The sequence below is a fragment of the Salmo salar genome, chromosome 09 (genome assembly GCF_965601325.2).
Source record: "Salmo salar chromosome 09, fSalSal1, whole genome shotgun sequence".
NCBI lineage: Eukaryota > Metazoa > Chordata > Actinopteri > Salmoniformes > Salmonidae > Salmo > Salmo salar.
Window position 1 is genome coordinate 156,556,158 of NC_138299.1, and position 72,089 is coordinate 156,628,246.

General features: G+C 43.9%; 3 protein-coding genes across 3 annotated transcripts; all 3 read right to left on the reverse strand.

The window, feature by feature from the left end:
• Positions 1-3,494: 3,494 nt before the first annotated feature.
• On the reverse strand, positions 3,495-29,378 carry LOC106613266 (extracellular calcium-sensing receptor). Its single transcript, XM_082955552.1, is given in 6 exon segments — positions 3,495-4,764; positions 5,040-5,385; positions 19,326-19,637; positions 19,801-20,100; positions 20,364-20,423; positions 29,373-29,378. Coding segments are annotated over 6 exon segments (1,941 nt in total). The 3' UTR covers positions 3,495-3,847.
• A 1,453-nt stretch (positions 29,379-30,831) lies between these two features.
• On the reverse strand, positions 30,832-35,974 carry LOC106609098 (extracellular calcium-sensing receptor). The gene is made up of 7 exons (XM_082956478.1): positions 35,661-35,974; positions 34,901-35,195; positions 34,087-34,376; positions 33,546-33,841; positions 33,022-33,230; positions 32,309-32,654; positions 30,832-32,037 (listed from the first exon to the last, which is right to left on the reverse strand). Exons 1-7 carry the CDS (start codon positions 35,936-35,938, stop codon positions 31,121-31,123), a joined length of 2,631 nt encoding a protein of 876 aa, XP_082812604.1. The 5' UTR covers positions 35,939-35,974; the 3' UTR covers positions 30,832-31,120.
• A 15,831-nt stretch (positions 35,975-51,805) lies between these two features.
• LOC106613283 (extracellular calcium-sensing receptor) lies at positions 51,806-55,070 on the reverse strand. Its single transcript, XM_045687100.2, has 6 exons — positions 54,934-55,070; positions 54,532-54,817; positions 53,489-54,313; positions 53,168-53,392; positions 52,872-52,995; positions 51,806-52,698 (listed from the first exon to the last, which is right to left on the reverse strand). The coding sequence occupies exons 1-6, from the start codon at positions 55,050-55,052 to the stop codon at positions 51,806-51,808; spliced, it is 2,472 nt and encodes an 823-aa protein (XP_045543056.1). The 5' UTR covers positions 55,053-55,070.
• Positions 55,071-72,089: the final 17,019 nt, after the last annotated feature.

The window sequence follows — 72,089 nt, forward strand, 5'->3', positions numbered from 1 at the left end:
TTGGAGGTTAGTTAGCACACTGTCCAAGGAAAGGCCAGAAGTATACAGATTGGTGTTGTCTGCGTAGAGGTGGATCAGGGATACGCCCGCAGCAAGAGCGACATCATTGATATATTCAGACAAAAGTGTCGGCCCGAGAATTGAACCCTGTGGTACCCCCATAGAGACTGCCAGAGGTCCGGACAACATGCCCTCCGATTTGACACACTGAACTCTGTCTGCAAAGTAGTTGGTGAACCAGGCGAGGCAGCCGTTAGAAAAAGCAAGGCTATTGAGTCTGCCGATATGAATACGGTGATTGACAGAGTCGAAAGCCTTGGCCAGGTCGATGAAGACGGCTGCACAGTACTGTCTTTTATCGATGGCGGTTATGATATCATTTAGTACCTTGAGCATGGCTGAGGTGCACCCGTGACCGGCTTGGGAACCGGATTGCACAGCGGAGAAGGTACGGTGGGATTCGAAATGTTTAGTGATCTGTTTATTAACTTGGTTTTCGAAGACTTTAGATAGGCAAGGCAGGATGGATATAGGTCTGTAACAGTTTGGGTCTAGGGTGTCACCCCCTTTGAAGAGGGTGATGACCACGGCAGCTTTCCAATCTTTAGAGATCTCGGACGATACAAAAGAGAGGTTGAACAGACTGGTAATAGGGGTTGCAACAATGGCAGTGGATAGTTTTAGAAAGAGAGGGTCCAGATTGTCTAGCCCAGCTGATTTGTACAGGTCGAGGTTTTGCAGCTCTTTCAGAACATCTGCTATCTGGATTTGGGTGAAGGAGAAGCTGGGGAGGCTTGGGCGAGTAGCTGCATGGAGGCGGAGCTGTTGGCCGGGGTTGGAGTAGCCAGGAGGAAGACATGGCCAGCCGTTGAGAAATGCTTATTGAAATGTTCAATTATCATGGATTTATCGGTGGTGACCGTGTTACCTAGCCTCAGTGCAGTGGGCAGCTGGGAGGAGGTGCTCTTGTTCTCCATGGACTTTACAGTGTCCCAAAACTTTTTGGAGTTAGAGCTACAGGATGCAAATTTCTGCTTGAAAAAGCTAGCCTTTGCTTTCCTGACTGACTGCGTGTATTGGTTCCTGAGTTCCCTGAACAGTTGCATATCACGGGGACTATTCGATGCTATTGCAGTCTGCCACAGGATGTTTTTGTGCTGGTCAAGGGCAGTCAGGTCTGGAGTGAACCAAGGGCTATATCTGTTCTTAGTTCTGCATTTTTTGAACGGGGCATGCTTATCTAAGATGGTGAGGAAATTACTTTTAAAGAATGACCAGGCATCCTCGACTGACGGGATGAGGTCAATATCCTTCCAGTATACCCGGGCCAGGTTGATTAGAACGGCCTGCTCGCAGAAGTGTTTTAGGGAGCGTTTGACAGTGATGAGGGGTGGTCGTTTGACCGCGGACCCATAGCGGATACAGGCAATGAGGCAGTGATCACTGAGATCCTGATTGAAAACAGTGGAGGTGTATTTGGAGGCCAAGTTAGTCAGGATAACGTCTATGAGAGTGCCCATTTTTATGGATTTAGGGTTGTACCTGGTGGGTTCCTTGATGATTTGTGTGTGATTGAGGGCATCTAGCTTAAATTGTAGGACTGCCGGGGTGTTAAGCATATCCCAGTTTAGGTCACCTAACTTAACGAACTCTGAGGCTAGATGGGGGGGCGATCAATTTGCAAATGGTGTCCAGGGTACAGCTGGGAGAGGAGGGGGGTCGATAGCAGGCGGCAACAGTGAGAGACTTATTTCTGGAGAGATTCATTTTTAAAATTAGAAGTTCGAACTGTTTGGGTATAGACCTGGAAAGTATGACAGACTTTTGTAGGCAATCTCTGCAGTAGATTGCAACTCCTCCCCCTTTGGCAGTTCTATCTTGATGGAAAATGTTGTAGTTGGGTATGGAAATCTCAGAATTGTTGGTGTCCTTCCTAAGCCAGGATTCAAGCATGGCAAGAACATCAGGGTTGGAGGAGTGTGCTAAAGCAGTGAGTTAAACAAACTTAGGGAGGAGGCTTCTGATGATGACATGCATGAAACCAAGGCTTTTTCAATTACAGAAGTCAACAAATGAGGGTGCCTGGGGACACGCAGGGCCTGAGTTTACCTCCATGTCACCCGAGGAACAGAGGAGGAGTAGGATGAGGGTACGGCTAAAGGCTATCAAAACTGGTCTCCTAGAGCGTTGGGGACAAAGAATAAAAGGAGCAGATTTCTGGGTGTGGTAGAATAGATTCAGGGCATAATGTGCAGACAGGGGTATGGTGGGGTGCGGGTACAGCGGAGGTAAGCCCAGGCACTGAGTGATGATAAGAGAGGTTGTATCTCTGGACATGCTGGTTATAATGGGTGAGGTCATCGCATGTGTGGGAGGTGGGACAAAGGAGGTAACAGAGGTATGATGAGTGGAACTAGGGGCTCCATTGTAAACTAAAACAATGATAACTAACCTAAACAACAGTATTCAAGGCATATTGACATTTGAGAGAGAAATACAGCGAGGCATAAAGTAATTACAGGTGTTGATTGGGAGAGCTAGCAAGACAAGAACGGGTGAAACAACAGCTGATCAGCTAAAGCAACGACAACAGGTAAAATGGTGATGACTGGGCAGAAAGGGTCGGTTAACTACACACACAGCCTGAGTTCGCGGTTGGGGCCGACAGATAAACAAAAAATTAACAGAATGGAGCACAGTGATTAATGGACAGTCCAGCAGGCATCAGCTATGTAGCCAAGTGATCATAGGGTCCAGGGGGCAGTGATAGATGGAACAGGGAAGCCGCGGAGTAGTCGCTACTACGCTAGCACGCGGGCGACGCGGAGTTTAAAGTTAGTAGCCCAGGGCTAGTAAAAGCGTCTGCTCCGACGTCCGACGGAGGACGGTTGAAGAAAACCCCTTGAATGAGTAGGTGTGTTCTAACGTTTGACTGGTCCTACAAGTAAAGAACAACTTGGTGTTAAGTGTTACTCATAACCACAGCTCATAATGGTTGCTCCCCACTACAGTACTTGTGCTCCAGAGTGGTGTAGCGGTCTAAGGCCCTGCATATCAGTGCTAGAGGTGTCACTACAGAACCTGGCTCGATTCCGGGCTGCATCACAACCGGCCGTGATTGGGAGGCCTGTAGGGCGACGCACAATTTGCCCAGCGTCGTCCGTGTTAGGGTTCTGCTGGGGTGGTCTGTGATTGTAAATAAGAAATTGGTCTTAAATGACTTGTTAAATAAATAGAAATTGAAGTACTCTACATGGCACTAGAAACTATTTGGCTTCTTGAACAGTGTGTTAATTAACTGCTCTAGTAGGTGATGTAAGCATAAGAAGACTGACCATCACTGGTGAAGTGTTTGCAAAAATGTGGTTGGTTTATTTGTGATCTGTAATTAATAAAATGCAATGAATATAAAAAACAAGGTATCTAACAAATGTGGATTGACAGGCCAAGCAATCATTGACAAGACACCAATATATCTGAAAATGTTTATTATATTAAACTATTATAATACGTACTACAATGAATTAGAATAGCAATTGAACACATGCACTTCAATGTTATATCAATTCATATAGGAATAAAGCTTTTCTCCAAACATGGAAGTGGTTCCACTGTAGGCTACTGCTAATCACATCATTTAGCAGTTCAAATTAGACTTTAACACTCTAGATTTGAACAATATTTCATAACATTGGAATATTTAAAGTGAACCTGTTAATTGTTACTAGTTACAATGTTACCAATAATTAGATGATAAATTGTTGGTCATCTCTGTCAGAGTAGTGCTACCGAACTGTATAATAAACCATATAACTGAACGTTACAATGTTTTCCCCTCAATCATTTCTTAATAACGTATATCATTGGATGTCTTCTCCATAAGGTGTTTCTTGGTGTTCTTCTCCGGCCTGAACAGAATAATAAAGCATTTAGGAACAAATAATAGAAAGAACAACCCAAAGCTAGAGGTGATGATGGCAAATATCTCCACAGCTACAGTCAACTTCCCAGGAGAGCTGACATAAGCTGGGATAAAGGTGATCCAAACTGCACAGAATATGAGCATGCTGAAGGTGATGAATTTGGCCTCATTGAAGTTATCAGGCAGCTTCCGAGCCAGAAAAGCCAGCACAAAGCACAAGAGAGACAGGAGTCCTATATAGCCCAACACAGCCCAGAAACCAATAGCTGAACCCACATCACACTCTAGAATTATCTTTTCCTTGTAGGTAGTGAGGTTTTTAATGGGGAAGGGAGGGGACAGGACCAACCACAGAGTGCATATCAAAGCCTGGACAAACGTGAAGAACACTACAGTCATTCTCTGCTGTGGAGGACCAAACCATTTCATGACATTACTGCCTGGCAGCGTAGCCCTGAAGGCCATCAACACCACTATTGTTTTCCCCAGAACACAAGAGATGCAGAGGACGAAGGTGATCCCAAAAGCTGTGTGACGCAGCATACAGGACCATTCAGAAGGCCGGCCAATGAAGGTAAGAGAACACAGAAAACACAGAGTCAAGGAGAAGAGAAGCAGGAAGCTCAGCTCAGAGTTGTTGGCCCTGACGATGGGCGAAGTTCGGTGGCGGTAGAAGACGGTTGCCGTGGCGATGGCCAGACAAGCCCCGCCCACAGAGCAGGCGGTCAGGATGATTCCGAGGACCTCGTGGAAGGACAGAAACTCCACAGGCTTAACGATACAGCGGTCTCTCTCAGCGTTGGGCCAGTACTCCTCGGGACAGATCAGACAGTCTGATGAATCTGACCAGGACAAAACAACAGACATCAAATGACAGTTATCAAATAATAACAGATTCAGGTTTAATTTATTTACAATACATGTACCACAATGCTGCACTTTGGCAGTTTACAATAAAGAATGTTGAATTAATGTGCAGCTTACATGAGATAATAATAACAGGAACATGATTGACAGACACTACCTTTGTAGTGCTGGTAATATGAATATACCACTACTTAGTAAACCGTGATAGAAATTACTACACATTTTATGCCAACTATTCCTATTGTCCTACCTGTGTTATTACTGATCTCTCCCTCTGCACATTGGATACAGTCATAACAGCATACTGGCTTTCCTTTCTGTATAGCCTTACGAGTGCCTGGGGGACAGCTCTCACTGCACACTGACACAGGTACTTGTGTACTGTTCTTTACCCAGGTGATTTCCCTGTCCATGTCAAACCTCTGGTCAGGAGGCAGGGATGCATCATAGCGCCCCACTGTCACAAACTCCATCTTCCCACTCTCCCGTCTCTGCCAGTTGACCAGCTCATAGGTGGCCACTGGGTCCCCGTTGGCATCGAAAGACACCTGGTACCCATTACGAGAGAAGTTCACACTCCTCAATCTCTCCAGGACCTGGGGGTTGGAAGGGCAAGGGAGAGAGATAGATGGAGAGAGGGGAAGAGAGAGATGAGAGATGGAGAGATAGAGGAAGAAAAATTGAAAGAGAGAAATGGAGAGAAGGGAAGAGAGAGCGGAAGAGAGATGGAGAGAGGGAGAGAGAGAAAACTGAACATTAATTCAACTCATATTTATCAGATGCGTTACTTCAGAACAAGTTGTAAAGTATAATGAGAACTCCTTGACCTTCATACATGTAGTCTAAATAAACATATTCATCAGGAAATTATACTACAGACTTGTCATTCACCTGTGTTGGCTTCACATTAAGGTTTTTGTGAAGTGCACCAGTCCCTCCTGCAGCAAAGCAACCCCACAACATGATGCTGCCACCCACCGTGCTTCACATTTGGGATGGAGTTCTTCGATTTGCAAGCCTCCTCCTTTTTCCTCCAAAAATAACGATGGTCAAGATCTTTGTCCCCATGTGCAGTTGCAAACCTTTGTCTGGCATTTTTATGGCTGTTTTGGAGCAGTGGCTTTTCCTTGCTGAGCAGCCTTTCAGGTTATGCCGATATAGGACTCGTTTTACTGTGGATATAGATACTTTTGTACCTTGTTCCTCCAGCATCTTCACAAGGTCCTTTGCTGTTGTTCTGGGTTTGATTTGCACTTTTCGCACCAAAGTACAACCTCTCTGGGCTAGGCGGGACGAATTCGTCCCACCTACGTAACAGCCACTTGCAGCCTGTGGCGCGATTTTCAAAACATTAAAAATCCTATTACTTCAATTTCTCAAACATATGACTATTTTACAGCTATTTAAAGACAAGACTCTCGTTAATCTAACCACACTGTCCGATTTCAAAAAGGCTTTACAACGAAAGCAAAACATTAGATTATGTCAGCAGAGTACCAAGCCAGAAATAATCAGACACCCATTTTTCAAGCCAGCATATAATGTCACATAAACCCAAACCACAGCTAAATGTAGCACTAACCTTTGATGATCTTCATCAGATGACAACCCTAGGACATTATGTTATACAATACATGCATGTTTTGTTCAATCAAGTTCATATTTATATCAAAAAACAGCTTTTTACATTAGCATGTGACGTTCAGAACTAGCATACCCCCGCAAACTTCCGGGGAATTCGCTAACATTTTACTAAATTACTCACGATAAACGTTCACAAAAAGCATAACAATTATTTTAAGAATTATAGATACAGACCTCCTCTAGGCACTCGATATGTCCGATTTTAAAATAGCTTTTTGGTGAAAGCACATTTTGCAATATTCTAAGTATATAGCCCAGGCATCACGGGCTCGCTATTTAGACACCCGGCAAGTTTAGCACTCACCATAATCATATTTACTATTATAAAAGTTTCATTACCTTTTGTTGTCTTCGTCAGAATGCACACCCAGGACTGCTACTTCAATAACAAATGTTGGTTTGGTCCAAAATAATCCATCGTTATATCCGAATAGCGGCGTTTTGTTCGTGCGTTCCAGACACTATCCGAAATGGTAAAGAAGTGTCGCGCACATGGCGCAATTCGTGACAATAAAATTCTAAATATTCCATTACCGTACTTCAAAGCATGTCAACCGCTGTTTAAAATCCATTTTTACGCCATTTTTCTCGTAGAAAAGCGATAATATTCCGACAGGGAATCTCCTTTTCGGCAAACAGAGGAAAAAATCACAAAGGCGGGGGCGGTCCGGTCACGCGCATAAGCCCAGAGTCCCTTGATCGGCCACTTGAGAAAGGCGATAATGTGTTTCAGCCTGGGGCTGGAATGACGACATTCTGTTTTTTCCCGGGCTCTGAGCGCCTATGGACGACGTGGGAAGTGTCACGTTAGAGCAGAGATCCTTAGTAAAAGATAGAGATGGAAAAGAAGTTCAAGAAATGGTCAGACAGGCCACTTCCTGTAAAGGAATCTCTCAGGTTTTGACCTGCCATTTGAGTTCTGTTATACTCACAGACACCATTCAAACAGTTTTAGAAACTTTAGGGTATTTTCTATCCATATGTAATAAGTATATGCATATTCTAGTTACTGGGTAGGAGTGGTAACCAGATTAAATCGGGTATGTTTTTTATCCAGCCGTGTCAATACTGCCCCCTAGCCCTAACAGGCTAATCTCTAGGAGACAGAACGCATCTTTTTCCTGAGCGGTATGTCGCCTGCGTGGTCCCATGGTGTTTATACTGCGTACTATATTTTGCACAGATGAATGTGTTACCTTCAGGCGTTTGGAAATTGCTCCCAAGGATGAACCAGACTGTGGAGGTTTACAAATTTTTTTCTTAGGTCTTGGCTGATTTCATGTGATTTTACCATGATGTCAAGCAAAGAGGCACTGAGTTTGAAGGTAGGCCTTGAAATACATCCACAGGTACACCTCAAATTGACTCAAATCAGCCTATCAGAAGCTTCTAAAGCCATGACATATTTTTCTGGAATTTTCCAAGCTATTTAAAGGCACAGTCAACTTAGTGTATCTAAACGTCTCACCCACTAGAAGTGTAAAACAATGAATTAATAGTGAAACAACTGTAAACAATTGTTGGAGAAATGACTTGTGTCATGCACAAAGTAGATGTCCTAACAGACTTGCCAAAACTATAATTTGTTAACAAGAAATGTGTGGAGTTGTTGAAAAATGAGTTTTATTGACTCCAACCTAAGTGTATGTAAACTTCCGACTTCAAATGTGTATGAAAATGTTTATTATATTATTATAATACATAATATGATGAATTACAATATCAATTGAACACATGCACTTAAATATTACATCAATTCATATAGGAATAAAGCTTTTCTCCAACAATATGGAAGTAGTTCCACTCTGTAGGCTACTGCTAATTACATCATTTAGCAGGTCAAATTAGATTTTAACACTCTAGATTTAAACAATGTCTCATAACGTTGTAATATCTAAAGTTAGCCAGTTTCATGTTACTAGTTACAATGTTACAAATGATTACCTGCTAAATTGTGGGTCATCTCTTTCAGAGTAGTCCTACCTAACTGTATAATAAACCATATAACTGAACGTGACAATGTTTTTTCCCTCAATCATTTCTTAATAACGTATATCATTGGATGTCTTCTCCATAAGGTGTTTCTTGGTGTTCTTCTCCGGCCTGAACAGAATAATAAAGCATTTAGGAACAAATAATAGAAAGAACAACCCAAAGCTAGAGGTGATGATGGCAAAGATCTCCACAGCTACAGTGAACTTCCCAGGAGAGCTGACATAAGCTGGGATAAAGGTGATCCAAACTGCACAGAATATGAGCATGCTGAAGGTGATGAATTTGGCCTCATTGAAGTTATCAGGTAGCTTCCTAGCCAGAAAAGCCAGCACAAAGCACAAGAGAGCCAGGAGTCCTATATAGCCCATCACAACCCGGAAACCAATAGCTGAACCCACATCACACTCTAGAATGATCTTTTCCTTGTAGGTAGTGAGTTTTTTAATGGGGAAGGGAGTGGACAGGACCAACCACAGAGTGCATATCAAAGCCTGGACAAACGTGAAGGACACTACAGTTAATCTCTGCTGTGGAGGACCAAACCATTTCATAACATTACTGGCTGGAAGCGTAGCCCTGAAGGCCATCAACACCACTAATGTTTTCCCCAGAACACAAGAGATGCAGAGGACGAAGGTGATCCCAAATGTTGCATGGCGCAGGATACAGGACCATTCAGAGGGCCGGCCAATGAAAGTAAGAGAACACAGAAAACACAGAGCCAAGGAAAAGAGCAGCAGGAAGCTCAGCTCAGAGTTGTTGGCCCTGACGATGGTCGAAGTTCAGAGGCGGTAGAAGACGGTCGATCATCCTATTTTCCAACTTAATTGAGGAGAATAAAAACAATCCAAAATGTATTTTTGATACTGTCGCAAAGCTAACTAAAAAGCAGCATTCCTCAAGAGAGGATGGCTTTCACATCAGCAGTGATAAATTCATGAACTTCGTTGACGAAAAGATCATGATAATTAGAAAAAAAATTACGGACTCCCATTTAAATATGCATATTTCTCCAAAGATCAGTTGTCCTGAGTCTGCGCAACACTGACCTAGGATCAAGGGAGACACTCAATTTTTTTAATGTCTCTTGACACATTGATGAAAATAGTAATGGCCTCTAAATCTTCAAACTGCATACTGGACCCAATTCCAACTAAACTACTGAAAGAGCTGCTTCCTGTGCTTGGTCCTCCTATGTTGAACATAATAAACATGTTGAACATCACTAAAAGTGGCAGTAATAAAGCCTCTCTTGAAAAAGCCAAACCTTGACATAGAAAACATTAAAAACTATCGGCCTATATCAAAACTCCCATTCCTCTCAAAAATGTTAGAAAAAGCTGTTGCACAGCAACTCACTGCCTTCCTGAAGACAAACAACATATAGGAAACACTTCAGTCTGATTTTAGACCCCATCATAGCACTGAGACTGTACTCGTGAATGTTGTAAATTACCTTTTAATGGCATCAGACCAAGGCTCTTCATCTGTCCTCGTGCTCCTAGACCTTAGTGCTGCTTTTGATACCATCAATCACCACATTCTTTTGGAGAGATTTGAGACCGAAATTGGTCTACACGGACAAGTTCTGGCCTGGTTTCGATCTTATCTGTCAGAATGATATCAGTTTGTCTCTGTGGATGGTTTGTCCTCTGGCAAATCAACTCTATTGTTTTCACCATATATTTTACATCTTGGTTCATTTTCACTGCTATGCGGACGATACACAGCTGTACATTTCGATGAAACATGGTGAAGCCCATATTTGCCCTCCCTGGAAGCCTGTGTTTCAGACATAAGGAAGAGGATGGAGACAAAGGTTTTATTTTTTAACTCGGACAAAACAGAAATGCTAGTTCTACATCCCAAGAAACAAAGAGATCTTCTGTTGGATCTGACAATTAATCTTGATGGTTGTACTTGATGGTTGTACAATAAAACTGTGAAGCTCCTTGGCGTAAATCTGGAACCTGATCTCTCTATTGACGAACATATCATGACTGTTTCAAGGACAGCTTTTTTCAATAACATAACATTGCAAAAATCTGAAACTTTCTGTCCAAAAATGATGCAGAAAAATTTATCCATGCTTTTGTCACTTCTAGATTAGACTACTGCAATGCTCTACTTTCTGGCTACCCGGATAAAGCACTAAATAAACTTCAGTTACTTCAGTTAAACTTCCAGCTACACTGGCCTCCTGTTAAGACTAGGGCTGATTTCAAGGTTTTACTGCTAACCTACAAAGCATTACATGGACTTGCTCCTATCTATCTTTCTGATTTGGTCCTGCCATACATACCTACTACACGTACGCTACGGTCACAAGATGCAGGTGTCCTTATTGTCCCTAGAATTTCTAAGCAGGGCTTTCTCCTATAGAGCTCAATTTTTATGGAATGGCCTGCCTATCCATTTTGAGAGACGCAGACTCGGTCTTGACCGTTATGGCTTTATTGAAGACTCATCTCTTCAGTAGGTACTATGATTGAGTGTAGTCTGGCCCAGTGGTGTGAAGGTGAACGGAAAGATATTGGAGCAACGAACCGCCCTTGCTGTCTCTGCCTGGCCGGTTCCCCTCTCTCCACAGGGATTCTCTGCCTCCAACCCTATTACGGGGGCTAAGTCACTGGCTTACTGGTGCTCTTCCATGCCGTCCGTAGGAGGGGTGCGTCTCTTGATTGGGTTGAGTCTCTGACGTGATCTTCCTGTCCGGGTTGGCGCCCCCCTCGGGTTTGTGCCGTGGGGGAGATCTTCGTGGGCTATACTCTGTCTTCTCTCAGGGTAGTACGTTGGTGGTTAAAGATATCTAGTGGTGTGGGCTGTGCTTTGGCACAGTAGGTGGGGTTATATCCTGCCTGATTGGCCCTGTCCAGGGGTATAGTCGGACGGGGCCACAGTGTCTCCCGACCCCTCCTGTCTCAGCCTCCAGTAATTATGCTGCAATAGTTTATGTGTTGGGGGGCTAGGTTCACTGTTATATCTGGAGTATTTATCCTGTCTTATCCGGTGTCCTGTGTGAATTTAAGTATGCTCCCTCTAATTCTCTCTCTCTTTCTCTCTTTGTCTTTCTCTTCTCTCGGAGGACCTGAGCCCTGGGACCATGCCTCAGGACTACCTGGCCTGATGACTCCTTGCTGTCCTCAGTCCACCTGGTCGTGCTGCTGTTCCAGTTTCAATTGAACCCTGACCTGTTCACCGGACGTGCTACCTTGTCCCGGACCTGCTGTTTTCAACTCTCTCACTCTACCACACCTGCTGTCTCTAACGTTTGAACATCTTGGCCATATACTGTTATAATCTCCACCTGGCACAGCCAGAAGAGGACTGGCCTCCCCTCAGAGCCTGGTTCCTCTCCAGGTTTCTTTCTAGGTTCCTTTGTAGATCCAGTGTGCCTAGAGGACTAGACTGCAGTGGAAATATAAGAGAGCCAGCATGCAAAGAGGACTAGACTGTTGGGGAAAAACTTTGTAGAGGCAGAGTGCCAAGGGCACTAGACTGTGGTGGAAATATAAGAGAGTGAACGTGCAAAGAGGATTAGACTGTAGATGAAATACTGTGTAGAGCCAGCGTGCCTAGAGGACTAGACTTCAGTGGAAATATAAGAGAGGCAACATGCTAAGAGGACTTGACTGTAGAGGAAATACTGTGTAGAGCCAGCGTGCCTAGAGGACTAGACTGTAGTGGAAATATAAGAGAGGCAACATGCTAAGAGGACTTGACTGTAGAGGAAATACTGTGTAGAGCCAGCGTGCCTAGAGGACTAGACTGTAGTGGAAAAATAAGAGAGGAAACATACCAAGGGGACGAGACTGTAGTATAAAAATAAGAGAGGCAGTGTGCCAAGATAACTAGATTTTAGGGGAAATACTGTGTAGAGCCAGCGTGCCAAGAGGACTTGACTGTAGAGGAAATACTGTGTAAAGCCAGCGTGCCTAGAGGACTAGACTTCAGTGGAAATATAAGAGAGGCAACGTGCTAAGAGGACTAGACTGTAGGGGAAATACTGTGTAGAGCCAGATTGCCAAGAGGACTGGACTGTAGGGGAAATATAAGCGAGCCAGATGGTTATTTTGTGTCTACTGTATGTTTATGTCTATATAAACCATTACAGTCTAATTAGGGCTTACACTGGTGCATACAGTCTATATATCTGAAAGAAGCAGGACCTGACTGAGTGAGCAGAGCAGCATCTAGCCCCTCCCTTCCTGGCATGGCCATACCCACAGTGTGGCCCCCAGAGGAATCCCCATAGAGGTACGGTGGGTATTTAACCCAGAGTAGAGAGGTAACCTGACCTATGTGGGTCTGTCTGGCGCTGTGCTACCCCATACCTTCTACACATCAGGGGAATGAGGCTCTCTCCGGCTCCTGCTCTGGATCCAAGTCTGGCTGGTAGTCTGGTTCTACTACATCTAGCTGTGGTGGCTGGTGGGCTTGCCTTGCTCTCGTCTGCCTCTGCCTCTGGGCTGGAGTCTGTCAGATGCAGGCTCCAAGGCACCCCTCATCCTCCGGCGTTCTCCCAGGACGGGGACTTTGTCATCGGGGGTGTTTTCTCCATGCACTACTACATGCACACTGTGGACCACAGCTACACCAGCCTGCCTGAGCCCCTGCAGTGCACAGGGAGGTCAGTGAGCGAAAGAGGGAACAGGGGACAGGACTGTGGCTGTGTGGGTAGACAGATAATTTGTGTTTTAAAGACAGAGAAACTGTGTTGAAAGATCAGAAAACAGTGTGTTTGAAGACAGAGAAAAAATGTGTTTAAATAAAGATAAACAATGTGTTTTTAAGACAGAGAAACAGTGTGTTTAAAGACAGAGATACAGCATGTTTAAAGACAGATAAACAATGTGTTTAAAGACAGATAAACAGTGTTTTTAAAGACGATATTAAGTGTGTTTAAAGAGACAAACAGTGTTTTAAAGACAGGTAAACAGTGTTTTAAGGACAGATAAACAGTGTGTTTAAAGACAGATTAACAGTGTGTTTAAAGACAGATAAAAAGTGTGTTTGTGTCTGAGAGAGTAGGTGAAGACTACTGTTACTAAGGATCACAGTTCCAAATGCAGACTATTCTTCAATGTCCTCAATTACAGACAACAAAAGTGTAGGCATATAGACGGTGTGGAAAATAATACTAGATAATAGGCGGTTTGCCATGGTAACATTCTATAGGCTAGTTTATGATTCATCAGGAGGTGCTCACTGACCCATTTCTATTTACAGCATGGATTCCCGTGAGTTGCGCTTCTCGCGCGCCATGGTCTTCGCAGTTGAGGAGATAAACAACAGTTCAGACCTTCTACCGGGTGTCAAGCTTGGTTATCAAGTGCACGACTCCTGCAACTCAGCCCCTATGGCCGTGAAAGTGGCCTTCCAGCTGGTTAACAGCCTGGACCCCATGTTTGATACCGGAGAACAGTGCACGGGGTCGGCTACAGTGACAGCTATCGTTGGCGAGTCTGGCTCCACACCTACCATCAGCATGTTGCGCATCACCAGCCCTTTCGGCATTCCTCAGGTAAACTCCTGTAGAAAGAAATCATTCAGCTTCTTTTAATTTACTGTATTCCTAGTTTATATTCTCCTCTCTTTCAGGAATGAGTTCAACTTTTAATTCCCTGTATTCCAGCTGTATTCTCCTCTCTTTCAGGAATATACATTTCTGTGTGAAATTATGTGGAGAAAGGCATTTGAACATAGACTGATGAATATGAGTCTGGAGAACGTCTGGAGGCATTAAAACATGATCTGAGGACTATCTTTCATAGGCTAGGTTGTTATGGGAGACCAGGGATTGGTGTCACACTTTTGTGTATCCTATTCATTCTGGCCTAATGAAAAACAATGAATTGGCTTATTATTATTAATGTCTCCCTAACATCAAACTACATAGATAAATAAAAAAAGCAGGAAGCAGGCCGACATTATGTTCTTTCTCATGTTTTCGACTGTCTGTTTTTACCTAGGTGAGCCACTATGCCAGCTGTGCATGTCTGAGTGATAAGAAACAGTATCCAACCTTCTTCAGAACCATCCCCAGTGACCAGTTCCAGGCTGCCGCTCTGGCCCACCTCATCAGGCACTTCGGCTGGACCTGGATTGGGGCGGTCCGTTCCGACTCTGACTACGGTAATAACGGTATGGCGGCTTTCCTACAGGCAGCACAAGAGGAAGGCATCTGTGTGGAGTATTCTGAAGCCTTCTCCTTTATCAATCCAGTCAGCAGAGTGCAACGGGTGGCCGACGTGATCCGCAGGTGATCCATGATTACTTGTGAACATTTCATTCATACAAATGCAAGACTATATTTATAAAAAATACTTTTGTTGTTAATTTCTCTCTTTTCCCAAAGCTAATCTGTGAGACCAACATGATTTGCATATCTTAAGCTTGTCAAAGGTGTTGATTAATACTAATGTTCATGTTCACTTCACTGAGACATTCCAATGAATGACAAACATGACCAGCATATTAAGCATATGATACAATCATGTTCCCCAGCTCCACAGCCCGGGTGGTGGTTGCATTCGTAGCATCTGGGGACATGAGAATCCTGCTGGAGGAGATGGACCGCCTGCCCTCTCCGCCCCGCCAGTGGATCGGGAGCGAGTCCTGGGTCACTGACCCAGATACGCTGCGCTTCGGCCTGTGTGCCGGGGCCATCGGCTTTGGCATCCAACGCTCTGTCATCCCTGGCCTCAGGGACTTCCTCCTGGACCTCTCCCCACAGAAGGTGTCCAACTCTCCCATGTTCACTGAGTTCTGGGAGGGAGCCTTTGGCTGTAGGCTGGGGATAGGTATCTATCTATCTATCTATCTATCTATCTATCTATCTATCTATCTATCTATCTATCTATCTATCTATCTATCTATCTATCTATCTATCTATCTATCTATCTATCTATCTATCTATCTATCTATCTATCTATCTATCTATCTATCTATCTATCTATCTATCTATCTATCTATCTATCTATCTATCTATCTATCTATCTGTCTGTCTGTCTGTCTGTCTGTCTGTCTGTCTGTCTGTCTGTCTGTCTGTCTGTCTGTCTGTCTGTCTGTCTGTCTGTCTGTCTGTCTGTCTGTCTGTCTGTCTGTCTGTCTGTCTGTCTGTCTGTCTGTCTGTCTGTCTGTCTGTCTGTCTGTCTGTCTTGGGGTCTTGCTGTCTGTCTGTCTTGCTGTCTGTCTGTCTTGCTGTCTGTCTCTCTCTCTCTGTCTGTAGGGACCTCTACAGGTGTTGGTGTTGAGGAGAAGGTGTGTGATGGCAGTGAGGATATACAGCAGCTACAGACCCCCTACACAGATACATCTCAGCTGCGTGTCACTAACATGGTGTATAAAGCTGTGTACGCCATAGCACACGCCATCCACAGCATTGTTTGTGAAGAGAGAGAAAACTCCACTGTGAACTGTGAAAAAAACCTTAATGTGAAGCCAACACAGGTGAATGACAAGTCTGTAGTATAATTTCCTGATGAATATGTTTATTTAAACTAAATGTACCAAGGAGTTCTCATTATACTTTACAACTTGTTCTAAAGTAACACATCTGATAAATATGAGTTGATATTAATGTTCTGTTTCTCTCTCTCCATCTCTCTTCCCTTCTCTCCATTTCTCTCTTTCCATCTTTCTTCCTCTCTCTCCATCTATCTCTCCATCTCTCTTCCCCTCACTCATCTCTCTTCCCTTATCTCCATCTCTATTCACCTCCCTCCTTCTTTCTCATCCCCCCTCTCTCTCTCTCTCTCCCTTGCCCTTCCAACTCCCAGGTCCTGGAGAGATTGAGGAGGGTGAATTTCTCTCGTAATGGGTACCAGGTGTCTTTCGATGCCAACGGGGACCCAGTAGCCACATATGAGCTGGTCAACTGGCAGATAGGGGAGAGTGGGAAGATGGAGTTTGTGACAGTGGGGCGCTATGATGCGTCCCTGCCTCCTGACCAGAGGTTTTATATCGAGAGGGAAATCACCTGGTTAAAGAACAGTACACAAGTACCTGTGTCAGTGTGCAGTGAGAGCTGTCCCCCAGGCACTCGTAAGGCTATACAGAAAGGAAAGCCTGTATGCTGTTATGACTGTATCCAATGTGCAGAGGGAGAGATCAGTAATAACACAGGTAGGCCAATAGGAATAGTTGGCATAAAATGTGTAGTATTTCTATCATGGTTTACTAAGTAGTGGTTTATTCATATTACCAGCACTACAAAGGTAGTGTCTTTCAATCATGTTCCTGTTCTTATTATCTCATGTAAGCTGCACATTAATTCAACATTCTTTATTGTAAACTGACAAAATGCAGATTGTGGGACATGTATTTGTGAAATAAATAAAACCTGAATCTATTATTTATAACATTTGATGTCTGTTGTTTTGTCCTGTTCAGATTCTTCAGACTGTCTGATCTGTCCCGAGGAGTACTGGCCCAACGCTGAGAGAGACCGCTGTATCCTTAAGCCTGTGGAGTTCCTGTCCTTCCACGAGGTCCTCGGAATCATCCTGACCGCCTGCTCTGTGGGCGGAGCTTGTCTGGCCATCACCACGGCAACTGTCTTTTACCACCACCGAGCTTCGGCCATCGTCAGGGCAAACAACTCTGAGCTGAGCTTCCTGCTGCTCTTTTCCTTGGCTCTGTGTTTTCTGTGTTCTCTTACTTTCATTGGCCGCCCCTCTGAGTGGTCCTGTATGCTGCGTCACACAGCTTTTGGGATCACCTTCGTCCTCTGCATCTCTTGTGTTCTGGGGAAAACATTAGTGGTGTTGATGGCCTTCAGGGCTACGCTTCCAGGCAGTAATGCCATGAAATGGTTTGGCCCTCCACAGCAGAGATTGACTGTAGTGTCCTTCACGTTTGTCCAGGCTTTGATATGCACTCTGTGGTTGGTCCTGTCCCCTCCCTTCCCCATTAAAAACCTCACTACCTACAAGGAAAAGATCATTCTAGAGTGTGATGTGGGTTCAGCTATTGGTTTCTGGGCTGTGTTGGGCTATATAGGACTCCTGGCTCTCTTGTGCTTTGTGCTGGCTTTTCTGGCTCGAAAGCTGCCTGATAACTTCAATGAGGCCAAATTCATCACCTTCAGCATGCTCATATTCTGTGCAGTCTGGATCACCTTTATCCCAGCTTATGTCAGCTCTCCTGGGAAGTTCACTGTAGCTGTGGAGATCTTTGCCATCATCACCTCTAGCTTTGGGTTGTTCTTTCTATTATTTGTTCCTAAATGCTTTATTATTCTGTTCAGGCCGGAGAAGAACACCAAGAAACACCTTATGGAGAAGACATCCAATGATATACGTTATTAAGAAATGATTGAGGGGAAAACATTGTAACATTCAGTTATATGGTTTATTATACAGTTCAGTAGGACTACTCTGACAGAGATGACCAACAATTTAGCAGCTAATCATTGGTAACATTATAACTAGTAACATGACACAGGTTCACTTGAGATATTCCAATGTTATGAGAGGTTTTCAAGTCTAGAGTGTTAAAATCTAATTTCACCTGCTAAATGATGTGATTAGCAGTAGCCTACAGTGTGGAACCACTTCCATGTTGTTGGAGAAAAGCTTTATTCCTATGTGAATTGATATAACATTGAAGTGCATGTGTTCAATTGCTATTCGAATTCATTGTAGTATGTACTATAATAATATAATTTAATAAACATTTTCAGATATATTGGTGTCTTGTCAATGATTGCTTGGCCTGTCAATCCACATTTATTAGATACCTTGTTTTTTATATTCATTGCATTTCATTAATTACAGATCACAAATAAACCAACCTTTTCACATTATTGCAAACACTTGACCAGTGATGGTCAGTCTTCTCATGCTTACATCACCTACTAGAGCAGTTAATTAAGACACACACTGTTCACGAAGCCAAATTGTTTCTAGTGCAATGTAGAGTACTTCAATTTCTATTTATTTAACAAGTCATTTAAGACCAATTTCTTATTTACAATCACAGACCACCCCAGCCAAACCCTAACACGGACGACGCTGAGCCAATTGTGCGTCGCCCTAAGGGCCTCCCAATCACGGCCGGTTGTGATGCAGCCCGGAATCGAGCCAGGGTCTGTAGTGACACCTCTAGCACTGATATGCAGGGCCTTAGACCGCTGCACCACTCTGGAGCACAAGTACTGTAGTAGGCAGCAACCATTATGAGCTGTGGTTATGAGTAACGCTTAACACTAAGTTGTTCTTTACTTGTAGCACCAGTCAAACGTTAGAACACACCTACTCATTCAAGGGGTTTTCATTATTTCTATTATTTACTACACTGTATAATAATAGTGAAGATGTCAAATCTATTAAATAACACATTTGGATTCATGTAGTAACCAAAAAAGTCTTAAATAAATCAAATGATATTTTGAGTTTTAGATTATTCTGCCTTGATGACAGCTTTGCACACTCTTGGTATTCTTTCAACCAGCTTCATGAGCTTCATGAGGTAATTAGTTAATTTGTGGAATTTCTTTCCTTCTTAATGTGTTTGAGCCAATCATTTGTGTTGTTACAAGGTAGTGGTGGTATACAGAAGATAGCCTGTTTGGTAAGAGACCAAGTACATATTATGGCAAGAAGAGCTCAAATAAGCAAAGAGAAAGGGGAGGAGATCATGTTGTAAAAACAAGTAATATATAAGGATTATTAAATATTACTGGAAACACATTCATAAATAATCACACTAACTTACACACCCGTACACACACACACACACACACACACACACACACACACACACACACACACACACACACACACACACACACACACACCCGTACACACACACACACACACACACACACACACACACACACACACACACACACACACACACACACACACACACATCATAGGAGATCCTGACTCACAGTCACAGTCAGATATTCTGAACCAGTACACATAGCAGTCAGTCTAGGACACTTTGAGCCGCTGCCTGCCCCAAAATCCAACTTGCAGCCAAACAGTTCCTCCCAGAACATATTGATGAACTCAGACCCCAGTGTGGGCGAGGGCCTGACCTTCAGCAGGAAGTCCCCCAGGCCAGGGATACTGACTCCTGGGAAGGAGAAGCCCAGGGTGCCCTGTAGCAGTGGGTGGAACTGAGGGGAGGTGAGCAGGCTGGCCGTAACCCAGGCCTCACTGGCCACCCACTGGAACCCTGTAACGTTCCTCACTGCCAGCTGAGGATGAGGAATTAAACAGTTGGTATTGTATGTTGCTTATCCAAGTTCTCAAAGAGTTTCTACATTGTTTTATTTAGCACAATAAAACTAGAAGAAAGGAAGATAAATAAATCAAAATGAAGTAAATACTTGACAGAATATTTTATAGAGGAAAACTCACCTCAGAGAGAAACTCCAGCAGCTGGCCCTCTGTAGCGAAGACTACCACCACGCGAGCCCTGGAGCTCTGCAGGGTGTCCGCCATGGCACGTAGCCCAGCTGGGGAGGGCGAATTGGGGATGGTGAGGTGGAACGCCAGGCAGCCTCCCTGGTCCTTCAGCTGCTGGGTAAAAACCTGGATGACATAGCGACTGTAGTTGTCCGAGGTGCCCAGGATGCCAACCCAGCGCCAGCCGAAATGGCTCACCAACTGGACTAAACCCCGAATCTAGGATGAGATAAAAAAAAGTGAAGGATTAGTCTGAGAGCATGGCACAAGAGAAATTATGGGGCACATTTTCATAGCAGCAAAAGCAATGTGTTCAGAGAAACATTTACTATAAACGTCATTGTGATCTGCACTGTGATTAAATATGAATAACTTTTTTCAACAATTTGCGTTGTATAGAGGTGATTATTTAACTAGAGTTTATTCAACTGAGCAATACATGAATACTTAAAAGTGTACTTAACACATTGCTTTTGCACTACTTATATCTAAAACTTTCTCATCTTTCTTCACACCTGGAAAGAGGGGTAGGAGAGTTTATCTGTCAGACAGGTGCAGGTTGCAAAGTAGCTCACCTGTGGAGAGAACAATATATTATACATGTTAAACTATCTATCTCTATCTCTGTATCTCTCTCTCTCAATTCAATTCAAGGGGCTTTATTAACATGGGAAACATACAGTTGAAGTCGGAAGTTTACATACACTTTAGCCAAATACATTTAAACTCGGTTTTCACAATTCATAACATTTAATCCTTGTAAAAATTATCTGCCTTTGGTCAGTTAGGATCACCATTTCATTTTAAGAATGTGAAATGTCAAAATAATAGTAGAGATAATTATTTCTTTCAGCTTTTATTTCTTTCATCACATTCCCAGTGGGTCAGAAGTTTACATACACTCAATTAGTATTTGCTAGCATTGCCTTTAAATTGTTTAACTTGGGTCAAACGTTTCGGGTAACCTTCCACAAGCTTCCCACAATAAGTTGGGTGAATTTTGGCCCATTCTTCCTGACAGAGCTGGTGTAACTGAGTCAGGTTTGTATGCCTCCTCACTCACGCACACTTTTTCAGTTCTGCCCACAAATTATCTATAGGATTGAGGTCAGGGCTTTGTGTTGGCCACTCCAATACCTTTACTTTGTTGTCCTTAGGCCATTTTGCCACAACTTTGGAAGTATGCTTGGGGTCATTGTCCATTTGGAAGACCCATTTGCGACCAAGCTTTAACTTCTGACTGATGTCTTGAGATGTTGCTTCAATATATCCACATAATTTTCCATCCTCATGATGCCATCTATTTTGTGAAGTGCACCAATCCCTCCTGCAGCAAAGCACCACCCCCACAACATGATGCTGCCACCCCCGTGCTTCACATTTGGGATAGTGTTCTTTGGCTTGCAAGCCTCCAACCTTTTTCCTCCAAACATAACGATGGTCATTATAGTCAAACAGTTTATTTTTATTTCATCAGACCAGAGGACATTTCTCCAAAAAGTATGATCTTTGTCCCCATGTGCAGTTGCAAACTGTAGTCTGGCTTTTTTATGGCGGTTTCGGAGCAGTGGCTTCTTCCTTGCTGAGCGGCCTTTCAGGTTGTGTCGGTATAGATACTTTTGTACCAGTTTTCTCCAGCATCTTCACAAGGTCCTTTGATGTTGCTCCACAATATGATGCTGCCACCCCCATGCTTCATGGTTGGGATGGTGTTCTTCGGCTTGCAAGCCTCCTTCTTTGTCCTCAAACATAACGATGGTAACGATCTTTGTCCCCATGTGCAGTTGCAAACCGTAGTCTGGCATTTTTATGGCGTTTTCGAGCAGTGGCTACTTCCTTGCTGAGCGGCCTTTCAGGTTAAGTCGATAGAGGACTCGTTTTACTGTGGATATAGATACTTTCATATCTGTTTCCTCCAGCATCTTCACAAGGTCCTTTTCTGTTGTTCTGGGATTGATTTGTACTTTTCGCAACAAAGTACATTAATCTCTAGGAGACAGAACGCATTTCCTTCCTGAGCGGTATGATGGCTGCGTGGTCCCATGGTGTTTATACTTGCGTACTATTGTTTGTACAGATGGACGTGGTACCTTCAGGCATTTGGAAATTGCTCCCAAGGATGAACCAGACTTGTGGAGGTCTACAATTTTATTTCTGAGGTCTGGGCTGATTTAATTTAACTTTCACATGATGTCATGCAAAGAGGCACTGAGTTTGAAGGTAGGCCTTGAAATACATCCACAGGTACACCTCCAATTGACTCAAATGATGTCAGTTAGGCTATCAGAAGCTTTTAAAGCATGACATAATTTCCTGGAATTTTCCAACCTGTTTAAAGGCACAGTCAACTGTCAGAGGGTTTTATTCTCTATTTTGGTTAGGCCAGGATGTGACTAGGGTGGGCATTCTATGTCCTTTTTTCTATGTTTTTGTATTTCTATTTCTTTGTTTTGGCCTAGTATGGCTCTCAATCAGGGACAGCTGTACATCGTTGTCGCTGATTGGGAGCCATACTTAGGCAGCCTGTTTTCCTTTGGGTTTTTGTGGGTAGTTGTTTCTGTTGTGTGGTTTGCACCTGACAGAACTCTTGGCGTTTGTTTGTTTCTTAAGTTCAAGTGTTTCGTATTATTAAAACTTCAATATGAACACTCACCACGCTGCATCTTGGTCCCCTCTGTCAGACGATCGTTACATCAACTTAGTGTATGTACACTTCTGACCCACTGGAACTGTGATACAGTGAATTATGAGTGAAGTAATCTGTCTGTAAACAATTGTTGGAAAAATGACTTGTGTCATGCATAAAGTAGATGTCCTAACAGACTTGCCAAAACTATAGTTAGTTAACAAGACATTTGTGGAGTGGTTGAAAAACAAGTTTTAATGACTACAACCTAAGTGTATGTAAATTATGTAAACTTGCCAAAGCAAGTGAAAGGGATGAACAAAAGTGAAATAAACAATAACAGTAAATATAAGACTCACAATTTCAAAATAGTAGAGGCATTTCAAATGTCAAATGTCAAATGATGTCTTAACATAAATATGGGTTGTATTTACAATTGTATTTGTTCTTCACTGCTTGCCCGTTTCTTGTGTAAACAGGTCACAAATATTGCTGCTATGATTGCACACTGTGGTATATCAAAATGTGACTTGTTTTTGTATTCTTTGTGGGTCTGTGGAATCTGAGGGAAATATGTGTCTCTAATATGGTCATACATTTGGCAGGAGGTTAGGAAGTGCAGCTCAGTTTCCACCTCATTTTGTGGACAGTGTGCACATAGCCTGTCTTCTCTTGAGTGCCAGGTCTGCCTTCGGTGGCTTTTCTCACTAGCAAGGCTATGCTCACTGAGTCTGTAGATGGTCAAAGCTTTCCTTAATTTTGGGTCAGTCACAGTGGTCAGTCATTCTGCCATTGTGTACCCTCTGTTTAGTGCCAAATAGCAATCTAGTTTGCTTAGTTTTTTTTGTTAATTCTTTCTAATGTGTCAAGTAATATTTTTTTCTCATGATTTAGTTGGGTCTAATTGTGTTGCTCTCCTGGGACTCTCTGGGGTCTGTTTGTGTTTGTGAACAGAGCTCCAGGATCAGATTGCTTAGGGGACTCTTCTCCAGGTTCTTCTCCCTGTAGGTGATGGCTTTGTTATGGAAGGTTTGGGAATCGCTTCCTTTTAGGTGGTTTTAGAATTTAACAACTCTTTTCTGGATTTTGATCATTTGCGGGTATCGGCCTAATTCTGTTCTGCATGCATTATTTGGTGTTTTATGTTGTACACTGAAGATATTTTGCAGAATTTTGCAATTTGTTCTTTGTCCTATTTTGTGAATTATTGATTGGTGAGCAGACCACAGACCTCACAACCAGAAAGTGCAATACATTATATAACTTCTTCAAGTATTTTTAGAAAGGTCCTAATTGGTATGTCAAATTTTATGTTCCAGTTGATGCCATAGAAAGCCATTCTTGCCTTGTCTCTGTGCTAAAACGTATAAACTTATACTTATATATACTTGTATACTGTGTAGAGCCAGCATGCCAAGAGGACTTTACTGTAGGCAAAATAATGTGCAGAGCCAGCGTGCCAAGAGGACTAGACCGTAGTGGAAATATAAGAGAGGCAGCATGCCAACAAGACTACAATGTAGTGTAAATACGGTGTAGAGCCAGCATGGCAAGAGGACCAGACTGTAGAGAAAAAATAAGAGAGGCAACGTGCCAAGAGGACTAGACTGTAGGGTAAATAATGTGTAGAGTCAGCATGCCAATAGGACTAGACTGTTCGACTGCTAGATTGAATTCCCGAGCTGACAAGGGAAAACTCTATCGATCTGCCCCTAAACAAGTCAGTTAACCCAGTGTTTCTAAGTCGTCATTGTTAATAATAATTTGTTCTTAACTGACTTGACTAGTTAAATAAAGGTTAAATAAATACATGAAATAAAAATGTTGGATTGGCTTCCATTAAGAACACTCTTTGTGTTCTGTTAGACAGGTAACTCTTTATCCACAATATAGCAGGGGGTGTAAAGCCATAAGATACATTTTTCCAGCAGCAGACTATGATCAATAATGTCAAAAGCCTCACTGAAGTTTAACAAAACAGTCCCCACAAACTTTTTATTTTCAATTTTTCTCAGCCAATCTTCAGTCCATTGTAAAAGTGCTGTGCTTGTTGAACGTCCTTCCTGATAAGCGTGCTGAAAGTCTGTTGTCAATTTGTTAACTGTAAAATAGCATTGTTTCTGGTCAAACAATTTTTTTCTCCAAAAGTTTACTTAGGGTTGGTTGATATTTGAGCCAGTTAAGGGGGCTTTACTATTTTTAGTTAGGAGAATGACTTTTGTTTCCTTAACCCCGAGGGAACACACACTTTATAGTAGGCTTAAATTGAATATATGGCAAATAGGAGTGGCAATATAATCCGCTATTATCCTCAGTAATTTTCCATCTGTCGTCAGACCCCGGTAGCTTGTCATTGTTGATAGACAACAATCATTTTTTCACCTCTTCCAGCACTCACTTTACCATTATGGCTGGCATGTCATGCTTAAGATTGCTAATCTTGCCAATGGAAAAATCATTAAAGTAGTTTGCAATATCAGTGGGTTTTGTGACGAACGAGCCATTTGATTCAATAAATGATGGAGCTGCCTTTTTGCCCAAAATGTCATTTAAAGTGCTACAAAGCTTTTTACTATCATTCTTTAAGTCATGTTTCTTTGTTTCATAGTGTAGTTCCGTCTTCTTTTTATTCAGTTTAGTCACATGATTTCTCAATTTGTAGTATGTTTGCCAAATCGGTTTTTCAGCCAGACTTATTTGCCATTTCTTTTGACTCATCCCTCTCAACCATACAATATTTCCATTCCTCATCAATCCACAGGGATTTAACAGTTTTTACAGTTATTTTCATAATGATTGCATGCTTATTAGTAACTAGGATAAGCAATTTCATAAATGTGTCAAGTGCAGTATCTGGTTGCTTGTCATTACACACCACAGACCAACAAATACGATTTTCATCAACAAGATACAGTAGGAATCTCTACAAAACATATTGTATGACCTCTTATACACTATATTAGATCCAGCCTTTGGAACTTTGGTTTTCCTAGATATGGCTACTATAATGTGATCACTACATCTGATGGATTTGGATACTGCTTTCAAGAAAATGTATGCAGCATTAGTACATTTGTGATTAATACATGCTGATGATTTCAGTCCTGTTCTGTTAGTAACTACCCTGGTAGGTTGACTGATAACCTGAACCAGGTTACAGACAATGGTGTAAATATTTTAAAGTACCACTTAAAACTTCTTAGGGAAAGGGGGCAGTATTTTCATGTCCGGATGAAAAGCATGCCCAAAGTAAACTGCCTGTTACTCAGGCCCAGAAGCTAGGATATGCATATAATTGATAGCTGTCGATACCAAACACTCTAAAGTTTCTAAAACTGTTAAAATAATGTCTGTGAGTATAACAGAACTGATTTGGCAGGTGAAACCCCGAGGACAAACCATCCAGGGATTGTTTTTTTTTAGGTCATAGTATTTCCCAATGGTTTTCTATGGGAAGCCCTATTTTTTTTTTATGATTTCACCTTTATTTAACCAGGTAGGCTAGTTGAGAACAAGTTCTCATTTACAACTGCGACCTGGCCAAGATAAAGCAAAGCAGTGTGACACAGACAACAGCACATAGTTACTCATGGAGTAAACAATAAACAAGCTAATAACACAATAAACAAGTCAATGATACAGAAGAAAAAATAAAGTCTATATACAGTGCTAAAGGCATGAGGAGGTTGGCAATAAATAGGCCATAGGAGCGAATAATTACAATTTAGGAGATTAACACTGGAGTGATAAATGAGCATATGATGATGTGCATGTAGAGTGGTGTGCAAAATAGCAAAAAAGTAAATAAAATAAAAACAGTATGGGGATGAGGTAGGTAGATTGGGTGGGCAATTTACAGATGGACTATGTACAGCTGCAGCGATCGGTTAGCTGCTCGGATATCTGATGTTTAAAGTTGGTGAGGGAAATAAAAGTCTCCAACTTCAGCATTTTTTTCAATTAGTTCCAGTCACTGGCAGCAGAGAACTAGAAGGAAAGGTGGCCAAATTAGGTGTTGGCTTTACGGATGATCAGTGAGATATACCTGCTGGAATGTGTGCTACGGGTGAGTGTTGTTATTGTGACCAGTGAACTGAGATAAAGTGGAGCTTTACCAAGCATAGGCTTATAGATGACCTGGAGCCAGTGGGTCTGGCGACGAATATGTAGCGAGGGCCAGCCGACTAAAGCATACAGGTCGCAGTGGTGGGTGGTATAAGGTGATTTGGTAACAAAACGAATGGTACTGCGTGTGGCTCAGAGGGGCTCAGTTGGTAGAGCATGGTGTTTGCAACGCCAGGGTTGTGGGTTCGATTCCCACGGGGGACCAGTACGGGAATAATATGTATGAAATGTATCCATTCACAACTGTAAGTCGCTCTGGATAAGAGTGTCTGCTAAAATGTAATGTAAAATGTAATAGACTGCATCCAGTTTGCTGAGTGGAGTATTGGAAGCTATTTTGTCGAGGATAGGTAGGATAGTCAGTTTTACTAGGGTAAGTTTGGCGGCGTGAGTGAAGGAGGCTTTGTTGCAAAAAAGAAAGCCGATTCTAGATTTGATTTTGGATTGGGGATGTTTAATATGAGTCTGGAAGGAGAGTTTACAGTCTAACCAGACACCTAGGTATTTGTAGTTGTCAACATATTCTAGGTTGGAACCGTCCAGTGTGGTGATGCTAGTCGGGCGGGTGCGGGCAGCGAATGGTTGAAAAGCATGCATTTGGTTTAACTAGCGTTTAAGAGCGGTTGGAGGCCACAGAAGGAGTGTTGTATGGCATTGAAGCTCATTTGGAGGTTAGTTAGCACAGTGTCCAAGGAAGGGCCAGAAGTATACAGACTGGTGTCTTCTGCGTAGAGGTGGATCAGGGAATCGCCCGCAGCAAGAGCGACATCATTGATATATTCAGAGAAATAAGTCGGCCCGAGAATTGAACCCTGTGGTAACCCCATAGAGACTGCCAGAGGTCCGGACAACATGCCCTCCGAATTGACAAACTGAACTCTGTCTGCAAAGTAGTTGGTGAACCAGGCGAGGCAGCCGTTAGAAAAACCAAGGCTAATGAGTCTGCCGATATGAATACAGTGATTGACAGAGTCGAAAGCCTTGGCCAGGTCGATGAAGACGGCTGCACAGTACTGTCTTTTATCGATGGCGGTTATGATATCATTTAGGACCTTGAGCGTGGCTGAGGTGCACCCGTGACCGCCTCGGGTACCAGATTGCACAGCGGAGAAGGTACGGAGGGTTTTGAAATGTTTAGTGATCTGTTTATTAACTTGGCTTTCGAAGACTTTATATAGGCAAGGCAGGATGGATATAGGTCTGTAATAGTTTGGGTCTAGGGTGTCACCCCCTTTGAAGCGGGGGATGACCACGGCAGCTTTCCAATCTTTAGGGATCTCGGACGATACGAAAGAGAGGTTGAACAGACTGGTAATAGGGGTTGCAACAATGGCAGCGGATAGTTTTAGAAAGAGAGGGTCCAGATTGTCTAGCCCAGCTGATTTGTACGGGTCCAGGTTTTGCAGCTCTTTCAGAACATCTGCTATCTGGATTTGGGTGAAGGAGAAGCTGGGGAGGCTTGGGCGAGTAGCTGCATGGGGGGCGGAGCTGTTGGCCGGGGTTGGAGTAGCCAGGAGGAAGGCATGGCCAGCCGTTGAGAAATGCTTATTGAAATGTTAAATTATAATGGATTTATCGGTGGTGACCGTGTTACCTAGCCTCAGTGCAGTGGGCAGCTGGGAGGAGGTGCTCTTGTTCTCCATAGACTTTACAGTGTCCCAAAACTTTTTGGAGTTAGAGCTACAGGATGCAAATTTCTGCTTGAAAAAGCTAGACTTTGCTTTCCTGACTGACTGCGTATACTGGTTCCTGACTTCCTTGAACAGTTGCATATCGCGGGGACAATTCGATGCTATTGCAGTCCGCCACAGGATGTTTTTGTGCTGGTCAAGGGCAGTCAGGTCTGGAGTGAACCAAGGGCTATATCTGTTCTTAGTTCTGCATTTTTTGAACGGGGCATGCTTATCTAAGATGGTGAGGAAATTACTTTTAAAGAATGACCAGGCATCCTCGACTGACGGGATGAGGTCAATATCCTTCCAGTATACCCGGGCCAGGTTGATTAGAACGGCCTGCTTGCAGAAGTGTTTTAGGGAGCGTTTGACAGTGAAGGGGGTGGTCGTTTGACCGCGGACCCATAGCGGATACAGGCAATGAGGCAGTGATCGCTGAGATCCTGATTGAAAACAGCGGAGGTGTATTTGGAGGGCAAGTTGGTCAGGATAACGTCTATGAGGGTGCCCATTTTTCCGGACTTAGGGTTGTACCTGGTGGGTTCCTTGATGATTTGTGTGAGATTGAGGGCATCTAGCTTAAATTGTAGGACTGCCGTGGTGTTAAGCATATCCCAGTTTAGGTCACCTAACAGAACAAACTCTGAGGCTAGATTTGGGGCGATCAATTCACAAATAGTGTCCAGGGCACAGCTGGGAGAGGAGGGGGGTCGATAGCAGGTGGCAACAGTGAGAGACTTATTTCTGGAGAAATTCATTTTTAAAATTAGAAGTTCGAACTGTTTGGGTATAGACCTGGGAAGTATGACAGACTTTTGCAGGCTATCTCTGCAGTAGATTGCAGCTCCTCCCCCTTTGGCAGTTCTATCTTGATGGAAAATGTTGTAGTTGGTTATGGAATTCTCAGAATTTTTGGTGGCCTTCCTAAGCCAGGATTCAGACACGGCAAGAACATCAGGGTTGGCGGAGTGTGCTAAAGCAGTGAGTTAAACAAACTTAGGGAGGAGGCTTCTGATGTTGACATGCATGAAAACAAGGCTTTTTCAATCACAGAAGTCAACAAATGAGGGTGCCTGGGGACACGCAGGGCCTGGGTTTACCTCCATGTCACCCTAGGAACAGAGGAGGAGTAGGATGAGGGTAAGGCTAAAGGCTATAAAAACTGGTCGCCTAGAGCGTTGGGGACAAAGAATAAAAGGAGCAGATTTCTGGGCATGGTAGAATAGATTCAGGGCATAATGTGCAGACAGGGGAATGGTGGGGTGCGGGTACAGCGGAGGTAAGCCCAGGCACTGAGTGATGATAAGAGATGTTGTATCTCTGGACATGCTGGTTATAATGGGTGAGGTCATCGCATGTGTGGGACGTGGGACGAAGGAGGTAACAGAGGTATGATGAGTGGAACTAGGGGCTCCATTGTAAACTAAAACAATGATAACTAACCTAAACAACAGTACTCAAGGCATATTGACATTTCAGAGAGAAATACAGCGAGGCATAAAGCAATCACAGGTGTTGATTGAGAGAGCTAGCTAGACAACAACGGGTGAGACAACAGCTGATCAGCTAAAACAACAACAACAGGTAAAATGGTGATGACTGGGCAGAGAGGGTCGGTTAACTACACACACAGCCTGAGTTCGCGGCTGGGGCCGACAGATAAACAAAAAAAATAAACAGAATGGAGCACAGTGATTAATGGACAGTCCAGCAGGCATCAGCTATGTAGCCAAGTGATCATAGGGTCCAGGGGGCAGCCATAGATGGAACAGGGAAGCCGCGGAGTAGTCGTTACTACGCTAGCACGCGGGCGACGCGGCGTTTAAAGTTAGTAGCCCAGGGCTAGTAAAAGCGTCTGCTCCGACGTCCGACGGAGGACGGTTGAAGAAAACCCCTTGAATGAGTAGGTGTGTTCTAACGTTTGACTGGTCCTACAAGTAAAGAACAACTTGGTGTTAAGTGTTACTCATAACCACAGCTCATAATGGTTGCTCCCCACTACAGTTCCTGTGCTCCAGAGTGGTGCAGCGGTCTAAGGCCCTGCATATCAGTGCTAGAGGTGTCACTACAGACCCTGGCTCGATTCCGGGCTGCATCACAACCGGCCGTGATTGGGAGGCCCGTAGGGCGACGCACAATTGGCTCAGCGTCGTCCGTGTTAGGGTTCTGCTGGGGTGGTCTGTGATTGTAAATAAGAAATTGGTCTTAAATGACTTGTTAAATAAATAGAAATTGAAGTACTCTACATTGCACTAGAAACTATTTGGCTTCTTGAACAGTGTGTGTCTTAACTAACTGCTCTAGTAGGTGATGTAAGCATGAGAAGACTGACCATCACTGGTCAAGTGTTTGCAAAAATGTGCTTGGTTTATTTGTGATCTGTAATTAATAAAATGCAATGAATATAAAAAACAAGGTATCTAACAAATGTGGATTGACAGGCCAAGCAATCATTGACAACACACCAATATATCTGAAAATGTTTATTAAATTATATTATTATAGTACTTACTACAATGAATTAGAATAGCAATTGAACACATTCACTTCAATGTTATATCAATTCATATAGGAATAAAGTTTTTCTCCAACAACATGGAAGTGGTTCCACTCTGTAGGCTACTGCTAATCACATCATTTAGCAGGTCAAATTAGATTTTAACACTAGATTTGAACAATCTCTCATAACATTGGAATATCTCAAGTGAACCTGTGTCATGTTACTAGTTACAATGTTACCAATAATTATCTGCTAAATTGTTGGTGATCTCTGTCAGAGTAGTCGTACCTAACTGTACAATAAACCATATAACTGAATGTTACAATGTTTTTTCCCCTCAATCATTTCTTAATAACGTATATCATTGGATGTCTTCTCCATAAGGTGTTTCTTGGTGTTCTTCTCCGGCCTGAACAGAATAATAAAGCATTTAGGAACAAATAATAGAAAGAACAACCCAAAGCTAGAGGTGATGATGGCAAAGATCTCCACAGCTACAGTCAACTTCCCAGGAGAGCTGACATAAGCTGGGATAAAGGTGATCCAGACTGCACAGAATATGAGCATGCTGAAGGTGATGAATTTGGCCTCATTGAAGTTATCAGGCAGCTTCCTAGCCAGAAAAGCCAGCACAAAGCACAAGAGAGACAGGAGTCCTATATATCCCAACACAGCCCAGAAACCAATAGCTGAACCCACATCACACTCTAGAATGATCTTTTCCTTGTAGGTAGTGAGGTTTTTAATGGGGAAGGGAGGGGACAGGACCAACCACAGAGTGCATATCAAAGCCTGGACAAACGTGAAGAACACTACAGTCAATCTCTGCTGTGGAGGGCCAAACCATTTCATGACATTACTGCCTGGAAGCGTAGCCCTGAAGGCCATCAACACCACTATTGTTTTCCCCAGAACACAAGAGATGCAGAGGACGAAGGTAATCCCGAACGCTGTGTGGCGCAGCATACAGGACCATTCAGAAGGCCGGCCAATGAAGGTAAGAGAACACAGAAAACACAGAGTCAAGGAGAAGAGCAGCAGGAAGCTCAGCTCAGAGTTGTTGGCCCTGACGATGGCCGAAGTTCGGTGGCGGTAAAATATGGTTGCCGTGGCGATGGCCAGACATGCCCCGCCCACAGAGCAGGCGGTCAGGATGATTCCGAGGACCTCGTGGAAGGACAGGAACTCCACAGGCTTAAGGATACAGCGGTCTCTCTCAGCGTTGGGCCAGTACTCCTCGGGACAGATCAGACAGTCTGAAGAATCTGACCAGGAAAAACAACAGACATCAAATGACAGACAAATAATAACAGATTCAGGTTTAATTTATTTACAATACATGTACCACAATGCTGCACTTTGTCAGTTTACTATAAAGAATGTTGAATTAATGTGCAGCTTACATGAGATAATAAGAACAGGAACATGATTGACAGACACTACCTTTGTAGTGCTGGTAATATGAATATACCACTACTTAGTTAACCATGATAGAAATTACTACACATTTTATGCCAACTATTCCTATTGTCCTACCTGTGTTATTACTGATCTCTCCCTCTGCACATTGGATACAGTCATAACAGCATACAGGCTTTCCTTTCTGTACAGCCTTACGAGTGCCTGAGGGACAGCTCTCACTGCACACTGACACAGGTACTTGTGTACTGTTCTTTAACCAGGTGATTTCCCTCTCGATGTCAAGCCTCTGGTCAGGAGGCAGGGACGCATCATAGCGCCCCACTGTCACAAAGTCGATCTTCCCACTATCCCGCATGTGCCAGTTGATCAGCTCATAGGTGGCCACTGGGTCCCCGTTGGCATCGAAAGACACCTGGTACCCATTACGAGAGAAGTTCACCCTCCTCAATCTCTCCAGGACCTGGGGTTTGGAAGGGCAAGGGAGAGAGGGAGGGGATGAGAGAGTAGGAGAGAGGTGAAGAGAGATGAGGATAAGGGAAGAGATAGATGAGTGAGGGGAAGAGAGATGGAGAGAAAGATGGAGAGAGGGGAAGAGAGAGATGAGAGATGGAGAGAGAGGAAGAAAGATGGACAGAGAGAAATGGAGAGAAAGGAAGAGAGATGGAGAGAGGGAGAGAGAGAAATCAGAACATTAATAACAACTCATATTTATCAGATGCTTTACTTCAGAACAAGTTGTAAAGTATAATGAGAACTCATAGGCCTTCATACATGTAGTTTAAATAAACATACTCATCAGGAAATGTTACTACAGACTTGTCATTCACCTGTGTTGGCTTCACATTAAGGTTTTTGTCACAGTTCACAGTGGAGTTTTCTCTCTCTTCACAAACAATGCTGTGGATGGCGTGTGCTATGGCATAAACAGCTTTATACACCATGTTAGTGATACGCAGCTGAGATGTATCTGTGTAGGGGGCCTGTAGATGCTGTATATCCTCACTGCCATCACACACCTTCTCCTCAACCCCAACACCTGTAGAGGAGGTCCCTACAGACAGATAGACAGATAGACAGAGTAGAGTAGAGTAGAGTAGAGTAGAGTAGAGTAGAGTAGAGTAGAGTAGATAGATAGAGAGATAGATAGATAGATAGATAGATAGATAGATAGATAGATAGATAGATAGATAGATAGATAGATAGATAGATAGATAGATAGATAGATAGATAGATAGATAGATAGATAGATAGATAGATAGATAGATAGATAGATAGATAGATAGATAGATAGATAGATAGATAGATAGATAGATAGATAGATAGATAGATAGATAGATAGATAGATAGATACCTATCCCCAGCCTACAGCCAAAGGCTCCCTCCCAGAACTCAGTGAACATGGGAGAGTTGGACACCTTCTGTGGGGAGAGGTCCAGGAGGAAATCCCTGAAGCCGGGGATGACAGAGCGTTGGATGCCAAATCCGATGGCCCCGGCACACAGGCCGAAGCGCAGCATATCTGGGTCAGTGACCCAGGACTCAGTCCCGATCCACTGGCGGGGTGGAGAGGGCAGGCGGTCCATCTCCTCCAGCAGGGTTCTCATGTCCCAAGCGGATACGAATGCAACCACCACCCGGGCTGTGGAGCTGGGGAACATGATTGTATCATATCCTTAATATGCTGGTCATGTTTGTCATTCATTGGAATGTCTCAGAGAAGTGAACATGAACATTAGTATTAATCAACACCTTTGACAAGCTTAAGATATGCAAATCATGTTGGTCTCATAGATCAGCTTTGGGAACAAAGCGAAATTAACAACAATAGAATTATTTATAAATATAGTCTTGCATTTGTGTGAATGAAAAGTTCACAAGTAATCATGGATCACCTGCGGATCACGTCGGCCACCCGTTGCACTTTGCTGAGTGGGTTGGTAAGGGAGAAGGCTTCAGAATACTCCACACAGATGCCTTCCTCTTGTGCTGCCTGTAGGAAAGCCGCCATACCGTTATTACCGTAGTCAGAGTCGGAACGGACCGCCCCAATCCAGGTCCAGCCGAAGTGCCTGACGAGGTGGGCCAGAGCGGCAGCCTGGAACTGGTCACTGGGGATGGTTCTGAAGAAGGTTGGATACTGTTTCTTATCACTCAGACACTCACAGCTGGCATAGTGGCTCACCTGGGTAGAAACAGACAGTCGAAAACATTAAAAAGAACATCATGTCGGCCTAACAACTCTAATGTATTGGCTACTTCCTGCTTTTTTATTTATCTATGTAGTTTGATGTTAGGGAGACATTAATAAGAATTAGCCAATTCATTGTTTTTCATTAGGCCAGGTTGAAAAGGATACACAAAAGTGTGACACCAATCTCTGGTCTCCATAACAACCTAGCCTATGAAAGATAGTCCTCAGATCATGTTTTAATGCCTCCAGACGTTCTCCAGACTCATATTCCTCAGTCTATGTTCAAATACCTTTCTACACATAACTTCACTCAGAAATGTATATTCCTGAAATAGAGGAGAATACAGCTGGAATACAGTGAATTAAAAGTTGAACTCATTCCTGAAGGAGAGGAGAATATACAGTAGGATTTCAGTATATTAAAAGTTGAACTCATTCCTGAAAGAGAGGAGAATATAAACTAGGAATACAGTAAATTAAAATAAGCTGAATGATTTCTTTCTACAGGAGTTTACCTGAGGAATGCCGAATGGGCCGATGATGCGCAACATGCTGATGGTAGGTGTGGAGGCAGACTCCCCCACGATAGCTGTCACTGTAGCCGACCCCGAGCACTGTTCTCCGGTATCAAACATGGGATCCAGGCCGTTAGCCAGCTGGAAGGCCACTTTCACGGCCATAGGGACCGAGTTGCAGGAGTCGTGCACTTGATAACCAAGCGTGACACCCGGTAGAAGGTATGAACTGTTGTTTATCTCCTCAACTGCGAAGACCATGGCGCGCGAGAAGCGCAACTCACGGGAATCCATGCTGTAAATAGAAGATGGGTCAGTGAGCAGCTCCTGATGAATCATAAACTAGCCTATAGAATGTTACAAATGCAAACAGACAAATATCTAGTATTATTTTCCATACCATCTATATGCCTACACTTTTATTGTCTGTAATTGAGGACATTGTAGGATAGCTTGCAATTGAAAATGTGATCCTTTGCAACAATAGTCTTTACCTACTCTCTCAGACACAAACACACTTTTTATCTGTCTTTAAACGCACTGTTTATCTGTCTTTAAAACACTGTTTATCTGTCTTTAAAAAACTGTTTATCTGTCTTTAAAACAATGTTTGTCTCTTTAAACACATTGTTTATAGGTCTTTAAACACACTGTTTACCGATCATTAAACACACTGATTCTCTGTCTTTATAACAAAATGTATCTGTCTACCATCACACAGCCACAGTCCTGTCCCCTGTTCCCTCTTGCGCTCACTGACCTCCCTGTGCACTGCAGGGGCTCAGGCAGGCTGGTGTAGCTGTGATCCATAGTTTTCATAAAGTAATGGAAGGAGAAAACACCCCCGATGATAAAGTCCCCGTCCTGGGAGAACACCGGAGTACGAGGTGTGCCTTGGAGCCTGCATCTGACAGACTCCAGCCCAGAGGCAGAGGCAGACGAGAGCAAGGCAAGCCCACCAGCCACCACAGCTAGATGTAGTAGAACCAGACTACCAGCCAGACTTGGATCCAGAGCAGGAACCAGAGAGAGCCTCATTCCCCTGATGTGTAGAAGGTATGGGGTAGCACAGCGCCACACAGACCCACATAGGTTAGGTTACCTCTCTACTCTGGGTTAAATACCCACCGTACCTCTGTTGGGATTCCTCTGGGGGCCACGCTGTGGGTATGGCCATGCCAAAGAGGGAGGGGTTAGAGACTGCTCTGCTCACCCAGCCTGGTCCTGCTTCTTTCATCTACAGAGAGTGTATGCAACAACATCAGAATTAAATTGACTGTAAACACACATTAGACACACAATAACCATGAGCATCTCTTATATTTCTTCTACAGTCTAGTCCTCTTGGCACGCTGGCAATACACAGTATTTATTCAAATATCTAGTCCTCTTGTTATGCTTCCTCTCTTGTATTTCCCCTACAGTCTAGCCCTCTTGGCACGTTGCCTCACTTACAGTTGAAGTCGGAAGTTTGCATTCACCTTAGCCAAATACATTTAAACTCAATTTTTCAAAATTCCTGACATTTATTCCAAGTTAAAATTCCCTGTCTTAGGTCACTAAGGATCACCACTTTATTTTAAGAATGTGAAAAGTCAGAATAATAGTAAATTATTTATTTCAGCTTTTATTTCTATCATCACATTCCCAGTGGGTCAGAAGTTTACATACACTCAATTTGTATTTGGTAGCATTGCCTTCAAGTTGTTTAACTTTTGTCAAACGTTTTGGGTAGCCTTCAACAAGCTTTCCACAATAAGTTGGGTGAATTTTGGCCCATTCCTCCTGACAGAGCTGTTGTAACTGAATCAGGTTTGTATGCCTCCTAGCTCGCAAACGCTTTTTACGTTCAGCCCACAAATTTTCTATTGCATTGAGGTCAGAGCTTTGTGATGGCCACTCCAATACCTTGACTTTGTTGTCCTTAGGCCATTATTGCAACAACTTTGGAAGATTGCTTGGGGTCACTGTCCATTTGGAAGACCCATTTGCGACCAAGCTTTAACTTCCTGACTGATGTCTTGAGCTGTTGCTTCAATATATCCACATAATTTTCCATCCTCATGATGCCATCTGTTTTGTGAAGTGCACCAGTTCCTCCTGCAGCAAAGCAACCCCACAACATGATGCTGCCACCCCCCGTGCTTCGCTGTTGGGATGGTGTTCTTCGATTTGCAAGCCTCCTCCTTTTTTCTCCAAACATAACGATGGTCAAGATCTTTGTCCCCATTTGCAGTTGCAAACCATTGTCTGGCATTTTTATGGCTGTTTTGGAGCAGTGGCTTCTTCCTTGCTAAGCGGCCTTTCAGGTTAAGTTGATAGAGGACTTGTTTTACTGTGGATATAGATACTTTCGTATCTGTTCCCTCCAGCATCTTCACAAGGTCCTTTGCTGTTGTTCTGGGATTGATTTGCACTTTTCACACCAAAGTACATTAATCTCTAGGAGACGGAACGCGTCTTCTTCCTGAGCGGTATGACGCCTGCGTGGTCCCATGGTGTTTATACTGCGTACTATTGTTTGTACAGATGAACGTGGTACTTTCAGGCATTTGGAAATTGCTCCCAAGGATGAACCAGACTTGTGGAGGTCTACCATTTTTTTTTCTGTGGTCTTGGCTGATTTAATTTGATTTTCACATGATGTCAAGCAAAGAGGCACTGAGTTTGAAGGTAGGCCTTGAAATACATTCACAGGTACTCCTCCAATTGACTCAAAGTATGACAATTAGCCTATTAGAAGCTTCTAAAGCCATGTCATCATTTTCTGGAATTTTCCAAGCTGTTGAAAGGCACAGTCAACTTAGTGTATGTACACTTCTGACCCTTTGCAATTGTGATACTGTGAATTATGAGTGAAATAATCTGTCTGTAAACAATTGTTGGAAAAATGACTTGTGTCATGCACAAAGTAGATGTGCTAACAGACTTGTCAAAACTAGAGTTGGTGTAACGCCCTGGACATAGAGAGGGGTTTTTTGTTCTTCATTTTGGTTAGGCCAGGGTGTTACATTGGGTGGGCGTTCTATGTGCATTTTTCTATGTTAGTTTGTTTCATTGATTTTGGCCTTGTGGCTTCCAATCAGGCACAGCTGTAGAGTGTTGTTGCTGATTGGGAGTCACACATAAGTGCCTGTTTTTCCGTTGGGGTTTTGTGGGTAATTGTTTCTGTTTCTGTTAGTGTTTGCACCTGACAGGACTGTTTGGTTGTCGGTTTTCTTATTTTTGTATAGTGTTCTTTCTGCTATTAAATATTCAATGATGAACACTAACTCAGCTGCACCTTGGTCTACTCTCTCTCACGACAGCCGTAACAGAATTACCCACCACAAGAAGACCAAGAAGCGGAGTAAAGAGCAGAGGTAGGTTAACCTGTTAGGGCTAGGGGGCAGTATTGACACGGCTGGATAAAAAAAATGTACCCGATTTAAATCTGGTTACTACTCCTGCCCAGTAACTAGAATATGCATATAATTATTGGCTTTGGATAGAAAACACTCCAAAGTTTCTAAAACTGTTTGAATGGTGTCTGTGAGTATAACAGAACTCAAATGGCAGGTCAAAACCTGAGAGATTCCTTTACAGGAAGTGGCCTGTCTGACCATTTCTTGAACTTCTTTGCCATCTCTATCTTTTACAAAGGATCTCTGCTCTAACGTGACACTTCCTACGTCTTCCATGGGCGCTCAGAGCCCGGGAAAAACCTGAATGTCGTCATCCCAGCCCCAGGCTGAAACACATTATCGCCTTTCTCAAGTGGCCGATCAAGGGACTGTGGGCTTAGGCGCGTGCCCTGGCCGGCCCCCGTCTTTGTGATTTTTCCTCTGTTTGCCGAAAAGGAGATTCCCGTTCGGAATTTTATCGCTTTTTTACGAGATAAATTGCATAAAAATTGATTTTAAACAGCGGTTGACATGCTTCGAAGTACGGTAATGGAATATTTAGATTTTTTTTGTCACGAATTGCGCCATGCGCGCGACCCTGATTTACCATTTCGGATAGTTTCTGGAACGCACGAACAAAACGCTGCTATTCGGATATAACGATGGATTATTTGGGACCAAACCAATATTTGTTATTGAAGTAGCAGTCCTGGGAGTGCATTCTAACGAAGACAACAAAAGGTAATCAAACTTTTATAATAGTAAATCTGATTTTGGTGAAGGCTAAACTTGCCGGGTGTCTAAATAGCTAGCCCGTGATGGCTGGGCTATGTACTTAGAATATTGCAAAATGTGCTTTCACCAAAAAGCTATTTTAAAATTGGACATATCGAGTGCATAGAGGAGTTCTGTATCTATAATGTCTGATTATTTCAGGCTGGGTACACTGCTGACATAATCTAATGTTTTGCTTTCATTGTAAAGCCTTTTTGAAATCGGACAGTGTGGTTAGATAAAGGAGAGTCTTGTCTTTAAAATGGTGTAAAATAATCATATGTTTGAAAACTTCAATTTTGAGGAGTTTGTATTTCGCGCCACGCCTTATCATTGGATATTGGAGTGGTGTTCCGCTAGCGGAACGTCTAGATGTCAAACCCCAACGTAAGAAGGTGGAGGCAATTAGAGAATGGGCGAAACCAGTAAATAAGAAGCAGATTCGAGCCTTCCTAGGGCTGACCGGTTACTACCGGAAGTTCATCTCAAGTTATGCCACAGTGGCCGCCCCACTCACCGACATGACTAGAGCCAGAGGGCCAAACATGGTCAAATTGGATGAAAGGGCCACCAAAGCATTTAGGACATTACAGGAGGCTCTCTGCTGTAATCCAGTGCTGGTGGCACTAGACTTTGAGAGAGTGGTTCAGACGGATGCCTCAGGGGTCGGCTTGGGAGCGATGCTATCCCAAGAGGTAGAAGGGGTGGAACACCCCATCCTGTTTTTAAGCAGGAAGCTGGAACCACGGGAGACCAACTACTCAGTTGTTGAGAAAGAGGCGCTGGCAGTAAAGTGGGCTCTAGAAACCCTGAAATACTACCTGCTGGGGCGCTACTTCACCTTTCTCAGTGACCATGCCCCACTCACCTGGATGCATAGGGCAAAAGAGAAGAACGCTCGGCTGATGTGGTGGTTTTTGAGTCTCCAAACGTTTCACTTTGACTTAAAACACAGAGCAGGGAAGGGAATGGGAAATGTGGATGGGTTACCCTGCATGCACGCATATTTTGCTGCGGTAGTCCGACCTAGGGGGTCGGATCTAGGGGGAGAGATGTGTGGCAAAGAAGGGGGTCGAGTGATAAATGGCAGATATATGAGAGCAGAACCAATAAACGGGCTCTGCCCTATCACTAAACTGGCCACCCCGATCAGAACTGCAGATCAAAAAATGGCCGACTGCCAAAACTACAATTCCCAGAAGCAAGGGCAACCCTCAGAAGGTGGGGCCGACCCACAGATAAAGGGTAAAGACAAACCAGGAAGAGAGAGAGAAAGGGCTGGAAGGATTTGTGAACCACAGAGAAAGAGATGATATATACTGCTCAAAAAAATAAAGGGAACACTTAAACAACACAATGTAACTCCAAGTCAATCACACTTCTGTGAAATCAAACTGTCCACTTAGGAAGCAACACTGATTCACAATAAATTTCACATGCTGTTGTGCAAATGGAATAGACAACAGGTGGAAATTATAGGCAATTAGCAAGACACCCCCAATATAGGAGTGGTTCTGCAGGTGGTAACCACAGACCACTTCTCAGTTCCTATGCTTCCTGGCTGATGTTTTGGTCACTTTTGAATGCTGGCGGTGCTTTCACTCTAGTGGTAGCATGAGACGGAGTCTACAACCCACACAAGTGGCTCAGGTAGTGCAGCTCATCCAGGATGGCACATCAATGCGAGCTGTGGCAAGAAGGTTTGCTGTGTCTGTCAGCGTAGTGTCCAGAGCATGGAGGCGCTACCAGGAGACAGGCCAGTACATCAGGAGACGTGGAGGAGGCCGTAGGAGGGCAATAACCCAGCAGCAGGACCGCTACCTCCGCCTTTGTGCAAGGAGGAGCACTGCCAGAGCCCTGCAAAATGACCTCCAGCAGGCCACAAATGTGTATGTGTCTGCTCAAACGGTCAGAAACAGACTCCATGAGGGTGGTATGAGGGCCCGACGTCCACAGGTGGGGGTTGTGCTTACAGCCCAACACCGTGCAGGACGTTTGGCATTTGCCAGAAAACACCAAGATTGGCAAATTCGCCACTGGTGCCCTGTGCTCTTCACAGATGAAAGCAGGTTCACACTGAGCACATGTGACAGACGTGACAGAGTCTGGAGACGCCGTGGAGAACGTTCTGCTGCCTGCAACATCCTCCAGCATGACCGGTTTGGCGGTGGGTCAGTCATGGTGTGGGGTGACATTTCTTTGGGGGGCCGCACAGCCCTCCATGTGCTCGCCAGAGGTAGCCTGACTGCCATTAGGTACCGAGATGAGATCCTCAGACCCCTTGTGAGACCATATGCTGGTGCGGTTGGCCCTGGGTTCCTCCTAATGCAAGACAATGCTAGATCTCATGTGGCTGGAGTGTGTCAGCAGTTCCTGCAAGAGGAAGGCATTGATGCTATGGACTGGCCTGCCCGTTCCCCAGACCTGAATCCAATTGAGCACATCTGGGACATCATGTCTCACTCCATCCACCAACGCCACGTTGCACCACAGGAGTTGGCGGATGCTTTAGTCCAGGTCTGGGAGGAGATCCCTCAGGAGACCATCCACCACCTCATCAGGAGCATGCCCAGGCGTTGTAGGGAGGTCATACAGGCACGTGGACGCCACACACACTACTGAGCCTCATTTTGACTTGTTTTAAGGACATTACAGCAAAGTTGGATCAGCCTGTAGTGTGGTTTTCCACTTTAATTTTGAGTGTGACTCCAAATCCAGACCTCCATGGGTTGATAAATTGGATTTCCATTGATTATTTTTGTGTGATTTTGTTGTCAGCACATTCAACTATGTAAACAAAAAAGAATTTAATACGATTATTTCATTCATTCAGATCTAGGATGTGTTATTTTAGTGTTCCCTTTATTTTTTTGAGCAGTGTATATCGGCTGGATTTACCGTGTATGAGCTGGACTGTTTGGACTTACCTGTTGGCGTTTGGTCCTGGACCTACCGAGAACCTGATTCGTGTACCGATCCCTGCTATCCTTTACCTCGCCTGCGTTCTGGGTGGACCAGGATGGAGAAACAAACACACAGGTACTGTCCTGTAAGAAATAACTCTCATTCTGGAATGACAAACGCTCCTAATCTTGAAGAGATTTGCCACAACACCCAGGGGATAATGGGGAAATGGGTAACACCTGGAGGGGGTGGAGACAAGCACAAGGACAGGTGAAACAGATCAAGGTGTGACATCGGCACTCAGGTCTGGGTAGATGCTGATCCTCTTCCCTGCACAGGTCGGACCCCAGGATTCCTTTGCAAGGTGAACATTTTGCTAGTTGACTTCAAAGCTGTGGATCCATCCATACAATCAAATAGCGAGAGCCGTTACGGATTTGTGTGTAGGTCAGTGTCACAAAATCTCAATAACCCAACAAAATGTGAAAAAATTCAAGGGGTGTAAATACTTTCTAAAGGAGCAATTAGAAATTCAACAATACATTTTTCATTATTCATTCACAACTTTTTATTCCCTATGAGATGTTGTTTCGTGTTCTTCTCTGGCTTCAGGAGGATGATGCAACACTTCCGAGGAAACAGACAGAACAGTAGCCCAAAGCTGGAGGCCAGGATGGCAAAGATCTCTACAGCTACTGTGTACTTCCCAGGAGAGCTGACGTAGGCAAGAATGAAGAAGATCCACATGGCACAGAAGATCAGCGTGCAGAAGGTGATGAACTTGTCCTCGTTGAAATTTGCCCAGCAGTTTTCGGGCCAGGCGGACCAGGATTAAGCACAGAGAGACCAAAAGGCCGATGTATCCCAGAATGCACCAGAAGGCCAGTTGGGAGCCCACACCGCACTCAGAATGATCTTCGAGTGTTGGTCCTGGGTGTTTCTGGAGGGGTAGGGGGGGGGCAGCGATGAGCCAGAACCTCCTGAACACCTGAACCAGGGTGCAGCAGAAGATGATGCTGGTTTGGGTTTCAGCCACTTCATGATGTTGTTCCCAGGCCTGGGATGCGGAATGTAAACTAGCGGTGCACGGTTAAGATGAAAATGTGAACTCACTAGTTAAACCTTGGGATAAAAGCATGACATTTGGCACAGAGGAAGAGCCACCCCAGATTTGGCCCCTGGGGGGCGTTGGAGCAACTATAACTTAAAAAAAAAAAAATGTAAATAAATATTTAGCTTTCAGTCAATTTCTCTATACCAAGTTCAGAGTCTCATCTTTTAGATGAAATTGGAACTGAGTTGATAGCCTGTAGCATTCCAAAGTTAGAGATAAAAGTCTGATGGCTTATATCAAGTTTCAAGTTTCAATTTTCAATGTCACATGGACAAGTACAGTGAAACGCCTTTCATGCAAACTCAAAACCGAACAATGCAATAATCAATAACAATGTATTACCAGAAAAAAATAAGAATAGGAAACATGAAATACACGATTATGTAAGTAGTAAGTTATTTAGTGAGTAAGCATAGCATATACAATAAATTTTTTAATGTCAGTTCCAATACCATATTTACAGTACATGTGCAGGGATACTGGAGTGATTGGAGGCAGGTATGTATAGGGGTAAGGTGACTAGGCAACAGGATATAAGATAAACAGAGTAACAGCAGCTTGTATGTGAGTGGGTGTGTAGAGTCTTTTCATACCGCCTGATCTAGAGGTCCTGGATGGACCCAGTGATGTGCTGGGCTGTCCGCACAAACCTCTGTAACGCCATGCGATTGAGGGCGATGTAATTGCCATACCAAGCAGTGATGCAGCCGGTCAATGCGCTCTTGATGGTACAGCTGTAGATCCTTTTGAAGATTTGAGGGCCCATGACAAAAGTTTTCATCCTCCTGTGGGGGAAAAGATGCTTCACGACTGTACATGTGTTTTTGGACCATTTTAAGTCTTTAGTGATTTGGACACTGAGGAACTTGAAGCTGTCTACCTGCTCCACCGCTGCCCTGTCAATGTGGATGGGGTGCACTCGCCCCACCTTTTCCTGTAGTCCATGATAAGCTCCTCCCTGTAGGCTGACTCATCGTCGCCGGTGATCAGGCCTACTACCATCATGTCGTCTGTGAACTTGATAATGGTGTTGGAGTTGTGCATGGCCACACAGTCGTGGATGAACAGGGAGTACAGAAGGGGACTAATCACACATCACTGTGTTAACTTCTTATGGACAGGTGGGACGGTAGAGTCCCGAAATTCAAACTACAGAAATATAAATATTTAACTTCCATAAAATCACAAGTGTAATACATCAAAATAAAGCTTAACTTCTTTTTAATCCAGCCGCTGTGTCAGATTTCAAAATGGCTTTACGGCGAAAGCACACCATGCGATTATCTGAGGACAGCGCCCAGCATACAAAAGCATGAAAAACATATTTCAACCAGGCAGGTGTGACACGAAAGTCAGAAATAGCGAAAAAATAAATGCCTTACCTTTGATGATCTTATTCTGTTGGCACTCCAAAAGGTCCCGGTTACATCACAAATGGTACTTTTGTTCGATAATGTCCTTCTTTATATCCATAAAAACTCAGTTTAGCTGGTAAGCTTCAGTCAGTAATCCACCCAGTTTCCCTCCATCAAAATGCATACAAAATGAATCCCAAACGTTACTAATAAACTTTTCCAAGCAAGTCAAACAACGTTTATAATCAAACCTCAGGTACCCTAATACGTAAATAACAATACAATTTAAGACGGAGAATCGTTATTGTCTTTACCTGAGAAAAATACCAAAAACTCGCTCTCATTCACACGCTTGGAAACACTACAGCCAAAATGGGAGCCACCTACAAAAACTACAATTTCTGGCTCATTTTTCCAAAAACCAGCCTGAAACTCTTTCTAAACACTGCTGACATCTAGTGGAAGCCCTAGGAACTGCAATCTGGGAGGATTTTGCCTTATAATAAAAGTGACAGCCATTGAAAATAGTGGTCGGCTGAATTTTTTGGGGGGGATGGTTTGTCCTTGGTGTTTCGCCTGCCATATCAGTTCTGTTATACTCACAGACATTATGTTAACAGAGTTTTTTTCTATCCAATACTACCAATTATATGCATATTCATATTCTGGGCCTGAGTAACAGGCAGTTTACTTTTGGCACGCTTTTCATCCTGACGTGAAAATACTGCCCCCTACCCAAGAGAGGTTACATGGCATTGAGAAGTATACCACCACAGTCATTGGAATCATCAATAAGTGCAATGATGACGTCGTCTCCTCAGTGACCGTACGTAGATATCCCAACCAGAAGCCATGGATTACAGGCAACATCCTCATCAAGCTAAAGGCTAGAGCTGCCGCTTTCAAGGAGCGGGACACTAATCCTGATGCCTATAAGAAATCCCGCTATGCCCTCAGACTAACTATCAAACAAGCAAAGTATCAATACAGAGTTAAGATTGAATCCTACTTCACCAGCTCTGGTGCTCGTCGGATGTGGCAGGGCTAGAAAACTATTACGGACTATAAAGGGAAACCCAGATGCGAGCTGCCCAGTGACGCAAGCCTACCAGATGAGCTAAATGACTTTTATTCTCGCTTTGAGGCAAGCAACACTGAAGCATGCATGAGAGCACCAGCTGTTCTGGATGACTGTGTGATAATGCTCTCGGTAGCCGATGTGAGCAAGACCTTTAAACAGGTCAACATTCACAAAGCCGCGGGGCCAGATGGATTACCAGGACGTGTACTCAAAGCATGCACGGACCAACTGGTAAGTGTCTTCACTGACATTTTCAACCTCTCCCTGACCGAGTCTGTAATACCTACATGTTTCAAGCAGACCACCATAGTCCCTGTGCCCAAGGAAGCGAAGGTAACCTGCCTAAATGATTGTTGCTTTGTAGCACATCGGTAGCCATGAAGTGTTTTGAAAGGCTGGTCATGGCTCACATTAAAAGCATCCTCCCAGATACCCTAGACCAACTCCAATTCGCATACCGCCCCAACAGATCCACAGATGACGCAATCTCAATCACACTCCACACTGCTCTTTCCCACCTGCACAAAAGGAACACCTATGTAAGAATGCTGTTCATTTACTACAGCTCAGCGTTCAACACCATAGTGCCCATAAAGCTCATCACTAAGCTAAGGATCCTGGGACTAAACACCTCCCTCTGCAACTGGATCCTGGACTTCCTGATAGGTCGCCCCAGGTGGTAAGGGTAGGCAACAACACATCTGCCACACTGATCCTCAAAACTGCGTCCCCTCAGGAGTGTGTGCTTAGTCCCCTCCTGTACTCCCTGTTCACCCACGATTGTGTGGCCAGCCACGACTCCAACACTATCATTAAGTTTCTGATGACACGACAGCCTATAGGGAGGAGGTCAGAGACCTGGCAGTGTGGTGCCAGGACAACAACCTCTCCCTCAATGTGAGCAAGACAAAGGAGCTGATCGTGTACTACAGGAAAAGGCGGTCCGAACAGTCCCCCATTAACATCACCGGGGTTGTAGTGGAGCGGGTCGACAGTTTCAAATTCCTTGGTGTCCACATCACCAATGACCTATCATGGTCCAAACACACCAAGACAGTCATTAAGAGGGCACGACAACACCTTTTCTCCCTCAGGAGACTGATAAAGATTTGGCATGGGTCCTCAGATCCTCAAAGTTCTACAGCTGCACCATCGAGAGCATCCTGACCGGTTGCATCACCGCCTGGTATGGCAACTGCTCGGCATGTGACCTTAAGGCGCTACAAAGGGTAGGGTGTATGGCCCAGTACAAAACTGGGGCCAAGCTTCCTGCTATCCAGGACCTATATAATAGGCAGTGTCAGAGGAAAGTCTAGAGGCAAAAGAAACGCACACCTATTTAGGCGAGGTGCTGGCTAGCGGAGTGGAACACTTAAAAAAAATTAAGTTGGGCCGCACACTCTAGGAGCTCAGATGCAAAAATGTTTATGTCCTACGTTTCAACAGGCAAGTTGTCTTCATCAGGGTAAAATGACACACACTACGGGATGACTCATTTATATAGTGTTAAAAGACACACACAGGTGTCTGTAATCATGGCCAGGTGTGGCCTCATATCGTTGTTTAATTGTCATATATTATAATAGCATACAAAAAACAGAAATGGATAGCGTACGATCATAGATCCAATTTGGTCAGAAGTCAGAAGAAAGCCCATAAAATTGTCAGTCTCCAGTCGCCAAAGTCATAGACTGTTTTCTCTGCTACCGGACTCTGCTACCAGACCCATGATGCGTTCGGAAGTCAATGATCAGAATACTAAAGCTGCATGAACTGTCAAGTCTAGACTAATTTGAATCAGATTAATGAATCAGTTGATCGCAAAGGATGACACATTTGTATGCAATGAGTCCTTATCAGTATGTATAATCAATATACTCTACATGACCCAAAGTATGTGGACAACTGCTCGTCGAAACATCTCGTTCCAAAATCATGGGCTTTAATATGGAGTTGGTGGAGTCCCAACTTTGCTTCTATAACAGCCTCCACTCTTCTAAGTTTTTTCCACTAGATGTTGGAACATTGCTGCAGGGACTTGCTTCCATTCAGCCACAAGAGCATTAGTGTTGGGCGATTAGACTTGGCTAGCAGTCAGCGTTCCAATTCATCCCAAAGGTGTTCGATGGGGTTGAGGTCAAGGCTCTGTGTAGGCCAGTCAAGTTCTTCCACATCGATCTCGACAAACCATTTCTGTATGGACCTCACTTTTTGTCATGCTGAAACAGGAAAGGGATTTCCCCAAACTGTTACCACAAAGTTGGAAGCACAGAATCATCACATGGTGAAGCGTGATTCATCACTCCAGAGAACGCGTTTCCACTGCTCCAGGGTCCAATGGCGGCGAGCTTTACACCACTTGGCATTGCGCATTGTGATCTTAGGCTTGTGTGCGGCTGCTTGGCTATGGAAACCCATTTCATGAAGCTCCTGACAAAAGTTATTGTGCTGACATTACTTCCAGAGGCAGTGTGGAACTCGGAAGTGAGATTTTTACGCTCTTAAGCACTCCTGGTCCCGTTCTGTGAGCTTGTGTAACCTACCACTTCGCGGCTGAGCCATTGTTGCTCCTAGACTTTTCCACTTCACAAAAATAGCACTTACAGTTGACCAGGGCATCTCTAGCAGCGCATACATTTTTCAAACTGACTTGTTGGAAAGTCGGCATCCTATGATGGTGCCATATTGATAGTCAATGAGCTCTTCAGTAAGGACATTCTACTGCCAATGTTTGTCTATGGAGAGTGCGTGGCTGTGTGCTCGATTGTATACACCTGTCAGCAATGGGTGTGGCTGAAATATATCTGAATCCACTAATTTGTAGGGGTGTCTTCATACTTTTGTAAATATAGTTTATTTTATTAGTAATAAAGCTTATAATACATTCACCACTGAGTTATGAGCAATATTCTCACGTCCTGGCCAGTATATAAGGTTAATTGTTTTGTAGTTTGGTCAGGGCGTGGCAGGGGGTATTTGTTTTATGTGGTTCGGGGTGGTGTGTTTGTGTAAAGGGTGTTTGATTTAGTATTTCCGGGTTTTGGTTTATGTTTAGTTAATTCTATGGTTAGTCTAGTGTGTGTGTTTCTATGTTTGGTTGATTGGGGTTGGGACTCTCAGTTGAAGGCAGGTGTTGTCTATCTGCCTTTGATTGAGAGTCCCATATATTAGGGTGTGTTTGTATGTGTTATTTGTGGGTGATTGTTCTGTGTTGAGCCTATGCTTTGCAGACTGTCAGTTTATCGTTCGTTTTCTTGTTTGTTATTTTGGCATTCATTTTGATAGTGAATAAAAGTCAAGATGAGCCTGCACATACCTGCTGCGTTTTGGTCCTCTTCTCTCCAGTACGACATTTTTAAGGATGAGTACAACTTATTGTGTGACAGAATCACCCACCACCAAAGGACCAAGCAGCAGAGGAAGGAGCAGACGGAGTTCGAGTTGGACTGGCGGGAGAAGTGGACTTGGGAGGAAGTTCTGGACGGGGCCGGACCCTGGCATCAGGCTGGGGATTATCGCCGCCCGCAGTGGGAAATTGAGGCAGCCATGGCAGAGAGACGGTGGTACAAGGCCAGAGTGGACACGCTGAAGGAGATGCACGAGAGGCACCCCCAAGAAAATTTTGGGGGGGGCACACGGGTAGTTTGGCTAGGCGTAAGAAGAGCCGGAAGCCAGCTACCCGTGGTTATATGGAGGAGCGTATGGGGTGGAGAGCGCTATGTTTCGCTGAGGTGCGCACTATCTCACCCATACGCACGCACAGTCCGGTGCGCATTATTCCAGCCCCTCGCAGGTGCCGTGCTAGAGCGGGCATCCAGCCTGGTAGGAGGATGCCTGCGCAGCGCATCTGGTCGCCGGTACGCCTCCGAGGACCAGGCTACCCAACTCCCGCTCTACGCACGGCTACCATCAGGCCCCTGCACAGCCCAGTCTGCCCTGTACGAGCACCCCGCTCGTACAGGGTTACTAGTTCCATCCAGCCAAGGCGGGTTGTGCAGGAGGTAAGATCTAGACCGACTGTGCGCCTCCATAGCCCTGGGTTTCCAGCTCCTGTCTCTCGTGCGGACCCGGAAGTGCGTCAACCCAGTCCGACTCGTCCTGTTCCCACTCCCCGCACTAGCCTGGAGGTGCGTGTTCATAAGCTGGTATATCTGGTACCAGCACCACGCACCAGGATTATAGTGCGTCAGCCCGCCAGTCAACAGTCATCATCAGAGCTGCCCGCCAGTCAACAGTCATCATCAGAGCTGCCCGCCAGTCAACAGTCTTCATCAGAGCTGCCCGCCAGTCAACAGTCTTCATCAGAGCTGCCCGCCAGTCAACAGTCATCATCAGAGCTGCCCACCAGTCAACAGTCATCATCAGAGCTGCCCGCCAGTCAACAGTCATCATCAGAGCTGCCCGCCAGTCAACAGTCATCATCAGAGCTGCCCGCCAGTCAACAGTCATCATCAGAGCTGCCCGCCAGTCAACAGTCATCATCAGAGCTGCCCGCCAGTCAACAGTCATCGTCAGAGCTGCCCGCCAGTCAACAGTCATCGTCAGAGCTGCCCGCCAGTCAACAGTCATCGTCAGAGCTGCCCGCCAGTCAACAGTCATCGTCAGAGCTGCCCGCCAGTCAACAGTCATCGTCAGAGCTGCCCGCCAGTCAACAGTCGTCAGAGCTGCCCGCCAGTCAACAGTCGTCAGAGCTGCCCGCCAGTCAACAGTCGCCAGAGCTGCCCGCCAGTCAACAGTCGCCAGAGAGGTCAGACTGCGCTGAACTGCCGGAGTGGCCAGACTGCGCTGAACTGCCGGAGTGGCCAGACTGCGCTGAACTGCCGGAGTGGCCAGACTGCGCTGAACTGCCGGAGTGGCCAGACTGCGCTGAACTGCCGGAGTGGCCAGACTGCGCTGAACTGCCGGAGTGGCCAGACTGCCCTGAACTGCCGGAGTGGCCAGACTGCCCTGAACTGCCGGAGTGGCCAGACTGCCCTGAACTGCCGGAGTGGCCCGAGTGGCCAGACTGTCCCGAATTGCCAGACTGCCCAGACTGTCCCGAATTGCCAGACTGCCCAGACTGTCCCGAACTGCCAGACTGCCCAGACTGTCCCGAACTGCCAGACTGCCCAGACTGTCCCCCGGCGATGCCAGACTGGCCCGACTGCCCCTCGGCGATGCCAGAGTGGCCCGACAGCCTGGAACGGCCGGAACCAGAGCCACCTCCAGAAATAGGTGGGTTGGGGAGGGGGGGTGTCGCACAGTGCCGTCGTTGACGGCAGCCACCCTCCCTTCCCTCCCTTTAGAAAAGGGGACTTTTTGTTGGTGTTGCTTGGGGTTATTTTTTGTTAAGGTGCTTCTGGGGTAGCACCTTTAAGGGGGGGTACTGTCACGTCCTGGCCAGTATATAAGGTTAATTGTTTTGTAGTTTGGTCAAGGCGTGGTAGGGGGTATTTGTTTTATGTGGTTCGGGGTGGTGTGTTTGTGTAAAGGGTGTTTGATTTAGTATTTCCGGGTTTTGGTTTATGTTTAGTTAATTCTATGGTTAGTCTAGTGTGTGTGTTTCTATGTTTGGTTGATTGGGGTTGGGACTCTCAGTTGAAGGCAGGTGTTGTCTATCTGCCTTTGATTGAGAGTCCCATATATTAGGGTGTGTTTGTATGTGTTATTTGTGGGTGATTGTTCTGTGTTGAGCCTATGCTTTGCAGACTGTCAGTTTATCGTTCGTTTTCTTGTTTGTTGTTTTTGTATTCGTGTTGATTTAATTAAATGTTCAAAATGAACAACTGCACACCTGCTGCGTATTGGTCTACCTTTTCTGATGACGATTTCGCATTATCGTCAGAAGACGAAGATACTTGTGACAAATATTGACCATGTATCATATGTCAAATATTTCTCTAAGGTTAGGAAGAAGTTATTCTGAAATAAAACCAGACAATCTTCATGAGATTTTATGATGCGTTATTTATTAGCATTTGACCTATCTGCACACATCTTGGTAAAACAAGTATATACTGGAATTAAACAAGCAGTACATAGAAGGCTGATTAGTAGTCATTCATGCTGAATGTTATAAAACACTTTTCCTAGATTTACTCTGCAGCAGCAGGGGGAATGAAAGGGATAAGTTATACAGTATTTGACAAGTAGTGCAGTACAGAAAATACATATTTTTCAAATGTGATTCTTTAGCACTCAGCAATCTGAGAAGACATTTATTTAAAGTGCTAGCTACACAAAAGCAAAGCTAATTTAATAATCAAGTCATACATACTTTAATAGCCATAGCTGAGCACATCACAAGTGTTTGTTTCAATTCCTCCCCATGACATGTTTCTTGGTATTTCTCTCTGGTTTTATAAAAAGTATATAACATTTTGGAGCAAAAATACAAATCAATAATCCAAAGGCGGAAGACAGAATAGCAAAGATCTCCACAGCTACAGTGAACTTCCCAGGAGAGCTGACATAAGCTGGGATAAAGGTGATCCAGACTGCACAGAATATGAGCATGCTGAAGGTGATGAATTTGGCCTCATTGAAGTTATCAGGCAGCTTACGAGACAGAAAAGCTAGAACCAAGCATATCCCTGCAAGAATACCTATATATCCCAACACTGCATAGAATGCAGTCTCGGAACCAGTATTACATTCTAGAACTATTTTCCTATGACTATATCTGAAGTCCCTGTAAGGTGGGTTCAGGTTTAGCCAGAGCACACAGATAAATATCTGAACCACTGTGCACGAGCACACGATGATCCTCTGCTGGGAGGGCCCAAACTTCCCTGCCACGTTGTTGCCGGGCAGCGTAGCCCTGAAGGCTGTTACCACCACGATGGTCTTGCCCAGCATGCAGGAGATGCAGAGGGCAAAGGTCACCCCGAAGGCGGTGTGGCGCAACATGCAAGTCCAGGCAGTGGGCCTGCCGATGAAAGTGAGGGGACAGAGGAAGCACAGGAAGAGAGAGAACAGCAGTAGAGAGCTCAGCTCAGAGTTACTGGCCTTGACCACTGGTGTGTCCTTATAGTGGATGAACACCAGCATGGTGGCAAACGACAGGCAGGCCCCGAGCAGGGACACCATAGTAAGGGCGATCCCCATTGGTTCGTGGTAAGACAGGAACTCGACTGTTTTCAGGATGCATTGGTCCCTCCCGTCGTTGGACCAGTACTCCTGTGGACATGGGCTGCAGTCCGCTGCTCCTGAATAACTCACACACAACACCAGCTTATAGTTCATTAATAGCACAAATTAGTTTTCATTTTGACTGTGGATACTTGTTGATATTCCAGTGTGTTGATTGTAAACCTACCTGTTGATATTCCAGTGTGTTGACTGTTGACCTACCTGTTGATATTGCAGTGTGTAGGCTTACCTGTTGCATTGGCTATTGTCCCATCAGCACAGGGGATGCAATCAAAACAGCAGACAGATTTTCCTTTGATTTGTGCTTTTCTGGTTCCAACAGGGCAGATTTGAGAGCACACTGCTACAGGAATCTAATGAGGAAAGTAAATATGTATAGTAGTTATATTATATTATTATTAGTAGTAGTATAGTAGTATAGTAGTATACATGTTCACAATTTTCCATGCAAATACTGTAAATAAATAAATAATTGTAATGTATCTTTCTACCCTAAATATTCTGTCAAAGGTATGTTGCTATAGCTACCGATTTCCCTGTCCTCCAGACTATGCTATCTTCCTGGATGCTGAGTTCGTAGGCCTGGTTAGCAGCTAAGCCAAACTGGCCCACAGTCACATGCTGCACCTGCCCTGCCCTCAGCTGCCAGTTGATGACGTCATACGAGGCAGGGGGGTCTCCATTTCCGTCAAAGAACACAGCCTCACCGAATTGATTTATGAAATGCACAGTCTTCAGTTGATCACTGACCTATCAATTAGAAGAAGGAGAAAGATGAATGTTTTTGCATGAATAGTAGTAGGACAAGAAAAAGGTCAATGCTTTTTATCCGCCTCCTCAGCTCACCTCATTAGGCTGTATCTGTGATAGATTTACACATGGTCTCATAGGGCTTTCACCTTCTTTTTTGCAAAATATTAAGCGATGAAGGGCATGTGCAACAGCATACACTGCCTTATACACATTATAGGACACTCTCAGCTGTGTGACGTTGAAGAACAGATCCTGTGAGTCCACAAGTGTCTCCGCTCCAGTACACGTCTTACTGCTCCTCTCAGAGCCTGAGGGCTCACCGGCTGAGAGAGGCCAACAACCCACCATCTTCTCCCAGAAATCCCTCACAAAGGCAGCCTTTCGATCTGTGTATGGACTGATGCCCATGAGAAAGTGTCGTAGTTTTGGGATGGCCATCTTCCGCACCACAAATCCTATGGCACCACCGAAGGAGCTGTATATTTCAGGGGTGGAGGGCCGGGCTGCTGTGATCCAAGCCTCACTGGCGATCCACTGAATGTGCGTTATGTTCTGCCTCACCACCTCCCTCATCAGCGGGTAAAGGTCCCCCTCAGGAACAAAGGACAGGATGACTTGGACTGTTGATTGTTTGATCATGTCCACCACATCAAGGATTTTACTGCTTGGGTAAGTTCGTAACACCGTCCCAACAAACGCAATGCAAACCCCAAGTTTTTTAACCTCTTCAGTGAAGGCTTGGACCCCATTCCGCCCATAGTCATTATCGGACTGTATCGCCCCAATCCAAGTCCAGCCAAAGTGCTTGACCAGGGCTGCTAAAGCCTTAGCCTGATGGTAGTCGCTGGGGATGGTGCGGAAGAATGTGGGGTATTTACCTTTGTCACTCAGACATGCACATGTAGAGAAGTAACTGACCTGATAAAATGCAGAAACAAATTATAGAACGAAGAAGAAAGTCAATGAAAAGCTTCCTATCTTTACTCTAAGTATGATTTTTGATTTAAAAGCTTTACAATTATGAGAACACATCACACACCAGACATGCAAACATTACAGGATATCAAGTACATCGGTATTGTACATCTTTTCAATTTAGCTAGACACCCATCATAAATTAAGCATGTGGCTCTTACCATTGGCACTCTGAATGGTCCCAGTGTTCCAGCCACAGCCAGGGACTGAGAGGAGCCTGATTCAGCTATAAGGGCAGATATAGTAGGTAGGCATGGGGCAGTGGGCTCGATCTCCACTGGACTGCTAACCAACGTCAGAGCAGCCCGTATAGTATTGGTCGGAGATGCACACGAGTCAAGGATCCTGTAGCCTAGGGAGACGTTGGGTAGTAGACTACTGTCTTTGTTTATTTCATCAATCGCAAACATCATCACTTGGGTCCAGCGAAAGGCCCGCAAGTCAAATCTGCCAGAGCAGGTTTAGAAGGAGAAGAAAAGGGTAAAAAAAAAAGAATTAATAATCAGAATGAACAGACATACACACAACTGTTATCTCATGGTACAGACGGGTGGCACACTTACCCAGCACACTTCACTTTATCAGGCTCCTTCACAAAAGAGGCACTGCTGTCCTCTTGTTTGTTGAATACAGGGAAAATACCCCCTATCATGACATCCCCTGCTTTGAACAAACTAGGCATGTCAAACCGGCCCAATAGTTCACAGGCAAACGCTGTGTGGATGCAGAGCAACGGCAATGAGCCGAGTATGACCCTCTCTAGTCCACACATGATCGCTCAGCATCTTGTGAGCGGGTTCCGTTCTATGTCTGTGCTTTATATATACCTCTGTTCCTGTTGTGGATGTGTGTGTGTGTGTGTGTGTGTGTGTGTGTGTGTGTGTGTGTGTGTGTGTGTGTGTGTGTGTGTGTGTGTGTGTGTGTGTGTGTGTGTGTGTGTGTGTGTGTGTTGGGGACAGGTAGGGGGTGTGCCCACTGGAAAACCTCCTCAGTGATGCTTCTCCCAGAGGGTTCAGCACTGGCATTCTTGGATGGCACCACTTGGCAAAATTAGTGGGTACAACAATATGATATACACATAGCTTAAAAGGGACTATAGAACAATAGAGAATAAAGAACCTATCTATTTCTATTGTAGAGGGGGACTAGAACCTTTAAAAACACGGAATTCTCATTCAAAATGGTTTAACGGCTTTATGGAACGATAAACATGGTAGTAACACTTTACAGTAAGGATCTTTAAACAGCTACCACACGCTTATGCTAACTTTACTGGACTTGACTTGGCAAAATTTTGCTGAAGTTTATTTTAAGAAAAGCGAAGAATAGATTACAGTTTGTCCTGGCCCTCAGGGTGAGGAACCATCAAACATCTTTTAGAAAGGGAATGAAGCATCATGGCCGTGTTTGTAATATATAGTAGTACCAGTGTGGCTAGACGAGGGCGCCACTTGCCTGTTTCTAATGTGAGGTTGCTTCATTTCTTCTTGGCAAGAAATAAATCACTAATATCATCAAAATCAATAAATCATAGCACGTTTTTTGTGCTCATTCAATAGTTTTTACATGATTAAGCAGAATCCTGTTGAGTAAGTATGCTAAAGGAATACATTTTGACAATGTGGCCCTTTATCTTTATAGCACCCCAGTATCTCTACTTGCACATTCATCTTCTGCACATCTATCACTCCAGTGTTTAATTGCTAAATTGTAATTACTTCCCCACTACAGCCTATTTATTACCTTACCTCCCTAATCTTACCTCATTTGCACACACTATATATAGATTTTTTCTATTGTGTTATTGACTGTACGTTTGTTTATTCCCTGTGTAACTCCCTGTGTTGTTGTTTGTGTCGCACTGCTTTGCTTTATCTTGGCCAAGTCACAGTTGTAAATGAGACCTTGTTCTCAACTGGCCTTCCTGGTTAAACAAAGGTGAAATCAAATAAAAATATATATCTAAGCTGGAGTCAGCTAGAGGTGGCCCTTTATCTAACTTCCTTCATAATCGACACAAAGACATAACAATGGCATCCACAAAATATCCCTTTAACCTCTATGGGCTAGGTGGGACGCTTTCTAAGGTATTTGAAAATCGCGCCACTGGATTAGACTGGCTGTTGCGTAGGTGGGACGAATTCGTCCCGCCTAGCCCAGAGAGGTTAACAAGGCAAGTCAGATAAGAACAAATTCTTATTTACAATGTGTCACCCATGCTCCCGCTCCTCCTCCCTGGCGCTCGAGGGCGCCAGGCTAACCGTCATCATACACTCCTGTTACCAACATTACTCGCAGCTGCGCTCATTGGACTCACCTGGACTCCTTCACTTTGTTGATTATCCCTGTATATCTGTCTGTTCCTTGGTTGTGTTCCCTGTGTCCGCATTGTTCCGTATTGTGTTTGTTATGTGTTCCTGTCCAGACGCTGTTCCCGTTCCATTTCATGTCCATCAGCTAATAAACCTTCACTCCCCGTACCTGCTTCTCATCTCCTGTGTCGCTCCCGTAACAACATGTGACAGAATGCGGACACCACCACAAGAAGCATCGGGGAGTTCTTTTTGTTTTGTGGGTGACGTCGGACTCGGAGGCCACCAACGATTGAACCGGGGGTGCCTAAGCCAGCTCGTCGGGCTTCCACACCCTAGTTGGCTCGAGAAGTTTCCTTGCCTCAGTTGGCTCGGCAGGTTCCCATCCCACGTCATGCTTCAGCCGGCCCATGGGGTTTCTACGCCGCAGCAGGATCTTCAGGATTTCACACCTCGACCGGATCTCCAGGATCCTACGCCTCAGCCGGTTTGCCAGGCTCCCATGCCTCTGCCAGTTCATTGGGCTTCTACGCTCCAACTGGCTTGCCCAGCGCCCATGTCTCAGCCGGTTCGCCCAGGCGGGACGCCACGTGGCGCCCCTAGAGGGGGGGGGGGGGGGGGGGGGGGGTACTGTCACACCTGCTCCTGCTCCTGCTCCTCCTCCCTGGCGCTCGAGGGCGCCAGGCTAACTGTCATCATACACTCCTGTTACCAACATTACGCGCAGCTGCACTCACTGGACTCACCTGGACTCCTTCACTTTGTTTATTACCCCCTGTACATCTTTCTGTTCCTTGGTTGTGTTCCCTGTGTCCGCCTTGTTCCGTATTGTGTTTGTTAAGTGTTCCTGTTCCGTTTCATGTCCATCAGCTAATAAACCTGCTTCTCATCTCCTGCGTCGCTCCCGTAACAATATGTGACACAATGACAGCCTACCCCGGCCAAACCCGGACGACGCTGGGCCAATTGTGCGCCGCCCTGTGGGATTCCCAATCATGGCTGCATATGATGCAGTTTTGAAATGAATGATCCCAGAAATGTTCAATACACACAAACAGTGTTTTTCTCTCAAACAATTCAAATGTTATTAGTCACATGCGCCGAATACAACAGGTGTAGACCTTACAGTGAAATGTTTACTTACGAGCCCCTAATCAACAATGCAGTTAAAAAATATGGATAAGAATAAGAAATAAAAGTAACAAGTAATTAAAAAGCAGCATTTAAATAACAATAGTAAGACTATATACAGGGGGTACCGGTACTGAGTCAATGTGCAGGGGCACCGGTTGGTTGAGGTAATATGTACATGTAGGTAGAGTTATTAAAGTGACTATGCATAGATGATAACAACAGAGAGTAGCAGCAGTGTAAAAGGGTGGGCAATGTAAATAGTCTGGGTAGCCATTTGATTAGATGTTCAGGAGTCTTATGGCTTGGGGGTAGCAGCTGTTTAGAAGCCTCTTGGACAAAGACTGGGCGCTCCGGTACCGCTTCCGTGCGGTAGCAGAGAGAACATTCTATGACCAGGGTGGCTGGAGTCTTTGACAATTTTTAGGGTATTCATCTGACACCGCCTGGGATAGAGGTCCTGGATGGCAGGAAGCTTGGCCCCAGTGATGTACTGGGCCGTTCGCACTTCCCTCTGTAGTGCCTTGTGGTCAGAGGCCGAGCAGATGCAACCAGTCAGGCCCCTCTCGATGTTGCAGCTCTAGAACCTTTTGAGGATCTGAGGACCCATGCCAAATCTTTTTCAGTCTCCTGAGGGAGAATAGGTTTTGTCGTGCCGCTTGTTGTGCCGCTAAGCTACAGGACTGTTTTGCTAGCACAGACTGGAATATGTCCCGGGATTCCCCCGATGGCATACACCGCATCAGTCATTGGCTTCATCAATAAGTGCATCGATGACATCATCCCCACAGTGACCATAGGTACATACCCCAACCAGAAGCCATGGATTACAGGCAAGATCCACATTGAGCTGAAGGCTAGAGCTGCCGCTTTCAAGGAGCAGGTCTTTCTAACTTTGAAGCTTATAAGAAATCCCGCTATGGCCTCCGACGAACCATCAAACAGGCAAAGCGTCAATAAAGGACTAAGATCGAATCGTACTACACCGGCTCTGACACTCGTCGGATGTTGCAGGGCTTGCAAACCATTACAGACTACAAAGGGAAGCACAGCCGAGAGCTGCCCTGTGACACGAGCCTACCAGATGAGCTAAACTACTTCTATGCTCGCTTCGAGGCAAATAACACTGAAACATGCATGAGAGCACCAGCTGTTCCTGAAGACTGTTGTAGTCACGCACTCTGCTGCCAATGTGAGCAAGATCTTTAAACAGGTCAACATTTACAAGGCCGCAGGGCCAGACGGATTACCAGGACGTGTACTGCAAGCATGTGCTGACCAACTGGCAAGTGTCTTCACTGACATTTTCAACCTCTCCCTGTCCAAATCTGTAATACCAACATGTTTTAAGCAGACCACCATAGTGCCTGTGCCCAAGAATACTAAGGTAACCTGCCTAAATGACTACAAACCCATAGAAATCACGTGTGTATCCATGAAGTGCTTTGAAAAGCTGGTCATGGCTCACATCAACACCATTATCCCAGAAACCCTAGACCCACCCCAATTTGCATACCGCCCCAACAGATCCACAGATGATGCAATCTCTATTGCACTCCACACTGTCCTTTCCCACCTGGACAAAAGGAACAACTATGTGAGAATGCTTTTTTCATTGACTACAGCTCAGCGTTCAACACCATAGTGCCCACAAAGCTCATCACTAAGCTAAAGACCCTGGGACTAAACTCCTCCCTCTGCAACTGGATCCTGGACTTCCTGACGGGCCACCCCCAAGTGGTAAGGGTAGGAAATAACATATCTACCATGCTTAGCCCCCTCCTGTTCTCCCTGTTCACCATGACTGCATGGCCAAGCATGATCCCAACATCATCATTAAGTTTCCTGACGACACAACAGTGGTAGGCCTGATCACCGACAATGATGAGACAGCCTATAGGGAGGATGTCAGAGACCTGGCACTGTGGTGCCAGGACAACAACATCTTCTTCATTGTGAGCAAGACAAAGGAGTTGATCGTGGACTACAGGAAAAGGATGGTCGAACACTCCCCCATTCACATCGACGGGGCTGTAGTGGAGCGGGTCGAGAGTTTCAAGTTCCTTGGTGTCCACATCACCAACAAACTATCATGGTCCAAACACACCAAATCAGTTGTGAAGGGGGCACGACAACACCTTTTCCCCCTCAGGAGACTGAAAAGATTTGGCATGAGTCCCCCAGATCCTTAAAAGGTTCTACAGTTGCACCATCGAGAGCATCCTGACCAGTTGTATCACTGCCTGGTATGGCAACTGCTCAGCTTCTGACCATAGCCACCCGGACTATTTACATTAGCTAGCTATCTGGATATAACGCTATACAGTCAGCCAACACGAAGCTACCCTTAGTTACTGTATGTCAGAGAATGGTGCATTATTGGTAATTCCTGAGATACCTGGAATCTCTGATTCAAGACATGAGTAAAAAAATAAATAAACAGTTATTGATTAGTAGGGCCTAAAACTGGAAAATGTAGGCTAATTGAAAATAGCATAATTTACATTAATTCACCAATGACCATAGAACCGGGCATATGTGTTCTCACGCATACCCCTTTCCTGCAGTCAAATGACCAACTTGCCCTTTATTGGCCTCATGGGTGGAATGCTCTGAATATTTATTAATATTTAAAATAGAACAACACCGTTTGACATATAAACACCAGCATTTTTGTTGTTGTTGTTGTTGTTTTTTCCATAATGTTGAAAGTCTTCTGTATATGTAAAGTGTAATATTGGGCTGTAAACTCAAAATGTAACATGTTTTAACTCTATATCTGACATAGTACAGGTGTCCTCTTTATTTTAAGCCCATAACCATGTGTGTGAGGTGTACACTTTTGTTTCAAAGTAGATTGGTTTGAGACAACCCAGAAACAGTCTGTGTGACTCTGATTTAGCCCACTGCTATATGTTTAGGCTTATACTGATAGGACCATACTGTACCTAATGTGCTGATCACACCCCTATTTCAGCCTACCTGTTGGAGACCTGAATCAAATTTCAATGTAATGGATCCAGCTGGCTGATGAATGTCATCTGTTGTGTATGAACTCTTTGTAATAGTGAAAGGGGGGTTTAGGCCTCTGATTCTCACAATGGGCAGTACTACTACTATGTGCTCCATTCACTGCTATGTCAGTGGGGAGCCCAGCAGGCCTACAGCTCAAGCAGGTAACATACAGATGTAGGATCTTAATTTGATCACTCTTTTATTGGCGAGAATTTTCCTGTGAAGCAGGAAAGGCAAACTTGTAGTGTATTTAAGTAATAAGGCCTGAGGGGGTGTGGTATATGGCCAATATACCACGGCTAAGGGCTGTTCTTATGACGCAAAGCGGAGTGCCTGGATACAGCACTTAGCCATGGTATTTTGGCCATGTACCACACACCCCAGAGGTGCCTTATTGCTATTATAAACTGGTTAACAACGTAATCAGAGCAGTAAAAAGAAAGGTTTTGTCATACCAGTGGTATACGGTCTGATATACCACATATTTCAGCCAATCAGCATTCAGGGCTTGAACCACCCAGTTTCTAATTTAGTTTTAAACAGGCTTCTAAAGTTTGTAATTTTCACTTTGACATTTCAGACTGGAATTTGCCCTAACGGAAAATGTTTCAACCCCAACAAAATCTCCATTCATAATAATCTACATAATAATTCATTTCCTTTTGCTGCAAGTTTAATTTCCTGCTGTAGCAAACTGGCTCATATTAAGATGCTACATCTGTAGTGTTGACACCTCCAAACAGATACCTTATTATATTTTAGAATGTCCTCTGAGGGTTAATAGACATACTTTCTCTGTTTCATTGATTGATTGTGGGATTATGTTATGATCACCAGTTTGTTAATAATCAGAGTTGAGTGTGATGATAGTATTGTGTATTTGTATTTATTATGGATCTCCATTAGCTGCTGCCAATGTATGTTGTATTGCACTTAAGGATGCTTTGTGCACAGTTGTAAGAAACAGTTACATAATTAAGTTTTTTTATTGTTGCTTTATTAAGATGACATTAGATACATTTCTTAGGGCGGCAGGTAGCCTAGCGGTTAGAGTGTTGGACTGAAAGGTTGCAAGATCGAATCCCAGAGCTGACAAGGTAAAAATGTGTCATTCTGTCCCTGAACATGGCAGTTAACCCACTGTTCCTAGGCTGTCATTGAAAATAAGTATTTGTTCTTATCTGACTTACCTAGTTAAATAAAGGTAAAATTATTGTGGTTACAAAGCTATCTTATTTCTATGGATAATATTAACAAGTGATTGGAAAACAATGAATTGATGTACAACAGGGATGGGCAACTCCAGTCCTCGTCGGAGCCTGATTGGTGTCACACTTTCCCCCAACCCTGTAGCTAACACACCTGATGAAACTAATTGCATTCTAAACTGAAGACCATGATTAGTTAAATATTGGAGTCAGGTGTGTTAGCTGAGGCTGGGGCAAAAGTGTGATACCAATCAGGCCACTGAGGACTGGAGTTGCCCATCCCTCGTGTACAACCTTTCAGTTTCTAGGTTTAGACATCTTGCTATGTTGAACGTATCTCAATGACCAATTTATACCTTGTTGGTGCCCTGGAGGTTTGCAGCCATGCTGCTAATTGTACATGTATTAGAACAGTCAATAGAATGAACTTAGCTTGCATAGAAGGTAGCTTATTGACCAGAGAGACCAGAACAAAGCACAAGAAGGCCAGGAGTCTGATGTAGGGGAAAGGAGGGGAGACTGTTAACCAAAGAACACAGATCAGGACCTGTATGAGAGTGAAAGCCAGAACACTGAGTCTCTGCTGTGGAAGCCCAAACCATTTCATGACATTACTGGCTGGAAGTGAAGCCCTGAAGGCCATCAACACCACTATTGTTTTCCCCAGAACACAAGAGATGCAGAGAACGAAGGTGATCCCAAACGCTGTGTGGCGCAGCATACAGGACCATTCAGAGGGCCGGCCAATGGCGGTGAAAGGTGAGAGAGAACAAAGAGTCTGTGTGATGAGCAGCAGGAAGCTCAGCTTGCTGTTGGCTCTGAGGATAGGGGTGTCTCTGTGAGATCTACTGGTGTAGATCATAAGCCAGAACAGAGCCGTTAGCAGTAGTCCTTCTTCCACCCAGCCATAAGAGACACACTGATGTCTGCTCTGCAGGATATTTGAGATATAGTTCCTAGCATCTGGTAAAGAAACACAGTATTTAGAACAATGCAAGGATTTTACACTGTCAATAAGCAAAACTTCAAAAAGCCCACATTGTAGCCTGAATAGATCATTGGTTATCTTTAATATTATTTGTGGTATTTAGGGTAAGATTACACTGACTTAAATTGTTGCAGAATTCACAACATTTTATACCTTGGCTTTTGGTCCTGATATACATTTTTTAATTTCAGCGTGATTTTCACACTAAATGTTAGGTTGAATCAAATGCTTGATCAGACGTGTTATTCAAACAGATTATTTATAAACAATTTGCGGTTCATGATTTGTTACAAAAACACAACCATTATTATAGAGGAAGAAGAGGAAGTCAATATTACATCAGTCACAATTCACAAGTGGATTTTTCCTCACCATTTTTCTTACCGTGTTCTCTGTCAGTCGTCACTTTTAGGTTGAAACAACGTGATACTATTGTGTTAGCATCACTCCATCTGCCCAGCGGAGATATCTTTATGCACACCGCCTTTGGTAGCTGTCAGTGGAATACTACAATAGTTACCACAACATGGACACACAATGCACTTAGACATACAATCTATATTTATAATGGGCGGCAGGTAGCCTAGTGGTTAGAGCGTTGGCCTTGCAACCTTAAGGTTGCAAGATTGAATCCCCAAGATGACAATGTAAACATCTGTCGTTCTGCTCCTGAACAAGGCAGTGAACCCACTGTTCCTAGGCCGTCATTGAAAATAAGAATTTGTTCTTAACTGACTTGCCTAGTTAAATAAAGGTAATACAAATATATGGGAGAAATCTGCCACTTTTCATTTTCCTCTCATTGCATCAGCCTTCATAAATAGTTCAGTAATCACAACATTACAAGTAAGCAAGTACCTGGTTTGGTGTCAATACAGCATATTTTAGACAGTCAGATTTAGTATGACTGTTGCTGCATTCCTTTCTCATGAGCATGTCAGCTGCCGTTGTCAATGCACACATGGCCCTATGGACATTGAACCATGCTTGGCCCTCAGGTAAAGGGGAGCACAGCCACTGCTGAGCAGCCTGGCTCCAGTCACAGATAAAGGTACTCTGTGATCCATCTGAGGGTATCAGATTTAGAAAGAACTCAGTCAGGCCTGGGAGAACAAAACCCTTCACTTCATGTAAGGGAGCCTGACTCTCAGCTTTACCCTCCAGTTTGCATGTCCCACAGACAATATCCACTCTGCTCCAGCATGTCAGAGGCAGCATCAGGCCTAGGTTCAGGGCACAGTGACTGGACTCTGCTCTGAGGAGAATGGCTCTGGGGTTAACATCTCTGTCTCTCAGACATGCACAAGTACATATGTGGATCATCTGTGCACAAGGACAGGAGGGAGAACAACGCATGTATTCAGTTTACATATTATTATTGAGCACACTAACTTGACTAATGTCGAAATCAACAAGATTTTATTCATTTTAAAACTTGCATTACTCAACGAATCATTCTGTAGGAGGTAGGGCTGCACAATATGTACTGCTGGGTATCACACTCCCTGTCAGTCTCACCTGTAGCCAGTGTGAGGAGCTGCTGAGTCCAGAGGAGGAGTGTCCCACCTGCGCCAGCATCCTGCTGCGGTTGCAGCTCCGCAGTCCTGTCGGCTCTCTCTGCCCCCCTCCATTCAAAGCCTCCAGAATGGCTCGCAGCAGGTTGTTGCTCTCACAGATGGCATAGACGTTGTAGCCCAGAGTCACAGCTGGTAGAAGTTCAGAGTTTCTGTTGATCTCCTCTCCAGTGAATAGCATCATCCAGTCCTCTTGAATTGTGCTGGAGAATAAAATAGCATAAGATATCTTCACATGGCTGTACATACACCCCACTCCCACTTCAAAATCTTTTGAACAATTTGGAAGACAGTAAGATCCTCCTCCGACAACAATGAACAAAAAACTAAATTTAGCCTACATATGAATGTCTGGTGTTACATCTGTACATTTAATACAGCTGTAACCTGCTTATAACAATTCAAGATGAGTGCAGTTTATTTGTATACATTTAGTCCTCAATGACAAAGAGAGAGATATCTGGAGTGACTTCGGGTGAAACTAGTACATTTCTCCGGCATCCTGTGGAGCTTCCTATCAGGTTGTTTAATTGCCTTTTTAGATGTCCCATGATATGTCGTTTAGAGTCCAATCATTTGATCTCAGTTTCCCACAGAGACAATTAAAACAATTACAAAATCAGTGCTGATTAAACAACCAAGAGTGACATTTAAATCCAGATCCTTCAAATCTTACAATATAATGTTATAATTTTGAAGTTATATGTGTATTACAGACAAAAATACATTAAATAAATGTAGCGATTATTCCTAAATATAATGTTCCTAGAGAGAGAGATTGTTAGCACTGAAAAGAGATGGTCAGATTTGCAAATAAAATGACATTAGTAAAAACATGTTTTTCCAATAATTACAATTCTATTTCTATACTCACCTTTCATATTTCAGAACCAGATTCATTCTACAGTGAGTGAGAGCATCTCCAGCAGAGTTGTTTAAAGTGAAACCTCTTGTCTCCCCATCCTCTCTACTGTGTGGTAGCTCAGTGCTCAGGTCCAGAGTCAGACAGAGTCTTCTGCAGTAGGGAGTCACTGCCCCGGTGAACAGAGCTAACAAGACAAGTGTGACTGGTCTCATCTCAGAGCCTCGCCGTGGCACAGTCACCATCCTGGAGAGTCTCTGTGTTTTATAGCCTCCTGTCTCCTACCCAGCTGTAAGGGGCTATTCAATTGGGGACAGACTGACAAGCAAACACAATTATTGCGTAAGGCTTCCAGAACTTAGGATAACAAACAACATGACATTTGATTCCTTGGTCAACTAATGGTCATTTCCGTTAATTTACCACAGTAATTGTTTATCTCTTTCAAGAGACGTTTTCCCATTCCCACTCTCACTGTGTGGCCTAATATAAATCACATTTATTTATATAGCCCATCTTACATCAGCTGATATATCAAAGTGCTGTACAGAAACCCAGCCTAAAACCCCAAACAGCAAGCAATGCAGGTGTAGAAGCATGGTGGCTAGGAAAAACTTCCTAGAAAGGCCAAAACCTAGGAAGAAACCTAGAGAGGAACCAAGCTATGAGGGGTGACCAGTCCTCTTCTGGCTGTGCCGGGTAGAGATTATAACAGAACATGGCCAAGATGTTCAAATGTTAATAAATGACTAGCATGGTCAAATAATAGTAATCACAGTGATCAGGTCAGGGTTCCATAGCCACAGGCAGAACAGTTAAAACTGGAGCAGCAGCACGGCCAGGTGGACTGGGGACAACAAGGAGTCATCATGCCAGGTAGTCCTGAGGCATGGTCCTAGGGCTCAGGTCCTCCGAGAGAGAGAGAGAGAGAGAGAGAGAAAGAAAGAAAGAAAGAAAGAAAGAAAGAGAGAATTAGAGAGAGCATACTTAAATTCACACAGGACACCGGATAAGACAGGAGAAATACTCCAGATATAACAGACTGACCTTAGCCCCCCGACACACAAACTACTACAGCATAAATACTCGAGGCTGAGACAGGAGGGGTCAGGAGACACTGTGGCCCCATCCGATGATACCCCCGGACAGGGCCGGGGGTAACAGCCCTTTCCATTCTAGTGTACACAGTACGATTAGTTATTTTCTAAGTTATTTGTTATTACATTACCTTTAATTTATTTCAACATCTATCTGAAATGGGTTACACTGGTTTCCAGTTACAGATAGATATCATTCACAAAGCCTAGTGTTTCAGCTGCAAAAATAGACCTTGATTCTATCTGCCATATTATGACATCTATCTGCCACATTATGACATCTATCTACCATATTATGACATCTATCTGCCATATTATGACATCTATCTACCACATTATGACATCTATCTGCCATATTATGACATCTATCTGCCACATTATGACATCTATCTGCCACATTATGACATCTATCTGCCACATTATGACATCTATCTGCCACATTATGACATCTATCTGCCACATTATGACATCTATCTGCCATGTTATGACATCTATCTGCCACGTTATGACATCTATCTACCATATTATGACATCTATCTGCCGTATTATGACATCTATAATAGGCCTGTGGTAGGAGTTAGCCTACTGCCTGGCTCAGTGACACTTCCTCCAGAGTGTGACATCGCGCTGGCACCCTCCATCAGCAGAGGAGGGGTACTGCTGGGAATCAATATACTGTAGAGACTGTTGCTGCATTATGGAGGCAACTCATCATAATGATGAGGACACATCAGTTGTCTGTTACAGGAAGCTCACAGCTATGCCCGGTGAATGGCTGGACATTAAAATGCTCTTGATACTAATGCTTCTTATAGAGAGGTCTGAATACTTCATTGAAACTATAACAAAATGGCATCCCTGCCTCTGTTTTAGTAAAAAGCTAAGGGAGGGACTTGGAGAATTGTAACCACTCTCAAATTCATGGACAGAGCTATGGATGCAAGGACTGACCATCCATGATATCAACATTATATTATTTAACCATGTTTTGATGCTATACAGATTTTGTTTAACATTTACTTTGTTTACAAAAATAGAAATAAAACAGGCTTATATTTTGGGTTCTGATGGGGTACGACAGTTGAACTAAGCTCATGAGGAATTTATAAGTTATATTCCTCAAGAATCAATGGGTAAACACTGTGTATCATTCATTTATTTTACATTTTAAGTTAAAAAAAAGATGTTGCAATTAAAGATTCTAGCTTTAAGCTAATTTAAGGACGTTTCATATGTTTTATTGGGAATTAGAAAAAATATATATTATATTTGTTTCAAAATATATCTAATGAATGACTATCTTTGTAAGTAATTGATAATGGATAAGTCTCTTTCACATTTGATGAATATCTGAGATATGCATTAGAAGTGTATTTTTCATATTGGACACAGAGAGAATAAATCAAATTCAGCCAAGGCTATGCATGTCTGTAGACTTTAAAGATGAATGAATGAGATGTAGTTATACTTAAAGCTTAAATCCACTAGAGGGTAGACCGTTTTCTTTGCCAACCCTTCAGGATTGTCGGTGTATAGTACTGTACATCTTTCCTCAGGTGCACTGGGCTGCTGTATGCGTTATACTGTTGGATATGTATTGAAAGGTGTTTGGTTTTTTAGCATTATGTTGGGCAGATGGGTTACGGTTTGAATTCTAATAAAACAGCAAAAATACAGTACCCAGACAATTGTACATTTTAAATCAACAATAAATGATTATAATACATTGACATTTTACATTGAATTGTTTTTGTATATAGATGACCTAAAAGTTAGTAATGTATATCATTGGTCTCTACCCCATGAGATTTTTTTTGTGTGTGTTTTCCTCTGGCTTTTTAGAAGAAAGATACAAAATAGCATTCCATAACTAGAGGCTAGAATAGCAAAGATCTGTCGTGGAAATTCTACACAGTGACACTCAAAGTCAATCTTAAATGAATCATCCTTTATTATTAGTGCTCGGGAGAGATTTCAACAAACTCAATGCACCAAGTACACATGTTGATCAGGAGCTCTATCGGGGCTCTATCCCGTTAGTTCTCTTATAGACTTCAGATAAGTTATATTTGCTTGATTTAGCTTATTCAGAATTCTTAATTAATTCATCATTAGCGTTTGCTTCATTCATGTGACCAACCAATACTGGTTCATGCATGTGACAGACTAATACCTCACGAGGCTTCTTCTCTCTGAGCTGAAACTGAGATATTTCTCATTCCTAAAACAAAGGTCTGGGCAAACTGCCAAATTGCAGATACTGAAAGTGAGGATTCGTTCAATAAGTCACTTTCATGAACACAGAAATTGGTTATTAGAAAAGCACAAACATTACATTTTCCTCACAGATCTCCACGGCTACAGTGAACTTCCCAGGAGAGCTGAGATAAGCTGAATACAGTATGAGCATGCTGAAGGTGATGCATTTGGCCTCATTGAAGTTATCAGGAAGCTTTTGAGACAGAAAAGCCAGCACAAAGCACAAGAAAGACAGTAGTCCTACACTGGGGGGAAAAAGTATTTGATCCCCTGCTGATTTTGTACGTTTGCCCACTGATAAAGAAAGGATCAGTCTATAATTTTAATGGTAGGTTTATTTGAACAGTGAAAGACAATAACAATAAAAATATCCAGAAAAACGCATGTCAAAAATGTTATAAATTGATTTGCATTTTAATGAGGGAAATAAGTATTTGACCCCCTCTCAATCAGAAAGATTTCTGGCTCCCAGGTGTCTTTTATACAGGTAACGAGCTGAGATTAGGAGCACACTCTTAACCTGTTGGGGCTACAGGTTAGCAATGAACCCCGAGCCGGGATTGCTAACAAGGCTGGAAATTCAAAACATCAAAAATCTAATAATTTCAATTTCTCAAACAATCAACTATTTTACACAATTTAAATGATAAACATCTCCTTAATCTAACCACATTGTTCGATTTTCAAAGAGGCTTTACGGCAAAAGCATAAAGTTAGATTATGTTAGGACAGTACATAGCCACAAAAGTACAAACATCCATTTTCAATTCAAGGTCAGGCGTCACCAAAAGCAGAAACCAGCTTGAATTATGCACTAACTTTTGTCAATCTCCATCAGATGACACTCCTAGGACATTATGTTATACAATACATGCATTTTTTGTTCCATCAAGTTCATATTTATATCCAAAAACAGCATTTTACAGTAGCGTGAAATTCAGATTTTTTTCTCAGATCAGCTCTATGCAAGATCTCACCTTGTGGGGTTGCAATGATCATGAGAACGGTGAGGAATCAGCCCAGAACTACACGGGAGGATCTTGTCAATGATCTCAAGGCAGCTGGGACCATTGTCACCAAGAAAACAATTGGTAACACACTACGCCGTGAAGGACTGAAATCCTGCAGCGCCCGCAAGGTCCCCCTGCTCAAGAATACATATACATGCCCGTCTGAAGTTTGCAAATGAACATCTGAATGATTCAGAGGACAACTGGTGAAAGTGTTGTGGTTAGATGAGACCAAAATGGAGCTCTTTGGCATCAACTCAACTCGCCGTGTTTGGAGGAGGAGGAATGCTGCCTATGACCCCAAGAACACCATCTCCACCGTCAAACATGGAGGTGGAAACATTATGCTTTGGGGGTGTTTTTCTGCTAAGGGGACAGGACAACTTCACCGCATCATTTGATGGGGCCATGTACTGTCAAATCTTGGGTGAGAACCTCCTTCCCTCAGCCAGGGCATTGAAAATGGGTCGTGGATGGGTATTCCAGCATGACAATGACCCAAAACACACGGCCAAGGCAACAAAGGAGTAGCTCAAGAAGAAGCACATTAAGGTCCTGGAGTGGCCTAGCCAGTCTCCAGACCTTAATCCCATAGAAAATCTGTGGAGGGAGCTGAAGGTTCGAGTTGCCAAACGTCAGCCTCGAAACCTTAATGACTTGGAGAAGATCTGTAAAGAGGAGTGGGACAATATCCCTCCTGAGATGTGTGCAAACCTGGTGGCCAACTACAAGAAACGTCTGACCTCTGTGATTGCCAACAAGGATTTTGCCACCAAGTACTAAGTCATGTTTTGCAGAGGGGTCAAATACTTACTTCCTTCATTAAAATGGAAATCATTTTATAACATTTTTGACATGCGTTTTTCTGGATTTTTTTGTTGTTATTCTGTCTCTCACTGTTCATATAAACCTTCCATTAAAATTATAGACTGATCATTTCTTTGTAAGTGGGCAAACGTACAAAATCAGCAGGGGATCAAATACTTTTTTCCCTCACTGTATATATCCCAACACAGCCCAGAAACCAATAGCTGAACCCACATCACACTCTAGAATTATCTTTTCCTGATAGGTTTTCATGTTCTTGTAGGGGAAAGGAGGCGAGACTGTTAACCAAAGAACACAGATCAGGACCTGTATGAGAGTGAAAGCCAGAACACTGAGCCTCTGCTGTGTCATGACATTACTGGCTGGAAGTGTAGCCCTGAAGGCTGTCAACACCACTATTGTTTCCCCCAGAACACAAGAGATGCAGAGGACGAAGGTGATCCCAAACGCTGTGTGACGCAGCATACAGGACCATTCAGAGGGCCGGCCAATGAAAGTAAGGGAACACAGAAAACACAGAGTCAAGGAGAAGAGAAGCAGGAAGCTCAGCTCAGAGTTGTTGACCCTGACGATGGGGGACTCTCTGAATTGGAATAAAATTGTTGCTATCATAATAGTTAAGCAAACCAATCAAATAAACCAAAAACAAAATGACCCTCATGACCTTAGAGTAGGACAGGAATTCAATCTATCCCCTCTCCCATTGGATCAGTACTGGACTGGGCACTTCATGCACTCGGCTGAATCTGTTTGGAGAAAAAGCCCACAAAAAAGCACAACATTAATGATTCAGGAAAACAAACAGACTCACATAAGGGTCCAAGGAGAGTGTGTGTATTCATGTTCACTCATGTGCATATCAATCAGCAATGCTTGTGCGCTGTAGAGTGTGTGTTACTTGACTTGTCTCGATACTTTACATACCAACAGGGGCTGAGTGGCTGAGGTTCAGTGTAATTGTTGTGTTATTGAATATCATGCAGGATAGCATACTGACTCCCCAGCCAGAGATATGAGACAATATGACAATGTACCGTCTCACTACGTCCTCCCCAGATAATGCTAACATCGTTCATATTGAACTGGTGGTCTTCAGGCAAAGAAGTTTCATAGAAACCAACAGTGGCCACTTCCATGGTCCCGATGTGGCACTATGTAAGTGTATAAGTTCATATCTGGCTGGGGAATCTCCATTGCTGTAAAAAAAAAAAAAGCCTCTCTTCCCCTTTCCCATTGTGAAATTGACAGTATGTAGGTAGTGCAAATGATAAAGAGGAAAATGTTAAAGAGAGAAAAGTATTTTTTTTATGTAGCTTTTGCATTCATCGTTCTGTTACTGTATTATCAGACTACAGTTAAATCATTTATTTTACTTTAAATGATTTGCAATAGACAAAGGTCACATTTATAGAGCGGTATATAGGAAATAATCCTC

Coding starts and splice junctions, on each gene's coding strand:
- LOC106609098 (XM_082956478.1), bottom strand. CDS start 35,938: ATGAGGCTCTCTCTGGTTCCTGCTCTGGATCCAAGTCTGGCTGGTAGT. Junction 32,655..33,021: donor TTAATGTGAAGCCAACACAG/GTGAATGACAAG, acceptor TCCAAACCCCAG/GTCCTGGAGAGATTGAGGAG. Junction 32,038..32,308: donor AGAGATCAGTAATAACACAG/GTAGGACAATAG, acceptor TTTCCTGGTCAG/ATTCTTCAGACTGTCTGATC.
- LOC106613283 (XM_045687100.2), bottom strand. CDS start 55,052: ATGCCTAGTTTGTTCAAAGCAGGGGATGTCATGATAGGGGGTATTTTC. Junction 53,393..53,488: donor CACAGATACAGCCTAATGAG/GTGAGCTGAGGA, acceptor TCTAATTGATAG/GTCAGTGATCAACTGAAGAC. Junction 52,699..52,871: donor GACAATAGCCAATGCAACAG/GTAAGCCTACAC, acceptor TGAGTTATTCAG/GAGCAGCGGACTGCAGCCCA.